Below are 69,307 nucleotides of genomic sequence, written 5' to 3' on the forward strand. Positions count from 1 at the left end.
CACAGGGGAAGTGTGCAACGGAGTCGTCTCAGATGATGAGGAGACCAATCAACATCTGAGGTAAACAGGACATTTATGCATTCTGTTTGATACTGTGAAATACTCCAGCAGTCAAGATTGCATGTATACATTGCTCATAATGTTGTCATAAAGAGTTGAGTTGTACCGCAATTGCAGTTTTCCCCCTATTTCTTGTACAGGCCTCCACCTCAAAATGAAACTCTGAACACAGGTCTTATCAATAATTTAGTCTGCATGGCCTTGAGCACGTTATGTCTTTAATCCCTTTCAGTAAGACACACTTACCCAGACCACAGACAAAGCCTATGATACTATTCCCACTAAGACCCAACTTATATCCCACATATACACAGTGCCTTCAGAAAGTATTTACACCCCTAGACTTTTTCAACATTTTGTTGTTTTACAGCCTGAGTGTAAGATTAATTACATTGAGATTTTGTGTCACTGGCCTACACACAATAACCCATAATGTCAAAGTGGAATTATGTTTTCAGAAATGTTTACTAATTTATTCAGAATGAAAAAATGAAATGTTTTGAGTCGAGTATTCAACTTTTGTTATGGCAAGAGTCGAGTATTCACCCCTTTTGTTATGGCAAGCCTAAATAAGTTCAGGAGTAAAAATGTGCTTAACAAGTCACATAATAAGTTGCATGGACTCAATAATAGTGTGCAATAATAGGGTTTCGCATGATTTTTGAATGACTACCTCATCTCTGTACCCAACACATACAATTATCTGTAATATTCCTCAGTCGAGCAGTGCATTTCAAACACAGATTCAACCACAAAGACCAGGGAGGTTTTACAATGCCTCACAAAGAAGGGCACATATTGGTAGATGGGTAATACATTTAAAAAAGCAGACATTGAATATCCCTTTGAGCATGCTGAAGTTATTAATCACACTTTGGATGGTGTATCAATACACCTAGTCACTAGAAAGATACAGGCGTCCTTCCTAACTCAGTTGCCGGAGAGGAAGGAAACCGTGTTTAATGGCTGTGAAAGGAGAAAATTGAGGATGGCTCAACAACATTGTAGTTACTCCACAATACTAACCTAAATGACAGAGTGAAAAGAAGGAAGCCAATACAGAATACAAATATTCCTAAACATGCATCCTGTGATTCCTGTTTGTAAAACTGCAAGAAATGTGGCAAAGAAATTAATTTCATGTTCTGAATACAAAGCGTTATGTTTAGGGCGAATCCATCACTGAGTACCACTCTTCATATTTTCCAGCATGGTGGTGGCTGCATTATGTTATGGGTTTGCTTGTCATCGGAAAGGACTAGGGAGTTTTTTTTAAGAGTAAAATAAATGGAATTGAACTAAGCACAGGCAAAATCCTAGAGGAAAACCTGGTTCAGTCTGCTTTCCAACAGACACTGGGAGACAAATTCACCTTTCAGCAGGAAAATAACCTAAAACACAAGGTCAAATATACACTGGAGTTGCTTACTAAGATGATATTGAATGTTCCTGATTGAATGGCCTAGTTACAGTTTTGACTAAAATCGTCTTGAAAATCTATGGCAAGACTTGAAAATGGCTGTTTGGCAATGATCAACAACCAACTCGACAGAGCTTGAAGAATTTTTTAAAATAATAATGTGCAAATATTGTAAAATCCAGGTGTGCAAAACTCTTAGACTTTCCCAGAAAGACTCAGCTGTAATCGCTGCCAAAGGAGCTTCTACAAAGTATTGGTTCAGGGGTGTGAATACTTATGTATCTAAATTAGATATTTCTGTATTTCATTTTCAATAAAGTTGCAAAAATGTATAAAAACATGTTTTCCCATTGTCATTATGGGGGTATTGTATGTAGATTGGTTAGATTCTTTTTTTTTTTTTACATTAATTTTGAATTTGTAACACAACAAAATGTGGAATAGATCAAGGGGTATGTATACTTTCTGAAGACACTGTATTACCACGTGGCTTCTCTGGTTATCTATTTTCGTGTCAGCAGAGTCGATTAAATCTCACGGTCTGGTGAGAAAGGGCTGCGGTTCAGTTGAAATGTGGTCTATAAACTGCTTGACTGACCTTTAGCTTTTAATTTATGGAGTTTAGAGTGTGTGAGGGACACTACACCCTATCAGAAATGAATGACTGACTGTAATAACATACTATAACTGTAGCATCCGTTTTGTCTTTGCAGGGAGCTGAACCCCATTGGCTCCCGAGCCCTCTCCCACGACAGTGTGTTTATCCCAGAGGAAGCAGTACAGGAGCCCAGTCCAGAACATACCATGTCCCAGGAAAACGTCTCCGATAAAGTCAGGAACCTGCAGGTAGGACTTAAATACACACATGCACACACACACACACACACAGTCAGATGTATGTTCACAGTCTTGGTTGACAACTCGTAAGTCAACCGTTGCCCCAGGTAACAATCAATTACACTCTAACAGACACTTTAACGTTACTGCTCTCGTCAATGTCTAACACCAAACCCAAAATGTGTGTGTACGTGTTGAATGAGCAGAGGCAGATAGCACAGAATATCAAGTTTGGCCAGAGGCCCCCCTCTCTGAGGAAGAGTGAGGGAGACGAGGGCAGCTCAGATGAAGAGGAGGTGCCCAGGAGCCCCCTGAAGGTCTTAGCCCAGGTGGAAGCTGAGCCAGTGGACACAGAGACAAAGGTAAAGGCAGGATTATTAATGGCAGACTGGGCACTATTGGTATACATACTAATTGCATACTCTTTGGTTCACTGTTAGCTTATAATGCTACAGTAGTAACCTAAAGAATTAGTGTTGGAAATATAGGAAGATATTGACAATGTATTGTTTCCATGACAACCAGGGGGCCAGCCAGAGCCAAGAGCCCAGCCAGAGCCATGGAGCTGCCCAGACCGGGACTCCCAGTACTCCAGTGAAATCTCCTAGGTCCAAACGAGTTCTTCCAGCCACCGGTACCATCGAGTCCATCGACCTGGACGGAGTCCCACAGTCTGTCCCTAGACTGGACAACACCGCTGCCAAGCATAAACTGTCTGTCAAACCCAAAAACCAGAGGATCTCCCGCAAGCACCGCCGATTCACACAGGTGAGAGGGGGTCAGGTTCCTTACAGTTGGTGGTCTTTCTTTGGTATGAATGTGCATGCATATAATTGTCATATAGATGGAATAGAGTGAGATGGAGCTCAACAATAGAAATCAAAATACATACTTTTTTCCCAGGATTTGCAGGAGGTGGATATCCCTGGCATACTGCAGGAGGAAACAGATGCAGCCGACGTCCAATACAGAACCTCTGAGGAAGAGACACCCCCAGAGAAAACTAAGAAGCAGAAACTGCAGGAGAACGAGAGACAGGAGTCCAGGAGGAAGCGAGAGCTGGCAGAACAAAGGCACAGAGAGGAAGAAGAGGATAGGAAGAAGAAAGCAGAGGAGTGGAGGCTGCGTGAGTTAGAGGAGGAGAGATGTCGCCAACAAGAGGATGAACTTATACGTAAAGAGGAGGAGGAAAGGAGGCAGGGAGAGGAGATGGAGAGGAGGATGAAAGAAGAAGAGGAAAAGAGGATTAGGGAGGAAGAAGAAAGGAGACAGAGAGAACTGGAGGTGATGAGAATTAGAGAGGAAGAAGAGAGGATACAGAGAGAAGAAGAGAGAAGGATGAGGGAGGAATTGGAGCTTATGCAGCGAGAGGAGGAGCAGAGGACACTAGAGGAAGAGAAAAGGAGGGAAGAGGAAGAGGAAAGAATGAGGAAAGAGGAAGAGGAGAGGAAGCAGCACGAACTGGAGGCAGAGCGTCTCTGTGTAGAGGAGGAAAAGAGACTGAAAGAGGCAGAAGAAGAGGAGGAAAGGAAGAAAAAGCAGGTGGAAGAAAAGAGAAAACTGCTTGCAGAGGAGGAGGAGGAGAAGAGACTGTGTGCAGAAGTGGCTGCGAGCAACTCTGACCCTGAAAGGAAGAGGAGGGCGGAGGAGGTGCGCTGGAGAGAGATGGAGGAGAGACAGAGGCCGTTCACCTTCAAAGTGTCCTCTGGGGAGAAGCAGATCCTGTTCCAGAAGGTCAACCTGACGCCTGTTACGCCGGCCTCCAGCCAGCAGGTGGGCGCTGTGGCTGAACACAAAGAGGGAGCCAAGGCCTCGTCCCCTGGAGGAGCTGACTCCCCAACCCTCCCGTCCTCTCAGTATGTCCCCCACACAGCCATCCTAGTGACGGGTGCCCAGCTCTGTGGGACTGCTGTCAACCTGGACCATATCAAAGAAACCGCTTGTAAGTCTCTCCTGGGTCTGGCAGATGAAAAGAAAGCTGCCATGGGCACCCCACCACCAACCAAGAGCAAGACTTCACCAGACCGCAAGTCTGGGAAAACCAAATCCCTCAGCGAGTCCACAGACCAGTCCAGTGCAGCCGTCCTTGCAGAGTGGGCCAGTATCCGCTCCAAGATATTCAAGGGGACGGGGGAGGGAAAGTATGAGGAATACCCAGACCACCAGAGCCAGAGCCGACCCAGCAGTGAGGACCAGAGTCCGTTCCTCCATAGCAACCTCAGGAAGACCATGTCCGCCAGCGCCAAGTTCTCCATCACCCCGGCAAGGAAGAAGTTTGCCGACTCAAACAGGAACTCTGAGGTGTTGAGTCAGGAAGAGAAGGAAGGAGGAAGGCCAGCGTCTGCTGTCTCCGACACCTCCTCCAGTGCCTCTGTTCCCCCTGCAGCTTCACCAGCCCCAGACAGCAAGACCCAGAGCCGGGGCGGTAAGACTGTCCGGATTGCAGACGGAACAGGGGAGTGTATGTTTGCCAAAGACCTCCCGTCTTTCATAGTCCCCAGCTCTTCCCAGGCCTCACCCAGACCCAAGGGCTCTGAGACAGATACTGGGAGCCTGGGAGGAGAATCAGAGGACTCTGATGGCCGGGAGGAGGGGGAGGAGAAGGGCCAGCCATCTCCGTTTGGGATCAAGCTGAGGAGGACCAACTACTCCCTCCGCTTCCACAGTGATCAGTCGACAGACAAGAGGAAGAAGAGGTACAGTGCCGGCGACAGCTTCGACGGGGTTCCCTCGCCTCTGACCCCCATTGACCGCGACTCTGACGCCTCAGTGTTCTCTAATAGCTCCAGCCCTGCGTCTCCACTCAGGGAGAGCTTTCCTGGGGTCAAGCCTGGACATGTGATTGTATCTCTTCCAGAGCCCCGGGCCAAAGCAGGCAAGTCTCCCACCCCTTCCATGCACAGCGAGGAGGAGAAGCTGCCTTCCAAACCCTCACTTTATCAGAGACCCAGCACATCCCCTAAATCTGCAACCCCTCCCCCCTCTCCACTCCCCAAAGTGGGCAGAGAGAGTTCCAGTGACGCAGTGGTCCAGAGGAGCTGGGTGGAGGCTGATTCAGCTGGCCATGAGGAGCGAGGTGAGAGGAGGAGGGAGGAGACCTCAGCTGTGGCCCAGCTCCACAGGAACGGCCAGGGACAGAGCCAGGGCCAGGGGGAGGAGGAGCCCAAGGAGAAGAAGTCCTTCTTCCCCTCCATCAGTATCCCCTGGAGGGAGAAGGCTGACAGGAAGACGGAGCTCATCAGGAGAGGTCAGTGTCACCTTGGGAAACGCCTGTGCTGCTAGTCCAAGAAAGAGATTTGATGGATTTATTTTTTAAGCGAGTAGGAATGTCACTCCTGCATTTTAATTACTTGAGTAATGTTGTGTGAATGTCCCAGTATATGATAGTTGTCTCGTCTCGCCCCTTACAGAGGGAAAGCCATCACTGCAGAGCAGGCACTCATTGGACAGTACGCGGGTCCAGGACAAGGAGTCAGGGCCTCTGTGGATCACGCTAGCGCTGCAGAAACAGAAAGGCTTCAGGGAGCAGCAGCAGAGCCGAGACGAACGCCGCAGCCACAGAGAGGCCAAACTGTCTGAGAAACAAACCAAGGACAAAGACAGCGTATGTTAATGCACTTTAACATACACGAATGCCGTACATACACACATATATGCTTATGTAGAGAAAGACATGCATGTTCTCAGTAGTCACCTGTACTAATAACAGTAGGAGAGCACAGCTGAAAGGTAACTGTGTTTCATAGGATGTGTTGCTTAGTCCTATGGAGGGTAAGGGGAGTAGAAACACCAACCCTCCCAAACCACAGACACCGGAGGAAGCTAAGAGACCAGACACCCTCCTGGGCCGCTTGGAGCGCCGGGACCTCCTGAAGAAAGCCAACACCCTGCCCAGCTCTGTCACAGGTAAGAGCTTGCTTGCATATTCACAAGTGTTTGACATCACACTTTCCCAAGATCAGATCAGACAGTTAGGATATCTCACATATGAAACATGATTCTATTACATCTGGATCATCATAATCAAACCAATCTGTTATATAAATTGCATGGATTACTAAACTTTTATGGTGTCCTCGGCGTGCATTATAACCCTTTCTCTCTGGGTCTTGTGTTCCAGTTGAGATTGCAGACTCCACTCCATCGCCCCCTGCAGTGAAGGAGTTGACCAAGCGCTTCCCATCCACTGACTCTCCCCAGGTGTCCACTGAGCCGGCCTGGCTGGCTCTGGCCAAGCGCAAGGCTAAAGCCTGGAGTGACTGCCCTCAGATCATCAAATAACCTACTCTCTAACCTCTACACTGCATCAGTACAGTACACACACACACACTGCCCATGAACTATGACCCCTGTCCCAAACCATCCCATGACCTCTCCTCTCTGGTCTGCACCTGACCCTGCATTCTAACCTCATCCCCCAGACCAAGTCATTCCCCTCCCATGCCACAATAACCATGCACTTGTATGATTATGTCAAAAGTGTGTTTCACATTCATAATATAAATACAATCACACGTTTACAAACATGAACACTCAGTTCAAGCATGCTCTTACACGAATACTTGAACACAAACTAAATTACTTTTTTCAAGATTACCTGGCTGTATACTATCAACTATATAATATCTTCCAACAAGTCAAAAGATCCTACAGCAGCCAATCATGGCCACTGCTGGCCATTGCAATAGCCAATCCCAACCCTTCCTTCCCTTCAGTAGCCAATCAAAGCTCCACAGCTGTAAATAGATCATGCACTAAACATAATACAAGATAAAAATGCTGATGTATTGGAAAGATGTGTCTTGACAGGTATGAAAAAGGGATATAGATTCTTCATTCAAGGGTACTTTGGGAACAGTGTTTTAAGGGCTACCAGTAGCCAATAACCCAACATGACAGATGATCACCCTGGTTTATCTCCCTTAAAATAAAAACATTTCCTTATCTCGTGGGGTTTATTTCAAGCACTGGTTTTAACAATGTTGAAACAATATATTTGTCATCTCTGAGCCTTGTCTGCAATGTACAGAATAAGCTTATTTTTGTTTCTTTTTTAAATTTAATTTTTTACATATATTCAAAAGCAGTACTTAGTATAGAACTATTCTCACTGTGTCCGTGATGACTGTGACAGCTGTCAAAGATGCTATATTGTAAAAAAGAAAAATACATTGCCATGACAGAGTTGTTTGAATCTCACCGCAGTTTGTAAAATAACACTAGATCTGTCATGATCAAATGTCGACTGTACTGAAACACATCATGAAAGACCAGGTGTCAGGTGGTTGTGAATTGCACAATGTTCTTACCACTCTAACTGTGTCCTGTATTTTGCTTTGCTATAGAAAGAGACAACCTACCTGCTGTAACATACATTCTCCTGTCATATCCCCTGTGTGCTCGAGTCACCGCTAATGTGTTGACCTATAATAAGGCCTTTTCTCCTCCAGCATTTGGAAAGTCACATTCTGGGATAAGCTTAAAGCTGTATCACATCCTCTTCATTTTCCTCAATGTCATGTGAACCAGCCAGCCTTGCTATGAGAACATCTGCCGGGCTGTCTGTTGATGACAGACATCCTATGGCTATTTCTCCCATCACTACCTTGCTCTCACTACTCAGTGTAAAGACCTGTATGTGTGTTGTTAGAGGCGGTTTTACCAGAACGTTGGTCAAAAAGAGGACCCCAAGGCTCAGTCACTTTGGCATTTTTGTTTAACTTTGATTGTGTGCAATAGTGTAGTGTACACAGTGTTGTATGTAACAACATATTGTTTGATAATATTTGCACTTTTTTTGTCTGACTTAAAAGGTATTCATGAGAACATCTTAAAGTGATGCAAATGTTATGAATTATGTAAATTAAATACTGATGTCTGAACTCAAAGCTTCGACTCATATTCCTCCTTCAAATGAGGGTCAACACATTTGTTTCCTATGTTATTCTTTTTATTATAAGAGGGTACAAAAACACGATATCATCTCAGGAATCTATTTGAGCTCCCCTGTCGGCGCCACACAATACACAAAGTCATTGCGACATCCCACCACCAGGGAGCGCTCCCACACCACAGGAGAGGAGAACAGCTCCCCGAGCAGAGAGAGAGATGCTCTCAAGGTCCCATCCTCTCCATCCAGAAAGCACAGGGTCCCGTCTGTGGAGGCCAGGCCTACCAATGTACCCTCCTTACCCCAGGATGACCCCTCAAACACACAGGGGCTGGAGTACACCCTGCTGGGGGTCTGATAGCGCCACACCAATGAGCCGTCAGTACAGTTCAGACAGTACACACACCCGTCATGTGACCCACACACAACCTTCTGCTTGTCTGGTGTGATGCAGGGGGATGAGAAGACCGGTCCATTGGTAACATACTGCCAGACCTGCGAAAACACAAAGCATTAACACAAATGAAACACTTCAGTGAGAAATATGGTCAATTGTTACTTGGTGAAAATGAAAATGATAAAGACACTAAACGGCCATTATCTTAGTGCCAGTTTTTCCTCTCACCATTTCCCCTGTGTGGCTGAAGCAGCAGATGTTTCCATCCACAGAGCCGATGATGATGTGACCTGAGGAGCAACTTGGTGAGGAGAAGAATGGAGTCTTCCTGGAATATGTCCACAGGACAGCACCAGTGTCCTAAGAGAAGAACATTGAGTCAGTCGGTTGTCTTCACTCAAACAGTGCTAGTGCTTCTGAGCCATGTCAGTTAACAAGTGTGGGTATTACTACTAAGTGTGATTTGTGCAGGCAAGGAAGCATGGACACTCACAGGATTGAGACAGAGGAGGTGTCCTCCGAGGGTGGCTACATACAGCTGCCTGAGAGAGGGGTGGAGACAGGGTGAAGAGAACACCGCCCCACACCCACAGTGGTGCTTCCAAACACACTGCTGAACCTAGAATAGACACAAAAACACATAACTATTGAGCATGTGATGCAAGATTTGCACCTGAAAGGTATGCACATACACACACCTGTGGGTCGAGGGCATAGACGTGGCCATCATGCGACCCCACCATCACTAGGCCTGTGAGAGGGTCCACAGTAGGAGAGCTCTTCACTGCGTCTCCAGTCTCAAACACCCACTGCGTCTCCCCAGACTCCACACAAAGGAAATACACACCACCATCATAGCACCCTGAGAACAAACACACAACATAGACCCTCAATATTTATTTATTTTTAACCTTTATTTAACTAGGCAAGTCAGTTAAGAACAAATTCTTATTTACAATGACGGTCTACCTGGGAACATGACAGAATGACAGATTTTTCCCTTGTCAGCTCGGGGATTCGATCCAGCAACCTTTTGGTTACTAGTCCAACGCTCTAACCACTAGGCTACCTGCCGCCCCCAAATATACACTGTAGAATAGACTAAACAATTTATCACAACCAAAAAACATATGCTTTATATGGATACTGACCAACCACGACGAGTCTTCCACATCGGGACACAGCAGAAGAGGACTCGATCCTGTCTCCTAAAACCCTTTCCCACAGCAGACCCCCGGTGGTCAGGTCCAGGGCCTGCATCCTGTGGGAATGGGAGCCAATGAACACTGTGGCCCTGGTGCCTCCTGAGGACCCGTCCGCTCCTTTCTGGACCAGCAGGACTGGCGAGGCGTCTACACACCTCCCTGTGTCTGACTCCCAGCTCACCCTCAGCCCCAAACCACCAGCCTCTCTGAGGGGAGGGGTAACACTGCTAGCACTGGGATCATTGGTTTCCACAGCCTGGGAATGGTTGCGTTCTGTCCACTTATTGGATCCAAATGTCTGGGAGTGGTTGGATTCTGTACTCTCATTGGCTCCTTTTTCCTGTGTATTTCTCGTTCTTTTGATTGGTCCCTCTGAGTCTGAGTAGGAGTTTTCATTGGTCCTCAAAGAGTCTGACTGACCCATCTCTACAACCTCCCCTGCTCTCCTTACCACTGTACATCTTACAGCCTTCTTCAAAGAAGAAACTACAACTCCCAGAGGCCATTCTGCAGCTGTTGTAGAGTAGGGGTCTGTATGCTGTCTCTTGGGCAGTGCTGAGGAGACAGGGTCTGCTGGGCGTTTCATGGCTACAGGATGGGATGTCCGGCTGTGCTCAGATGGGAAAGTCAGTGTTGCTATGGCAACATGGCGCAGTATTTCTGAGAAGGATCCGTCCAGGATAACCTCCAGAAGCCCTGATGAGGTCACTCCTACGGCAGTGGTGATGTCATCACAGAGACGCAGGGCCTGCAGGGAGTCACCTCCACTAAACAGGAAGTTGGAGTCCTCCTGGATGGCTTCATCCTCTGTTAGACCTAAAGTCTCCTGACACCCAAATATACAGGTACAAATATGTAAACTCTTGATGTAAAGGGGATACTGACTTGTATGTGACAATAATAAAACAACATAATGGCTTGTCTGTACCCTCCACAGAGACTGGAGTCTCTCTCTCAGTGTCTCCATGTCCCCCAGTGCACTATGGGACTCTGAACCTGCTCTCTGTCTCTGGTAGATCTTCATAAGTTCACCCATAGACACCTTCCCTGAAGAAACACCATTTCAAAAATGAATGGTAAAACCCTGATAGAAAATGTTTTAGAATGCAGCATTTACAGTAGAGTCTAGCGATGCTCAGCTAGAGGACAGTGTCACTCACCATGTGAGGATAGTGGTAGGGCCGGGACCAGGACTAGTGTGTCTGGAACACTGTGACTGGGTAGGAGCTGAGACAACCTGTGGAGGATGGCCTTCTGTAGGCCTCTAGTTGAGGGGGCAGTCTCTTCACGATGCTCTACCTGTTGATCTACAGGGGAGGAGGTATGGGTTGCCTTCTGTTCTCCAGATGTAGAGCAGGCTACGACAAAGGCCACCAGCCGAGACCCCTCATACAGACCCACAGCACATGCCTCCACCTGGGGTAGACTCATTACAACCTGAAGGGGGATATGGAGGATTGAAAGATCAATGACTGGAGGTGGGAAGCACAGGAAAATTGGTGATATGTGCCTGACATGACATGCTGTCTGAAATGGTACTGACTTGCTGTAAGGTGTCCAGATGCAGCCGCTGTCCATGGCGTTTGACCAGTCGGTCCCGCCTCCCGAGGAAGTAGAGATGTGTGTCTCTAATCTGCACCCAGTCTCCTGTAGACCGCATTGTACCAGGAGCAACAGTCACCTCGTCATCTAGAAGGCACACCCTGTCCATCCCACCTATAAACACCTGTCCTTCCCCCTGAGTGATGACGCAGCCATCCTCATCTCTTAGCTCCACGGTGGTCTCCATCAGAGGAGGACCCAGTGGCACAGAGGATTCAGTCCTGTGAAATATCCATCCCGGTAAACAACATTAGAGTCAAATCAGTTATATGTCCAGGGTGCAGAGAATTGGATAAAAGGTTCATAAAATGAGGTGCTGGTTTAGGCAGCAGTTGGATGCCATAATCAGGGTTTTAGGGTTCAGTGGTCACTCACACGTCAGTAGACTGCAGGAGGCTCTCTGGTAAGTGGTAGCAGCAGGCCCAGCAGGAAACCTCAGTGATGCCGTAGATGTTGTAGATGTGAGTGCAGTTCCCCTGCTGCCTCCAGCTACGGAGCAGGGCTAGGGAGGGACAGGCCTCGCCCCCTAGGGCTAACACACGCAGACAAGAGCCAGCAGAGAGGACCTCTTCCTGTAGGACACGCCTTCCAAAACGCCCAAGCAGAGTGGGAGTCACCTGAGGGAGATACAAAATTAGCACATGCAGCAACAAAAGGCTTGATAAGTTACTCTCATCCCACTGTCATAGTTACCTGTAAGACAGTCGTCTTGTGTTTCTTAAACAGCACATCAGCCAGTCTGTTGGGCATTCTCTTAATCACAGTGGGGACGATGAGGAGACGTGCCCCTGATGACAACGCCAAAAATATCTCCACCACTGAAGGGTCAAAAGTCAGGGGAGAGGCCAGGAACACCACATCATCTGGTGTCATCTGAAACAGAGATCTGAAGAGATAAAGACAGAATACTGTTTAACAAACAACATTTAATGAAATTCTTAACCTTCAATACAACCAGTAATCTGGACATTGATATACAGGAATACATGCATTACACCAATCCAACCAAAGGGACATACCGGAGGTGCAGTATATTGGGCACTATACACTTGTGTGGTACCATAACGGTCTTGGGAAGCCCTGTGGTTCCAGATGTGTGTAATATATATGCCAGTGCCCCCTGGCTGGTACTCTCTGGAACTACAGCAGGAGTAAAAAGATCAGCATTCGGCTCCTCTTTACGGGCTGCAGTTGGTCTGTGCTGTATTAGTACGAGGGTTAGGTTGTGAGCAGACCACACTGCACACACCTCTATAGACATGAGGTTGGAAAATGCCATCTGGAATTGCTAGGGAAAGAGAGAGAAAGATAGAGTCAAATAGTCAGAAGGTGAAACCTGTCAGCAAGTAATCATTTTAAGCCACAGTTATAATATAAACCACTCTCATAATGCTCTGTGAAGTCCACTCTTACCTGCAACAGGTCACTCTGTAGAACACAGTACTTCAGCCCACACTGCTTCATGACACGGGCAGACAAGAGTGCTGGGGCATCAGGGTCCAGTGGTACATACGCAGCAGGTAACTGGAGGATGCTGACAGACAGAGGATCCCCTTGAGAGCTGTGTTTACAGTAGTCCAAGCCTAGAACTCTTACAGTAGACTTGGGTAATACTAATCTATGGTATGCAACAGCTGATCAAATGGATCATTAGCTATCTGCACACCATTAAAAAGAGAGCAGTGAATAATATCTTGCCATAGAGATGGATCTAATTTGGGCTAATTGGATGGTGCTGTTCCAGATCATCTATTGTAAAATAGACAATTGCTTTGATTTCTAATAATAAACTTACCCCAGAATCCACACAGGAAGGTTGATATCTGGCTGACAATATAATGCAATTGCTCTTGTATTTTGCACACACTGTATCTGTAGAAAAAGTGTTAATTCATTTCCAAGAGCAACAAGTTCGTGGTAATAAAGCAACATAGGACCTCCTTCTGTTATTCCCTTGTCAAATGTGACAGCTATTTTACCACTATGCAAAGAGGCAGCTGCGAGCACCATGTCTTGTAGTGTTTTCGTTGCCATCTCCGGGTGAATACGGAAAATCTAAAGTATGGCTATTCACTATAAAATTCATGTTACATAGCTACTTTACAGAACTACTGATTTTGTTGTTGGCTGGTCGATGTTTTGTCGCATGAAGATGACATCACACCATGTAGAAAAAACGTGTCACAAATATCCAATCATAGTCTAGTATTTTGTTGCGGGAAAATTTTAAATATTTTCGTGACTAGATGGAGTACAGCTACGACCGGAAGGGAATTTTTGCATCAGGTTAGGAGAGCAATTTTGCTAACCCTAAAACCTAAACATTTTCATAACCTTAACCTGTCTCCTAACCTACCACATGAATTATCCTAACGTGCTGTTTAAATTATTCTAACCTGCTACAAAAAAACTACTTCCGGTCGAAGCTGTATTCCGCTAGTCAGAGCCCTTGACCCGGAGAGAAGCAAACAAATGAGGGGAATAAAAAGTTTTTCGTTTTATTGTTTTGATCGATAAAGACTGACAACATGGACGACTTCGTCAAAAATAAATTTCAGAACAATGTCAAGATTTACACTGATAATCTGGAGAGAATCGTTCAGAAGGTAGGTGGAAATGGACTGGTAGCTAGTTAACGTTAGGGAACGTTAGTTTAGCTAACGTTGGCTAACTTGTAACTGCCGTGAGCCCGTAACTGTAACTAGAAGTTTGCTTATTTTGTAGATCGTATTCTTCTGACGATTTTGTAATCATAGTTAGAAAAGACACCCTCTTTTGGTGTTAGCCAACTAACTAGTAGTAGCAGAGCAGATGCAGTTTTCATACCGTATATAGCGACTCACTTTGGTAGTAGCTAGTCTTTCTCGCCAACATCCCCCTTATGGCCACGGGACGAAATGCCCCAACAATGCACACCCCTCATCAATGGCACTCAGGACTACTAGGCATGTACCACATCAAATTGTATTTGTCACATGCTCCGAATACAACAGGTTTAGACCTTAGTGAAATGTTTACTTACGAGCCCTTAATAACCAACAATGCAGTTTTAAGAAAAATAAGTGTTAAGTAAAAAAAAATGGATGAGTAAAAAATAACATAACAAATAAAGAGCAGCAGTAAAATAACATAACGAGGCACAGGTTAGTCGAGGTAATATGTACATGTAGGTAGAGTTACAGTGACTATGCATAGATAATGAACAGAGAGTAGCAGCAGTGTAAAAGAGGCGAGGGACAATGCAAATAGTCTGGGTAGCCATTTGATTAGCTGTTCAGGAGTCTTATGGCTTGGGGGTAGAAGCTGTTAAGAAGACTTTTGGACCTAGACTTGGCGGTACCAGAGAGAACAGTCTATGGGTGGGGTGGCTGGAGTCTTTGACAATTTTTAGGGCCTTCCTCGGGCACGACTGGTATAGAGATCCTGGATGGCAGGAAGCTTGGCCCCAGTGATGTACTGGACCGTACGCACTACCCTCTGTAGTGCCTTGCGGTCGGAGGCCAAGCCGTTGCCATACCAGGCAGTGATGCCCTCTGGTGCAGCTGTAGAGCCTTTTAAGGATCTGAGGACCCATTCCAAATCTTTTCAGTCTCCTGAGGGGGAATAGGCTTTGTCGTGCCCTCTTCACGACTGTCTTGGTGTGCTTAGACCAGGATAGTTTGTTGGTGATGTGGACACCAAGGATCTTGAAGCTCTCAACCTGCTCCACTACAGCCCCGTCGATGAGAATGGGGGCGTGCTTGGTCCTCCTTTTCCTGTAGTCCTTCGTCTTGATCACATTGAGGGAGAGGTTGTTATCCTGGCACCACACGGCCAGGTCTCTGACCTCCTCCCGAAAGGCTGTCTCATCGTTATCTGTGAAAAGAGATGAGATGAAACATCCAAATGTGCCTGTATTTACTCTTTCTGACTCAACAGTATTCAAAGCTGCATGACGATGGGACTGAGGTGAACCTGGAGGACATAACTCCCAAAGGTAAACAAAAGTCAGTTTATGGTTGCACTGTGGACCTGTGCTTGAAGAATAATTGTTTAGTCTTGTCACCAACAAGTAGCCAGCTTTATGTTGATGGGTAAACCATCTGGACCATCTGGCATTGGTTCCATGCCTTGATGTTTTCTTGTTTTTTCATGTATCCTGTCATTGGATGGAGAAGATGTGAGCCGTTGCATGTTCAAGTCAGAGTTGGAGCTGTTAAAGCTGGAATTGTCAAAGGTTTGTAAATTCTGTGGCTAATTTTTTTAGATCCACTTTGTACATTTTCTGTTTATGTTGACTTTACATTTTTCTGAGGAATCTTTTTCTGGATCACACCTCTTATCCACCTTCTCTTTAGAGTGATGCTGGCCTGGCAGAGCTGTCACTAGGAGGTAGGGAACTACAACATGTTGTTTCTCTGTGAGATGTGCACTTGGTTCAATTGATCTAAATCTATATTCAAGTTATATTTTGTTATTTCAGATATTTCTGAAATACACAGGCCACATGACACCACTGGAGACTTCAAGGTAAATTACTTTTACTTAATTGGAGTTCTTCTAATCTACGGAGTAATGACCTACACACACAGAAAACTGATTGTGGGCAGAACAGATCTGTCTGGAGACTAGAGTCCAACCAGATGTTAACAGTTCACATTACTATAGCATAAAGTTGTTGGTCGCGTACACCATTTAGCAGATGTTATAGCGAGTGCCACAAAATGCTTATGTTACTAGCTCCTAACAATGTAGTAAAAGGTCAACAAGTATGCGAATAATCAATACATATAAAATCTTAATGTCCGAATGAATCCAATTAACCCAAATGGCACCGTAACAGTAATCCAGATATGTCAAGAATCCAGTATATAAATATATAAGCAGTGTAACTAAAATGCAATGTTATAGTAGTAGAAATAATAGTAGCTTTGTCAAGAATAGGATTTAAATACACATAACAAAACCCCATGGAAAAATAAATCTTACTGTACTTCTCATGTTTTCCAACAGATGGACATCTCATACCACCAGGATGATGCCAACAATGATTGTGTCGATGAGGGTGCTGTAGACACGAGTGCTGTCACTGCCCCCAGTAATGATTCTGTTATGCAGCAGGCTGCCGAGAACAGCCACTGTAAGTTAATTATTTCAACATAAACCCTAGTGACTTATGAATTTAACATTTTAAAGTAAACATGAAATACAACTGCAGCACTATTTTGTTTTAGAAATTTCTGATGAATAAATTGGATTTATATTGCCTCCAACAGGGGTGGATAATTCCAAGGTGAATGAGACTAGAAGTAACCTGTGGGGTGCGCCAGAGGAGCAGGATGGGGAGCTGGAGCGCTCTCTGAGCAGTCAACGTAGCACTCTACAGGAGCTGTATCCCAGCATGCTCGGTCAGATAGGAGAGGCCTGGAGGCGCCAACATATGTCCGACGCGGCTGTAGGGGTGCTAAGGAGGTACCACAGACTCAGGTGGTCGTCTAACAGAAACCTCAATAACCGCACCTTCAACAGCACCCTGAGACCAGCTCACAGAAAGCCTGACCTCAACAATAGCCAATCCATCCTCCTAACATCTCAGAACACCACACTGAATGTGAGTAACCCCAAGAGTCCAAAGTTTAACCTCAAAAGGACAAACGGCACCCATCCTCCTCCACAGACCAAGGTCAACCTCCAGAAGTGGCCAGCAGAGAGGCAGTCACCCAGGAAGCGGACAGATTCAGGAAACAGACAACCATCTCGGCCTTTTCCACTGATGGACTTCTCCTCTTGTCCTTCCTCTGCAGGCTCCAGTCCTGCCGCCTCTGCTCCCTCCTCCCCTCCCTCTGCTCCCTCCTCCCCTCCCTCTGCAGCCTCCTCCCCTCCCTCTGCTCTCTCCTCCCCAGCCTCCTCCACTCCCTCTGCAGACTCCTCCCTACAGGATAGCCCTGAGCTAGATGAGGCACCCCTAAACCAAACCTTCACGGTGTCTATGTCCTCTGCCCCACTCACCAGGGTTAGGTATACTACCCTTGTCTTTAGTCCTGACAGATCTGAAGGCCCTTCCACAGCAGGAGGGTTGAGCAGCCCATCTCTGAGGTGTGCCCCCCCCACAGTCCCCAGTCAGAGGATTTGCACAGCAGTACGCCCTGTGGTCAGTATGGGCATGTCTTCAGACACAGAGAGTTCTGTCTACCGCTCCTCATCAGCACAGAGTCCCTACAGAGCCAGACTGCTGAGCTGGGAAGGCCAGCGTGCATCTCCTAACACTGACCATAGAAGCCTCAAATCAGGCGTTGCTGGATATCATCAGAAAAACATGGTGACGGTGGAACCCAGATCTTCCCCTGCGTTTTCCCACTCTTTTCAGAGGCCTCTGATGTCACCCAGGAAGCTCCACCACCTGGACGCCTGCAGTACCTCCCAACTGAAAGTACACTCATCTCGATTCCCCCATCAGGAGTCTACTGCTAGGGCAGCTCAGCCAAAGCTCCAGCGACACTATTCCCTGGATTCATTCTCCCCATCCATCAGTCTAAGGAACTCCACTAAGCAGATCGATAAGGACTTCCAGAAGCTCTACCACAAGCTTGTCTGTCAGGGCAAACCGGTCCCCTCCTGTTGCATGTGTGAGAGGAGAGCAGAGACCACCAGAGGCCCCTCCTCCTCTGCTCTGGCTGCCCTGGCCCTGTCTCCTCACCACTCTGTCATGAGGAAGCGTCGCAGGGAGCTGGTCCAGGAACATTCCCCAGAGTCCAAACGCTTCAGAGACAACTCCTGCCTGTACTCACCAGGATCTCTCCGCCAGATAGAAATGATCAGGTGCCAGAATCGCTCAGACAGCCATTTGTCCTCCACCCATCTATCCTCCATCCAGAGGTACATCTCCTGTGACTCCCACACCTGGAGCCCCCATAGGGCCAGCCTGTTTCAGATCCACCACAGCCCCCATCACCAACACCACTCATCAGACGCAGCAGTCAGGAAAGCTGCAGGCTCCTGCTCTGGCCTGCATGTTGATCAGCCCTCTCCTGCTTGTGTAAGGGTCTTTCCACAGAGACAATATACATACAGAACACCAGTATTTTGTTTCCTTATATTTTGTAACATTGCTGTCCTGTCTCCTGTTTTAGAGAGCGAAATACAACAGATTTGTTGGGATTCATCAAGGTTTGTTTGCTTTGTTTCTCAGGGAAAATAAAATAGTCTGAACTTTGACCACTGCAATGAATGTATTCAGTTCTGATGAGACTTTCTCCCCCCAGGAAAGTCACCTGTCAAGGCAGAGTGCCAATGTGGCTGTTCTCCAAGGTAACCATGACCTTATTCAGTCTGTTTTGTGTTGTCGTTAATCTTTCATAGAAGATGCATTTTGTTTCTCATGTTAACCAGCCTTCTTTCCCCAGTTTCTCTCGGAGACGGCTTCTGTATAAATGATGTCAACCCACAGAAAGACCTGCACCTCCACCTTTGGTTGATATGCCTGACTTAAATATCTGTTGCTGTTTTATATCAGCTTTTAAACAGTTCTGATGTTCCAATTACTAACTCATGTTACAATGAAGTGTTCCCACAAGGGCTTTTTTTAATTTTTAAATAGTCAAGTTATTTTTTTTATGCACCCGTGTGATAACAATAGCTGGTTTTTTGAATGGATATATGCATAAAATACATACTAAATGACTTTAATAAAATAAGTGCTTGAAAACCTTTTGGCTGTATGCATTTATTTTCACATCACAAGAGGGAAAATCTTATGATCAACATAGAAAATAATCTGAAATGTACTTTACAGGAGGAATAGTGATTAGTCTAAATAAGGGAGACAAAGGATTCAACTACTTTAAACAGGTCTGCATATGTATTTTCAGCTATATGAAATGAAGGCAAGTTGTTTCCACTAAACATTTTGTTTCAAGTCTTGTGCGTCTTACAGCTGATAAGGCAACTTGTAACATCTCTCCAATGAGAGGATAGAAATGAGGGGTTGGAACACAGCTGCTTTTCAGTAACAATGGAATGTAATCTTACGTGGAATGAAAAGGCTGGGTTCAAATGTAATACATTGACATGCATAAGGTTGTGTTGCCAGAATGGCAGCATTAATGCCCCCAAATGATTCAGGACTAAGTACAATAAACAGCAGTAGTGTGATCAAGAGAACGGTTTGGTTGTGGTCATCTGTAGCACCGCCAGCTTCAGCTGTGTCTGATGACCTGTTGGGAGGGTTGTGGTCAACAGTCACCACTCCAGTTCCACAGGGTATTTTCCTGTGAGGCAGGCGGTGCAGTGGCCCACTCTCCTGCTGGCATTGGTGTTGATCCTATCATCCTTCCCCTGGAGGGAGGGGATTCCTCCCTGCACCGCTGATAACAGGCCCTCAACCGACAGATACCTCACACTGGTTGCACCTACAGAACACATCAGTTTGCCACACACAACTGGTGTTAGCCAACCATGTCTCAAGTCACAGATCAAAATGTGAATCTAGAGGGGACTACTCTCAAAAACATGAACTTTGTAGCGTTCCAAATCTCACCAATGTAGCCAGCAATGTCCTCAAATTCAGGCCTGTTAGCAATCAGCTCCTCTTTTGTGGGGATGTTGATGCCCATGTAGCATGGGAACCTGATGGGTGGTGAGGCAACACGGATATGAACCTATAGGAGGGAGGTAAGCAACCAAAATGAATGGTCATTACAAACAACGCGTTATAATGGTTGAGTATAGTACTCAACCATTATTACGAGGAGAGATTACCTGCAGTATAATTGATATAAAGAGGGCTGATAATGATCCAACTCTGGGACACTCACCTCTGTGGCTCCTGCTTCCTTTAAGAGCTTTATTATGGGGGAGATGGTGTTGCCCCTGACAATGGAGTCATCAACGAGCACCACTCGCTTGCCTGTAAAGTTGTCTGTCAGTGCCCCAAACTTCTTGGCCACCCCCAACTGCCTGAGGCGTGTGTTTGGTTGAATAAACGTTCTCCCAACATAGCGATTCTTACACAGAACCTCCACGTACGGCAGTCCCGACTGCAGAAATGGAACAGAATAGTACAGACTGAAGCCCAAGAGGAGCACATGCATACATGCCCAGCATGAAATAATATGAAAGAATAGTCAAGACATGCAACTTATCAAAACGTCCTATAGGCGACTACATAAAAAAAATTGTCATGGAAAACAGAAGATCTGATCAGTGTGTTTTACCATGCTGCCTCACCTGTTGTGCATATCCCAGTGCAGCCGGTGTAGCAGACTCCGGCACAGTGCTGACCACGTCTGCCTCTGTAGGGGCCTCAACGGCCAGCTGACGTCCACAGCGCTGCCTCACCGTGTACACCATCTGACCTGAAACGCCAGGAGGAAACAATAGGTGCTCTGGCATCAGGTCAAAGGCAGGTAGCCTAGTGGTTAGTGCGTTGGGCCAGTAACCAAAAGGTTGCTGGATCAAATCCGCGAGCTGACAAGGTGAAAATCTGTCCTTCTGCCCCTGAACAAGGCAGTTAACCCACTGTTCCCCTGTAGGCCGTCATTGTAAACAATACTTTTTTAAAACTGATTTGCCTAGTTAAATAAGTGTTTTTTAAAGTTGTGCCGTAATCTCCCAGTCGAACTATTCACTACTCTCACCGACTAAGTACTAATCAGTTTTAGTGTTATTAGCTAGGCCAACTTCTAAATATGCCTACCTTCAAATATGGAATCTGGTCTGGCAAAGTAAACATATTCAAAGATGCAGAATGCAGGGAGGTCTCCCTCGGGGCGAGGGACGATGCTTAGGGACTTCACACCGTGTTTGGAGATCTGGACTATCTCTCCAGGCATCACCTCTCTGTAGTACCTGAGGACCAGACCGAGCAGAAAGAGGCTTGTGAGCCACAGGACCACACACACATTGCCATGGCAATAAGAGAACGGTAACCGTGGTGATGAGAGCTCACTTGGCACCGATGGACTGGAAGCTGCAGGACTCTGATGACACCACCCAGCCCTCTGTCTCCCCCTCGCCAGCACCTGACAGAGGACAGAATATGGCCTGTCAATCATCCATCTTCTTCCACCTCTTTATACAGTTGAGGTCAAATATATTGGCAGTGGCACCCTTGCACAATTCACTATTTCTTCTAAGTAGACATTTTAAAATAAAAATGGTGTTCAGACATGTATTTGTTTGATTTACTACTGCACAGGACCAAGAAAGAAAAATTCTATACTGAAATTTAGATTGTTCACTTTCAGTCAAAATGGCCTGGACTAAATTATTCAAAATTCAAATTAATTTGGTTGGAGCAAGTGATTCTCATTCATGTGTAATTTACCGTACCTGCCATTCAACCAGTTTTGAAAAGAGAAAACAGAACACTCTGCTCCATTGCAAAGTGCAAGGGTGCCAATGTATCCGCTTATAGATTAGTAACCCTGCTCATAGATTAGTTCATCAAAAATGCACAAATCAAAAGATCCAAAAATACCATGCAGCAGTAAGGGAGGACCAAAAATACCTGCAGTGTGGAGTTTAGAAATGGGGACGAGGCGACCAATACTGAGGGGTCTGTTTCCATACGGGTCACGGATAGCATAGATCACATCTGTGTACATCACCAGCAGCGAGTAGGATGTCGGGGTCTCATGCATCAGGTTCTTTATCCTGCAATGGCGAGAATAAACAATCAATCAAGATGAAGAAGAGTGTTACAGGAGGTTAAAGAGGAGATGGGGTATTATTGGAATAGAAGGTTCTAGAACCAACCTGGCCACCCAGTCAGGGGCATCCAGCTCCTCCATGGGTGGAGTCAGAGCCAGCAGCTGGGTGATGAGCTCACTGTCTGAGCTGGTGGACAGGCCCACGCCGTGACGCATCACCTGCCATACACAGTAATGTACATTTAAAACAAAAACACACAGCAGTCACACACAAGGTCGGTGGATATGACAGCACAACCTACCTTCTTACGCAGTGCGGCTGCATTGACCAGCTCCCCGTTGTGTGCCACAGCGATCTTGCCGTGCAGTGTGTCCACCACAAAGGGCTGGCAGTTCTGCAGCTCAGAGATGCCCGTGGTGGAGTAGCGCGTGTGCCCGATGCCCAGGTTACCATAGCGCAGCTTCAGAAGGTTCTCAGGTGGGAAGGCGTTGTTCACTAAGCCCATTCCCTGAGTTGGGAAGAGACGTAGCTATTCACAACACATAGGCAGACAGGGACATCTTGGGCACACACACACTGAACTTTGCTCTCATAAAACCCTGTGCATTAAAAAAAAAGAAATGTAGCCAAACTGTGATTAGTAAAGCTTTAGGTGATGATATCACATGCCAGTTTTTATGCTACAAGTGTCTCATTTCTATACAGTGTGTTCTCTCCTTGTACTTCTGAGATTTTAGTTAACTAATAGGACTGAAACTCCCACGTATGGAAGGGTTTAAAAAGGTGTTTTGTTGTTTGGGGGGGGCGGGGGGGGGGTGATAGCATTATGCCTAGTTTGAGGCCACTGGTGGGATGTTGTGTAAATTAGAGGACACGTTGAGTGTCTTTGTAATCTAGAATGAGTGGGATTGTAGCTGTTTCTCTTTCATGTTTCCATACTGAATGGTTCTGTTTGTCACACATTTGTACCTTGAGGGTGTTGTACGTTGGTGGGTTGACTCCATTGCTTGTGACAATTCCAGCACTTTCCTGACCCCTAAGTAAACAAAAACAAATAGATTGCTTGAATGACAGTTTTAGTGAGGTGGAAACACTTGCAACAATGACACAGCGGTCCTTAAATCTCTTACAGTCAAACCTACTCGACTTTGCTTGATGCAACATGTTTGAGGCCAGCTTTTATGCATGCATAATGCCTTGGGGCAGACTAAACCGTTTTGGTGAAGGAGAAGTGTTGTAGACCGGAGGGGGGGGTGGGGGTTGTGTGTATCTGCAGTGGAGTTGCCTTATATGGAGTGGCCTTGCGCTGCAGACGATTTGCCAAGCTGCTTCTCGGATTACAGTCCATCCCTCCCCCACATCACAAAGCTTAAGCCAGTAGTGAGGCTGCGTGGGCGTTCCTCTCAGGCTTAAACGCCTGGTTGCCTAGGGAACCGAGCAGCAGAGGAAGGGGGGCTGGGAGAGAAAGAAGCGTTTCCAGGTCAGCTCAAACATGGAGAGAGGAGCAGGGAGACAAAGAAGAGGTGAAGAAGAGACGGTAGAGGTAGAGGTAGAGGAGACAGGAGCAGCAGGACAGTGGGGGGAAGCGGAGGTGCTGGCTCTTCTGTCAGTGTGGGGGGAGCTGGGAGCAGCTCAGCATTCAGGCGTGAGCAGCAGAGCCACATTTGAATGCATCTCAGAGCAGCTGAGAGGGCTCAGCGTGCTGCGGGACTGGAGGGAGTGTCAAGCCCAGTGCAGGAGGCTGGGACTGCAAGCCAGGAAGGCTGAATCACCAGGCACATTCACCAACTACAATCAGGGGGCAACAGCCATGATGGACACCCAAATGACCCCAAGTGACTTGGTGGAAGAGGAGGAGGATCTGACCAGTGAGAAAGAGGCCCACTCTTCCTTAGTCACAATGCAGGAAGGTAACTCGGAGTTACAGGAACAGTGTGATATTGGGAGAGAAATATACAAGTGCTTACAAAATATTTGTATATGGAAACTTTGAAAGAATTACAGTATATAGCAATTGGCGTAGGTTATAGGAAGCAATGAAATAAAACGATCTGCGACATCCCAACACACTAACTGTGAGTGAAGGATTGTTAAGATAATGTCAGAAAAACAGTGGACCATAGACTATGCCTAATAAATGTAGTATCAAATCTTAAGTTGTTTAGTATATGCAGCAGTAGTCTAACTAGCAGTCTTTAAATGATCCCTCATTTAAATAAGAAGCCTCAGAGGCTGCTTTGTGACCAAGATGTTGACTCAGACACAACTGGAGTCACATACCAGTAGCCTAGAAAAAAGATTACACTGAATCTAAATAAACCTGAGTATTTGTAACAGACAATATCAAAAAAGTATCCCTTGATTCACATTCCTTTAAAAGTGTAAGCGTATGTGTGTGTTCGTTTAGGAGGCCCGTGTCAGATTCTTCATGGGGCTCTCCCCTACGCCCAATGCGTGGGCCCGGAGGGGGGCCGCCACTGGACAGATGAGGAGGTGCGGGCTCTGCTGTGCGTCTGGTCTGACCGCCACGTCCGGCAGCGTCTGAAAGGGACGCTACGCAACAAGGCCATCTTCCAGGAGATGGCCCGCCGCATGCAAAGAGGTTTCGGAGTGGTGCGCAACTGGAAACAATGTCGCACAAAATACAAGAACCTCAAGTATGAGTACAAGATGGCCAAGAGCGCCCAGGCCGCTGCAGGCAGCAACGGCACCGGCCCAGGAAGGTACATGAAATTCTTTGATGAGTTGGAGGCCATATTGCTGGACAGGGGATTTGATGGGAAGGATGGGGACCATGATATGCAGAGGAGAGGACCAGATGTTGACCAGGGAGCTGGGAGGCTAGAAACTCTTGGAGGCCAGACACAGTCTACAGCACCTGAAGGAGACCTGGTCATTGAGATTGATGGTGAGGTTTTAATGAATGATGATACTGAATGAGTACATTGCCTAGTCTTAGTTCTACTTTTTACAGTCCTGGAACAAATGTCTCTTTCAGATGACAATAGTGACGATTATGAGCTGGACACAGAACAAAATCAAAGGGAATTAGGTATGTGTAATCAAATAACCTACAGCAGAAATGCCTTCTGAAATTTAACAGCTATGCCCATTGCCCACTCACTATTCTGTCTCCCACCCTAATAGAGGCCCACATATCACCACTGGACCAGTCTAGCTCTGAGCAGTTCCACGTGGTAACGGTGTCCGACACAGGACGGAACTGGAGTGACCAGGAGGTGCGTGCACTGATCCAGGTGTGGTCTGAAGAGGGCGTGTGCAGGCAGCTGCAGAGCTCCACCAGAAAGAGGGACATCTTTGTGCAGATCTCCTGCCGGCTACTGCAGCAGGGGGTGGAGCGCGACTGGAAGCAGTGTCACACCAAATACAAGAACCTCAAGTACCTGTACCGCTCCTTACAGAGGGGAAGGGCTGACGGAACGGACCCACGCCACCTTATGAGGTTCTATGATGAGGTGGATGCCATTTTGACCAGGTCGGATAGTGGACCTGCCATGAGATATGAGGAACAAGCAGAGGCTGGTGCCATTTTGTCTGGGGCGGCCATGATGGGGTACGAGGATGGCAAAGATGCCATTTTCATGTCGTCAGATAGAGCAACTGCAAGAATGGGACATGGAGAGAGGACTCGTCCAGTTAACTCTTACACAGCTCAAAGCTATGAGGTTATCCCCAGGAATGAGGACAAACGAGCATACACAGGTAAAAAAGTGACTCAGATAGCAATTGTAGATAAACCTAGGGTCACTCCATATAATTTAGTGGTGACCATATATAAGATAACAAACAAGCCATTACATGTTCAGACATTTCCCACATCTCTATTTTATAGCCAGATTAAAAATTAACCGCCATCAGCCCCAAAGCTGGTAGTCGGAGACAGTAGAACCTGGTGGAGGAAAAGAGGTTCTGATATTGTGCATTAACACTGATTTGTCATATGCCTATTGGTTCCTTACAGGCAATGCTGAGATGGATAAAAGAGAGGACCTGACTGCAAAAAGAGGGCTGAAGAGGAACGCATTGGATCAAGGTTAAATTGTACCTACTCCCTCAACAATTATGTTTCTCACATCACGAGAATGTCCTATCTAATTTTAAAATCCACACGTGACCAAAGGCTCAGTAACAGACTAACGATGGACAGTGTGACTGGGTGAGTCAGTCCAGTGACTTGCCAATGAGTCTCCTAATCAAATCATGAGAGGGTGGGTTGGTAAGGAGTCAGGAAACTGCTGAGAAAAGGCTAAAACATTGGCCTTTACAAAACTGCAATATGGCTTATGTGTATCCATTTGTTCAAAAAGTAGAACAGTGTTTCCAGTCAAATGAAGATTACAATCTGTCATCAAAATCTGAAGAGATCACATTCTTTTGTACACATTTTGAAATATTCACCGAACACATTAGCACAATCAATTTGAGAGGACCAAGGTCAAGAATCTGCGCCAGATAGCTCTTTTGTACATCACGGCAGCCCCAACTCTGATATTTTTCTCTCTCCACTAAATAGGTCAAAAGACCAATTAGTGGAAAAAAGATCAGAATTGGGCTGCCTGTGTGAACACAACCCATGTGTCACAGACTTCTACACTCAGTAAAAAGTGAGTAAAGGCATTTAACCCCCTCAACTCAATCACTGATGTACTGACCCTATTGATTCCTTTTTCTTTTTTTTTTAGATACACATAGACCTGTGAAAAGGCATGACACTGGGGGCAGCTGTGCTGAGAGTATTGACTTCCAGTACAAAGAGGAGGATCAATACATTCCTATTATAGAGATCAACTCAGTCTGTTCCATGGCAGCCTCTGACTCATTCCGAGAAAAACAGGTAGGCGTCAGAATGTGAAAAATTATGTTTTAACATCATTGTAACCAGTTGACTGTTGTATACAATAAGAGTCTGAAAGTTGTGGTACACAATGCCTTTACGAAATATATTGAGTTGAGTCTCCATTGGATAAATGTATCAGCGCTAGTCTGGAATCCAAGAACGAGATGTCCATACTTTCACCGGAAACAAAGTAATACTTAAATGTCTAATTTAGCAAGAAGTGACGTCACATCATGTGTTGTTCTGAAAAATTGACCGCTCCCTCCAATGTATTTTCTCAGTGAAAGTTGCACAATGGGGTTGAAGGTTTGATAAAGCAAGTGTATAATCAATTATGGGAAAGATAGTCGTTATTTGTGATTAGCGGATGGCTATACAAAATAGTTGACGGCGCTATGTAAACGTGCTAGCTAGAAAACGTCAACTCACCTGTGCTGTAGCGCTACAAGTCCCAAAGTTAACACTTTGGCAACTTCTAGTTGTGTTGGCCATTCCCCTGCTGCAACACAGCCAAACACGCCGCACTCTTCTCCGATGCCAGATTCTTCGAACTCGCTCATTCTTCAGACCCTGCGCGTCTCGAGCTTGTATACTTCACACTCACAGCGTGCAATTCCACGCTTAAACACTGACCACGTGTTAAAAATAGAGCTAGCGGGAAAGTATGCTTCCTCTTGCTGGTTAGCGTCTACACACAGACGGGCTCAACCTAGTACAGGGCTACAAAATGGGGATGCTTGCTTTGAAGCCTATTGAATTGACTCGCTAAATAGTAACGTTACTTCGAGTTGACAGCCCCTGACAAGACGGAATCATTCGTGGCAGATTGCGAAAATACTAGGCCTACAATTTACAAACGAAAAAATATATAGATTTTCAGACTGACTGATAATGATTTCCAATCATTCGCCCTGTCTTTTTGTGTAATAAAAGTGCAATGAGATGTATTTGAAAGTATTCAAGCGATACTAATAAAAAAAACGACACTTGGCTTTTCAGACAAATAAACCAGTGTATCGCTGATATATGTAGTGATGAGTGGCATAACTTTTTTCGCCCCACGTGGTGAGACCTTCATTACTTTGATCTGGTCTAATACAACAAATCCCGCCCACCCAGTGAACCAGGCCATGCAAAACGAACTCGCTCAGTGCAGAGTCCTCTTTCTGTGCTGACTTTTCTACGGGTTGCAGGTGAAGTTGCGAAAATTCTAAATACGATATTTGGGGTGTACATTTCCCACACTTGATTTAAATCTATTTTTGCTTGCTTTACTTTTCAGGGTTGCAGATCGTCTTCCAACATGGCGTCTCCATCAGGTATGTTTTCGACTAAAGTACAACTTGTAGGCCTATTACTTATGTTTGTTCATTTGCAAAACGGCCCATCAAGTAATTTGAAGATGGATAAATTGAAGTGATGATGCAATCAGATGTCTACTGTAAACACGCGTTTATCGTAAATATCGATTAACCAATGTTGGGGGTTACTCACTGTTTGTCTTTGTTTTCTGGGTTTGAAGAGCTGAAACTGGGACAGAAACTAAATGAGGGAAAGACCAAGCAGATTTTCGAGCTCGCAGATGAGCCAGGCTATGTTTTGGTCCAGTCAAAGGACCAAATCACAGCAGGGAATGCGGCGAGGAAGGACCAGATGGAGGGCAAGGCCGCGATAGCAAACAGAACCACGAGCTGTGTTTTCAAGTTGCTGCAGGAGGCGGGTGAGTCGTCAGGCTACACTGTTATCAATTATGCAAGTTAGTAAATGGTAAGGACATGTAAATGTAATGATTAGTTTGGCAATGTATGCATGTGTGGGTGCGTGTGATACTTTGTTTAGATGTGCCTTCCACCACACCTCCTCTCATCCTTTCAAGTGTCGAGAACATCAGATTGTTTTGTAATCAATTCGAAAGCTTCTTGGATCTGTGAGAAATATACATTGTCCTGGGACATTAAAGTGTGCCAACATTCATGAATGGATTCGTCTGCAGGCTAGAATGCAAACAGCTATTATCAGGGATTGTTCTGTCTGTAACTGAGCACCGTGGCCAGCTGTCCTGAGTATCCAGGTCATGTTACATTCCTGTGTTTGACATTGAAATCACAGTAGTCTGTTAATAAACACTACTTGATCAGAAATAACTCCATGTTGCATTCATTTTTAAATAAATGTTGTAAGCCTAACTGTGGAATTGAATTCCTTGCAACTCAGAATGTGTCCCACCCTAGCCCTCTTTCCTCCCCTTCATCTAAGACAATGGCATATCTGACTGGCTGTTAATTGGCTTCCTTCGTGGCCTTAGTAGTAGTACATCTGATTTAATCATCAATGGCTGAGTAAGACCTTGTGATGTCCCTATCCCTCAGGCATCAAGACAGCTTTTGTGAGGCAGCAGTCGGAGAAGGCGTTCGTGGCGGCCCACTGTGAGATGATTCCAATCGAGTGGGTCTGTCGGAGGGTGGCCACCGGATCCTTTCTCAAGAGGAACCCAGGGGTCAAGGAGGGCTACAGGTTCTCCCCCCTGAAAATGGAAATGTTCTTCAAGGTGTGTGTATATTTCTCTGTCCAATCATGCCTGGTAGAAACATATCCTCTCCCATAATCCAATCTTCTGGTTTGAATTTCACACATTCATTGTCCGCTCAGGGGACAACATTGAGAGTTAGGTGCATCAACTCATCCTCCTTCATACAAATATTGCTGTGTTTTACCATTTACATCAATGTCTTATCTTGGTCACCATTTGTGTTTGTCCCAGGATGATGCCAACAATGACCCTCAATGGTCAGAGGAGCAGCTGCTGGAAACTAAGTTATCTCTGGCTGGGCTCACCATTGGCCGCTGTGAGGTGGACATCATGAACCGCAGCACTGTGGCCATCTTTGAGGTCCTGGAGAGGGCTTGGGCCACCCAGAACTGCACCCTTGTAGACATGAAGGTATGCAGCTCAGCGCCACCCTCTGCTGGTCATGGGAGGTAGCACAGTGCTACTAGCTAGATGTGGAAGTCATGTTGGGGAATTTTGAATTTAATGTCTTCCCTTAAAATGTCATTGTTTTTTGTATTTTTTTTGTTGACAGATTGAGTTTGGTGTGAATGTGAGCACTAAAGAGATTGTGCTTGCTGATGTGATTGACAATGACTCCTGGAGGCTGTGGCCAGCGGGAGATCGGAGTCAGCAGAAAGACAAACAGGTGAGGTGATCTCCTGCATAGCTCTGTCCAATTTTCCCATCCTGCCATCCCTTTATGGAAAATCCTAATGTTGCCATTATTTAACTACCTCATATTTTGAGTTACACCACATTAGCTGTAGTGTAAACCTGTGTGCTCTCCTCTTCTCTGCAGGTGTACCGGGACCTGAAGGAGGTGACTCCTGAAGCTATGCAGATGGTGAAGAGGAACTTTGAGTGGGTCTCTGAAAGCGTGAAGGTAGGCAAGCCTTGTGTATCCCACTAATCCTGTGCCCTTTTGCCCTCAAGCCTAAAAGAGCCTGTGCTGACCAGCTGTTATCAGGAGGACAAGCACTAGTGTTTGTGCTGAATCAACATACCATACTGATAGAGAATCAGGTAGTTTAACATTAACTGGTGGCCTCCCGGGTGGCGCAGTGGTCTGCTGTGCCACCAGAGATTCTGGGTTCGAGCCCAGGCTCTGACGAGGAGGTCCATGGGGCGACGCACCATTGGCCCAGCGTCGTCCGGGTTAGGGAGGGTTTGGCCGGCAGGGATATCCTTGTCTCATCGCGCACTAGCGACTCCTGTGGCGGGCCGGGCGCAGTGCACGCTTACCAGGTCACCAGGTGTACGGTGTTTCCTCCGACACATTGGTGCGGCTGGCTTCCGGGTTGGATGTGCGTTGTCAAGAAGCAGAAGCAGTAGGTTGGGTTGTTTTTCGGGGGACGCATGGCTCTCGGCCTTCACCTCTCCAGAGTCCGTACGGGACTTGCAGCGATGAGACAAGACTGTAACTACTACCAATTGGATACCACAAAATTGGGGAGAAAAAAGGGCTAAAAAAATAAAAGTTTAACATTAACTGGTTGATTGTGTTCCAATCCAGTGTGATCACTTAGACATTATCAGGTTTTCAGGTGAACCTTTTGTGACCTTCACAACTTCTGTCAAATTAACCAAGTTTGTTTCAATCTGCAGACCCGGTACAAGTACAGCCCATAGTGGAATAGGTTAGTCCAGGCATTCAGTAGAGGCTAACAGGCAGTGTGTTTTTGTCTAGCGGCTGCTGGAGCCCCAGGCCAGTGGCAGAGTGGTGGTTCTAATGGGCTCCATCTCTGACACGGCCCACTGTGAGAAGATCAGGAAGGCCTGTGGCTCCTACGGAATCCCCTGTGACCTCAGAGTCACCTCAGCACACAAAGGACCAGATGAAACTGTCCGCATCAAAGCTGAATATGAAGGTGGGCTGAGCTAAGCCTTTTAGCCCTAAGCTTACTGGCAACCCCTCTACGTAGATTGTTCATGCATTGTAAAATCCATTGCTTGCTTATTATGTTTATTGAGAGTGGAAGATTCTGATATATACATTTTTTCTGAAAGTGTTTTAAATAATGGCTTGGTATGTGGAGTAACTGTGCAGTATACTGGCTAACATTATAACAAAGTCTATCTAATATAAAACATTATATTAGGATGGATGAGCTAATGTGCAGTATTTTCCCAGGTGACGGAGTACCAACTGTGTTTGTGGCTGTGGCGGGCAGAAGCAACGGCCTTGGTCCAGTGATGTCAGGAAACACCGTCTACCCAGTCATCAACTGCCCTCCTATCACCCCCAACTGGGGGGCACAGGACATCTGGTCATCCCTTCGCATGCCAAGCGGTGAGTACATCCCTGCATGCAGTCTTTCTTGCTGTGTTTATTCAGTAATGTGTGGTATCTGTGTGTTTACCTTAACCCTGTGAGCTCCTCTCCCGCAGGTCTTGGCTGCTCCACCGTCCTCTCCCCAGAAGCTGCGGCCCAGTTTGCTGCTCAGATCTTCGGGCTCAGTGACCACCTGGTGTGGTCCAAACTGCGAGCCTCCATGCTCAACACCTGGGTGTCTCTGAAGCAGGCTGACAAGAAGCTGCAGGCTTGCAGCCTGTGAGGAGCCCCTGTACCATTCCAGACCCTGCCAGGCCTCCAAGATGGGAACTATCATGGGTCCCTGCCTGGCCGTGTGTCATGTCTAATGAAATGTTTACCATGATAGTTTACTAACTGTAATATCAGCACTACAACACATTCCTCTAATCATTCCCTTAAGAAGGCAGTTAACCCACTGTTCCTAGGCCGTCATTGAAAATAAGAATTTGTTCTTAACTGACTTGCCTAGTTAAATAAAGGTAATAAAGAGATTAATATAAACTGTGGTGTCTGTTAAGACTTTTTCTACATGTACAATAATATATTATTTTGAAAATGTGGTAATATGTAGCAACATTACATCCTGTTGGACATAATACAATGTTGATAAAGTATTAAAACCATAGATGGATGGGGTTTTCTTTTTTACACTGAATATCAATTGGATGAGCAACATTCACACAATCTAAGCCTTTATTAATGAAACCGTAATGTTTCCTCAAATATATAATTAGCCAGAATTAAGTGGTGACTATTGTGGGCGTTCATAAAAAATGCAAGCTAATCTTAGCCCAAATTACACAGGCACAAATGTTACATTGATTGGGGGAAAATTATGCCTTGGGCAAATCTTTGGTTAGGGTTCCAGAATAGATTTTACTTTGAACCTGGAGGCAGGTGCCAGAGTGCGAGTGATGTCAGTGAGGGATCTCTTATCGCTCTTCATTCCAGGAGGTTTGTAGTCATTAAACAAAGCCTTCAGATCACTCATCATTCGGAATGGTTCTCATAGCCGTCACCACAAACCCGACAGTACACGTACCTCCCCAGTTTGAGGGAATGCTATAGTAAGCCATTTTTCCACACAACCAATAAGTTCCATTCGGAGCTCCTTTGAAAGGGATAATATCATTATAGACTGAAGTACCATAGATGTCGGCATTGTTAACAGTTAACTTACAGGTATTGGATCCATTGTAATACATTATACAATTACATTCTAGTTCACCCAAATGATTACCTCCTCTAATACACCAAGGGGTTGTCATCACTCCTGCTACTGAATTAGGTGGGAGTTAAGTATTATCTGGCCTAGCCAACAACGGTGGGACTGTGTGGTTGTGTAATGCAGAGAACGTCATAGGGTCAGGGTTACGTGGCATCTCCACTAAGAATGGGAACTCCCACAAGCGGTAAACCTGCTCCTGCCTCAACTGGCCTCTTTTTGTCCAGATGTAAGATTAGCAACCATTTCTGCTCTAGATAAGAACAAATTGTCCTCATTGTTGTGGATCTAGCAGGGCTCTCTTTCGATGATGACCATCTGCTTCTGGGTCACTGCTCCTGACCAGCGTTGGTCCCTTTCGCTAAGGACTCCTTCTATGATGACTATCTCCTTCTGGGCCACAACTACGGGCTGGTGTTGGCCCCCTTGGCTCAGGACTTTTCAACCTCTGTCAGGTCTCCAACAAGCGGACAACCTACTGTTCTTATTAGCACTCCTGTGCTAATGCAGAGGAGGGCTACGATGCACCACTGGAACTGGCGAGGGCCCATCATCTTCTTTATCAGGAACTCGTCTGCAGTGTGACACGTGAATCCAGGAATCTCTCTCAGCAACCATCACCACAGTGAGGGTGGTCAGAAGAGCTTGGTACATGCCTCTCCAACTCTTTCTCCTGAAGTCTGTCACCACCACGAAATCACCTGGGTTCAAACAGTGTTCAGCTTCACCGGCTAGATCTGGCTAAGAAGCCTTCTGGGGAAAAAGGTGTATTTGTCATCCGTATGGGACAGCCAAACATTGGTTTGCCCTTTCTACCGCACCCCCTGATCGGGGATGATAGGCAAAATGGTTTCTCAAATCAATCTGCAAAGCCTCTGACAGGGATTGAACAATCACATTCACAAAATGTCAACCATTGTCAGAAGATATTTTTGATGGCAGACCCCACCTGGGTATGATCTCTCTCACGTGTGCTTTTGCCACAGCAGCCGCTGTGGCTCTCCTGCAATGGAAAGCTTCAATCCATTAAGAAAACATGTCAATAATCATAACCGATACTTATTCCCCTCACAAGGGGTCAATTCAGTGAAGTCCATCATTAAGTGCTCAAAATGTCCTTGTCGACTTAAGTTTTCAGTTTTTTTGTCTTATTTCTTGTTTGTTTCACAAAAAATATTTTGCATCATCAAAGTGGTAGGCATGTTGTGTAAATCAAATGATACAAACCCCCAAAAATCTATTTTAATTCCAGGTTGTAAGGCAACAAAATAGGAAAAATGCCAAGGGGGGTGAATACTTTCGCAAGCCACTGTATATGTTAACAGAGCTTATCTTTAGCCAAAATACAAGATCTAGTCAAACCAAATAATTCTGCTGCCTGAGCTGACAAATGCGATGATAGCCTTGCACTCTCCACCGTCTCCGAACTAGTCACAACAGAATAGCCAACTAAAGGATCTCCTTTATCATTACGCTGAGCAGACCCATCTACAAAAAAACTCAAAATCCTGATTTTTCTAATGGGGTGTCTCTCAAGTCCAACCTAGTCCTACAGTCAATTTCAATAGCTAAGAATCATGGTCTTCAGCGGCCTCTGTTGTGGGGAGAAGATTTGCAGGGTTAAGAATTGTACATTGTTTCAGAGTAACATGGGACATGGTCAACAGAATGTATTGATAGTCTAGCAGTCTCGCAGGCGTCAAAGGAGCCATTCTTGCCAGTGTAATAATTACTTGCACAGCATGAGGCACATGGTTGGTTAGGGGAGACATAGCCACAATATCAGAACATGCCAAAACAGCCTCAGTAGCAGCCGCTACCGATCTCAAACAGGAAACCATTCCCCTGATCACACTATCCAAACGTTTAGATTAATAACCAACATGTCTATATCCCACACCATGATACTGTGTCAAAACTGCTGACATAAACCCACTCATCTCAGAAACAAATAAATGAAAATATTTCATATGGTCTGGCAGGTCAAGGCAAGGGGCAGACATCAGAGTTTGTTTACATTTTACCAATGCCATCTCAGCCTCATCCGTCCAGACCACAACTTCACTCACCTCCATCTTTCTCCAATAAATACAGTCCTGCAATGGTGGCAGCAGGTAGCCTAGTGGTTAGAGCATTGGGCCAATAACCAAAAGGCAGTTAACCCACTGTTCCTAGGCTGTCTTTGTAAATAAAAATGTGTTCTTAACTGACTTGCCTAGTTAAATAAAAAACTATCTTTGCATAGTCTTTCAACCACAGACGACAGTAACCAGCCACACCCAACAAAGACATCATGTGCTGCTTAGTAACAGGTTTAGGCAAAACTTGAATTGTCTGTAATCTATCTTTGGAGAGGGCCCAACCCTCAGAAGTAATGTCGGAGCTCCGGCATAACTGCATTTTATTTGGAGAAACTTTATGACCATTTTCTGCCAAGAAAATCAACAATGCTCGAGTGTCCTCGTGAGAACTCTCCTCTGATTGTGAGCAAACCAACAAATCATTGATATAATGAACCAAAATGCTTCCACTAGGGGCAACAAAGATGGCCGGTGATTCAACATAACCCTGGGGCATCAACGTCTAAGTCAATTTTTTACCAAGAAATGTAAACGAGAACCACTCCATTGACTCTTCAGCCACAGGGATACTGAAAAAAGCATTTGCCAAAACAATCACCAAAAACAATAACTACCTGGAGGCACCTGGGATAAAATAGTTACAGTGTTAGGCACCAGGGGTGCTCTAGGATGTACAGCATCGTTTATTAATCTAAGGTCTTGCACAACACAATAATCACCAGATGGTTTCCTAATAGGTAAAATTGGTGTGTTACAGGGTGAATTTCGGACAGGGAATCAAAGCACCTCTTTCAACCAATGCACTATGAATGGGAATAACACCCTTTTCAGCTTATTTGCTCAGAGGGTACTGAGTTTGTAAGGCCTGTGGGTGCTTTTTGGAATGACCACAACTGGCGCAGCTCCTTTAATGCGTCCAATGTCAGTCTTTAATTTAGCCCACAGTTCTTCAGGTATGTCTTTTAGCCAATCAATGTGTGAATTATCTTGTAATACCAAAGGCATGGTTTCAATGGGAGTTGGTTCTTTTCTTGGTCATGTCATTGCAATAGCCCAGAATGGGGAATAGAAAGTTGCTGTTGAAGCTGACCACTTTCCTTCTCCTTCCCAAGCCACCCAATCAGTTGATTCCATCACTGTCTTCATCCAAACACCCACATCTTTCCATTGCTTTCCAGGAGCTTTTGATAAGCTACAATGGGGAACTGAGCCAGGGACTTCATACAGACTCCGTCAATACCACTCCAGCTGCTGCGAAGTCTACTCCTCTGTATATCCCATTCATGGATTTCGCAATTTTCTTTTTTGTTGTTTAACCATCTCTGTTGGTATTCAGGGTCTCTTTCGAATGAGGGAACGGCATCAGTACAATGTAGGTGTTCAGACACTTCCCAGTTAGCATGCAATTGGGAAGAGGGGGATTGCTCTCTCAGCTGTCCCTCAACATGTTGATCATTCAAGTGCCAAGCATAGTAACAGTTCATTAGGTACGGGAATATTCAATTTTCTCTCAATACACAATGACAATCCTTCTTCAGTACATGCAACAGATTTAAATTAATTTTACACATCAAATTTACCGGGCAGGCAGATGAATATAGGATTTGGCATCTCCATTTCCCCTCACCCCACTCCACATCTAGGGGAAAGGTCAAACATTCTTCAGAGGGAATTCCAGAAGCTCCAACTGTGCGCATTGTTTTCTTTGATGGAGGAACCAGACAGGGTAGACATTTTCAACACTGAGACCGTGGCCCCAGTGTCCACCAAAAATATAATTTTATGGTTGTTCACTTAAATGGGTTGACAAGGTGGTCAATTTTAACATTTAACAGGTTTCTTCTGGTTCTTCGTCATTGTTTTCTTCATTAGTTTCTTCATCTGTTTCCACCTCATCCTAAGTTTGGTAGCCCCCTCGACCTCCTCCTCTTCCAAATGGGTTGTCAACCTGTACGCCAACAGGTGGGGTAGGCCAATCGTTTTGTTTTTCTCCTTCAGGACAGTTTGTTGAGAAATGCCCTAACTTCCCACAGTTGTAGCAGCTCCAGTCTCTCCCTATGTCAGCTCCAACAGGGGCCTCTCGGCCTCTACCTCTTCCTCTGCCTCTTCGGTTTCCACAGTTACCGCCATTTCATTGATGTTCTCTTCCTCTTCCAGAGTAGTACATCAGCTGTGCCTTCTTCAGTGTCTTTCGGTCCTTAGTTTAATTTTCATTCGTCTTTCTTTTCTCTCAAGTTGACTTCTCACTGACTCCAGTTTATCAGTGCTCAGTGTCCCGTCAGTTGGGAAATCTCCATCTGTCCATTTTGTCCAATCTTCTATTTGGTTCAGTACCCACCTACCAAATGTATTAGCCATCTTTTCACAAAACCCCCTTGGTTCCCAGCTCGGATTGTCCATCCTGCTCTTCCTATTTCCATTACCCATATTTAAAGTGTTAAAAAAAACTTCTAAAAATGTTTCTCAAATTAACACTTACATTCACAACCACAGCTTTCACGCTGGAGCTAATCTCCCGTTCAGTAAATTAGTCAAGCACACAATACTCTCATACCTTGCTTTGTCAAATTCCTCTTATACACTATTTGTTCTTTCATTCATCAATTCCTCCGTTAGACTAGTGTTCTGTTCATACAGGGGTTTAGATATTTACACTAGTTGTTCTATTTAACAGCACATTTGGGAATAGTACTTTCTCCTTTCATATCTCCAATTACATAATAACGTTATACCATCAAACTCCACTGATGAGTCATGTTTTCCTCATGTCATCTAAAGTCATGTTACCCTCAGATACATGTTATCCTCGTTACTAATGAGATGTTATCTCGTTACTAATCAAGACATGTTATCCTCTGAGACATGTTATCCTCTACCTGGAGATCCAAAGGGCGTTGGTGGACAAAACCCTAGATAATGTTGCAGATCGAAAAACATATTTATAGCTCAATTTCTTATTATCTTGTTATCAAATTTCAACCAGTTTAATATTCAAATTCCAATCAATCTTATCCAAATGTCACTCTTATTATCCAAATTCCAATCTTAATAGTAATCATTTCAATCCTTTTATTATCCAAATTTCAATCAGCTTAATATGTAATATCTCACAATCACAGAACGTTCACATCCACATTCACTTAGTATTATTCTCAAACACACTAGGTAATCTCCCTAATTTCCCCATGTGCATCTTCAACAATTCTCTTTACTTGCTATGCACCATATGTACACTGCTATACATATAAATAACAACCCATATTCAAAAATACCTTGTGTTGTTTGTAGTGGCTGCAGTCCACTGTGGCGTACAGCAGGTCAGCCACCAGGGGGAGACTCGTCGAGGCCTGGTGACAGACTGAGTCTACATCTCAAGGCGATGGCTCCCTCTGCTGGACATGCCAGGTCTCTACGGGCTCTCCTGCCTGGAATAATTGGGACTGATTGTGCTAGATGAGTAATCAAGTGGCTGATTGCTCACCAATTGGACGAGTCCCATAAAGCTGCCAGAAGGGCAGCACATGGGGGAGGGGACTGGGGGAAGAGAGGTTACTCCTGTATAGTCGTGCTTAGTCACAGGGATAACGGAGGGAGCTCAGTTTGGTTCCCCCAGGATACAGCAAGACCCCGGAGCCCGGAAGATGGTATGACGGAGAATTCTTTTTCTTTTGTTTGTTATTCAAATAAACACAGTTGAAACCGAGCTAATCCAACTCTGTCCGTGTCTGATCTCTGTAAACGTCTTGACCAAACCCCCTGGTCTGCCACACCACGTAGACATTTCTTATAAATGCCTACAGACAGCTGTCAGCGGGGCTTTTCATGGTACTGTTACGTCCTCGCTCTAGTCTTCTCATAAAACGAGTGAATAGCCTTCTCTCTATAAGACTATGGGTGCCTTTTTGTCCGTTACTTGCTTACATTATTTTTACAGATTCATTTAAATGGACTTACTGAAATTCAGAAGACATGTCCCTCAGAGGTTCGCGGATCAGGTATCTTCAGGTAAAGTCTGGTCTGGGCGGGTCCACGTCGTGTTTGGTCAGACAGGAAATTTCCTTTATGCCTTCCCACTAGGGCAATGGTTCCCAAACTTTTTATAGTCCCGTACACCTTCATACATTCAACCTCCAGCTGCGTACCCCCTCTAGCACCAGGGTCAGTGCACTCTCAAATGTTGTTTTTTGCCATCATTGTAAGCCTGTCACACACACACTATACGATACATTTATTAAACATAAGAATGAGTGTGAGTTTGTCACAACCCGGCTCATGGGAAGTGACAAAGAGCTCTTATAGGACCAGGGCACAAATAATAATCAATCATTTTGCACTTTATTTAGCCATCTTACATGTAAAACTTTATTTGTTCATCGACAATTGTGAATAACTCACCACAGGTTAATGAGAACGGTGTGCTTGAAAGGATGCTCATAAAAGGATGCACATATCCTGTCTGTTTGGCCCTGTCCGGGGGTATCGTCAGACCCCTCCTGTCTCAGCCTCCAGTATTTATGCTGCAATGGTTTATGTGTCGGGGGGCTAGGATCCGTCTGTTATGTCTGGAATATTTCTCCTGTCTTATCCGGTGTCCTGAACATCTTGGCCATGTTCTGTTATAAATCTCCACCCGGCACAGCCAGAAAAGGACTGGCCACCCCTCATAGCCTGGTTCCTCTCTAGGTTTCTTCTTAGGTTCTGGCCTTTCTAGGGAGTTTTTCCTAGCCACCGTGCTTCGACACCTGCATTGCTTGTTGTTTGGGGTTTTAGGCTGGGTTTCTGTACAGCACTTTGTGACATCAGCGGATGTACGAAGGGCTTTATAAATAAATTTGATTTATTGAAATAAATTTGAACTGTTGGGTTGTATTGGAGAGTCTCAGTCTTAAATCATTTTCCACACACAGTCTGTGCCTGTATTTAGTTTTCATGCAAGTGAGGGCCGAGAAACCACTCTCACATAGGTACATGGTTGCAAAGGGCATCTTAACACGATTTGCCAAGGCAGGATACTCTGAGCGCAGCCCAATCCAGAAATCTGGCAGTGGCTTCTGATTAAATTCAATTTCCACAGAACTGCTTGTTTCAATTTCAATGAGGCTCTCTTGTTCAGATATCGGTAAGTGGACTGGAGGCAGGGCATGAATGGGATAACAAATCCAGTTGTTTGTGTCATCCGTTTCGGGAAAGTACCTGCGTAATTGCGCACCCAACTCACTCAGGTGCTTCGCTATGTCACATTTGACATTGTCCATAAGCTTGAGTTCATTTGCACTCAAAAAATCATACAATGATGGAAAGACCTGTGTGTTGTCCTTGTTAATACAGACAGAGAAGAGCTCCAACTTCTTAATCATAGTCTCAATTTTGCCCCACACATTGAATATAGTTGCAGAATCCCTGTAATCCTAGATTCAGATCATTCAGGTGAGAGAAAACATCACCCAGATAGGCCAGTCGTGTGAGAAACTCGTCATCATGCAAGCGGTCAGACAAGTGAAAACTATGGTCAGTAAAGGAAACTTTAAGCTCGTCTCTCAATTTAAAATAAACACGTCAATACTTTGCCCCTTGATAACCAGCGCACTTCTGTATGTTGTAAAAGCATTACATGGTCATTGCCCATGTCATTGCATAGTGCAGAAAATACACAAGAGTTCAGGGGCCTTGCTTTAACAAAGTTAACCTTTTTCACTGTAGTCTCCAAAATGTATTTCAAGCTATCAGGCATTCCTTTGGCAGCAAGAGCCTCTCGGTGGATGCTGCAGTGTACCCAAGTGGTGTCGGGAGCAACTGCTTGCCCACGCGTTACCACTCCACTATGTCTCCCTGTCATGGCTTTTGCTCCATCAGTACAGATACCAACACATCTTGACCACCAAAGTCCATTTGATGTCACAAAGCTGTCCAGTACTTAAAAAATATCCTCTCCTGTTGCCCTGGTTTCCAGTGGTTTGCAGAAGAGGATGTCTTCCTTAATTGACAAACCATAAACGTAACAGACATATACCAGGAGCTGTGCCAGGCCCGCCACGTCTGTTGACTCATCCAGCTGTGATGCATAGAATTCACTGGCTTGTATGCAAAGCAGTAATTGTTGAAACAAAACATGCCAATTTGAAAAATAAGCCACAGGAGTTTATTGAGCGAGAATTAAGACGACTTTCGAGTAGTAAGTCATGTATCAAAGCAACATATACCAGTAATAAGAAGGGGATAGAAGCGTCTTATATGGTGAGCTAACAAGTGGCTAGGACAGGCAGCACCCTACTATTGTGGAGGACTTAGGTCCAACGTCCCTGTCTGTTATTCGATGCTTTCCCGGGTAAGGAGGCAGTAGCTGTTCGGCTGCATCAGATTCACAAATGTCAGTTTCCATGCTAGCTGGGCTAACAACAAATGTAGAATTACTGATCTTAGCATTGGATGGGCTCGTGGAAGCAGAACAACTTGTGTCATCGACAGGTGAAGGTGTAGTACTGCTGAAAGTAGCAGTACTACCAGTAGAGCTGGTATGTGTCTCTATGGACGTGGGCCTTACTTTTTTAACCATTTTTGAGCAAACGGAATGAGCAGCAGCTACATTTGGCTACATACAAACCATTAGTGGAATTCCTGCGAGAGAGTAACGGTTAATGTGATTGAATGTTAATTATTTGACTAGGCTACCTGTATTTTTGACATTGTGTTGTTATTTCGCTGAACACTAGATGGTTTCATTTTATTTTTGGCAGTGAAATGAGGCTACTCAGGTGAGAAAAAAACCTGAAAATATAAATGGACTGTTTGAAAATGTGAAGACATTTAAAAAAAATAAAAATAAAATATTTGGCGTACCCCCGACGGCATTGCGCGTACCCTAGTTTGGGAATACCTGCACTAGGGAATGTAGCACCGGTGTCTCCCTCGCAGACCTTCACCGGGATGCTCCAAATGTGGAATCACTGATCAAGTTCATGATGCCAAATTGTTGTGGAAATTCTTACACAGGGACACTCAAAGTCAATATTAAATTAATCACTCTTTATTGTCAGCAAGCTGGAGAGTTCACAGTCGAACTTAGATGCATAAAGTAGTGGTCTGAAGTGAGCTCTAAAACAGCGTTACTTACATAGAGCCTTATATACGGCTACCTAAACCTACATAAACATGATTCATTGGATTGGTTCCTACATGGGACTGGCTCCGTCTCAGATCTTAACTTAACTTCTTTGGGATAGGGGGTGGTATTTTGACGTCCGGATGAAAAGCATGCCCAAAGTAAACTGCCTGCTACTCAGGCCCAGAAGCTAGGATATGCATATAATTGATAGATTTGGATAGAAAACACTCTACAGTTTCTAAAACTGTTAAAATAATGTCTGTGAGTAAAACAGAACTGAAATGGCAGGTGAAACCCCGAGGACAAACCATCCCCCCCAAAAAATTCATCCTACCACTGTTTCCAATGACAGTCATGTTTATTATGAGGCGAAGTCCTCCCAGATTGCAGTTCCTAGGGCTTCCACTAGATGTCAACAGTCTTTAGAAAGAGTTCCAGGCTGGTTTTTGGAAAAATGAGCCAGAAATTATAGTTTTTCTAGGTGGCTCCCATTTTGGCTATAGTGTTTCCAAGCGCGTGAATGAGAGCGCGTTCTTTGGTATTTTTCTTCGGTAAAGACAATAACGATTCTCCGTCTTAAATATTATCGTCTATTTGCGTATTAGGGTACATAAGGTTTGATTATAAACGTTGATTGACTTGTTTGGATAAGTTTATTGGTAACGTTTGGGATTCATTTTGTATGCATTTTGAAGGAGGAAACCGAGTGGATTAGTGACTGAAGCGCGCCAGCTAAACTGAGTTTTTATGTATATAAAGAAGGACTTTATCGAACAAAAGGACCATTTGTAATGTAACTGGGACCTTTTGGAGTGCCAACAGAAGAAGATCTTCAAAGGTAAGGCATATATTATATCGCTATTTCTGACTTTCGTGTCGCAACTCCCTGGTTGATTTGTTATGCATTTGTGTGCGGGGCGCTGTCCTCAGATAATCGCATGGTTTGCTTTCGCCGTAAAGCCTCTTTGAAATCTGACACGGCGGCAGGATTAACAACAAGTTAAGCTTTATTTTGATGTATTGCACTTGTGATTTCATGAAAGTTTAATATTTATAGTAATTTAATTTGAATTTGGCGCTCTGCCATTTCACCGGATGTTGGCCAGGTGGGACGCTACCGTCCCACGTATCTGTAAGAAGTGTTAAAGAACATATTTTGGGCGTTCTGCCAGATCGTCCTCCGGAAGGGGCCATGATGCACTCCGCCCCTCCTATCTTGACCAGACACAGGCAGGAACCAAGGATTGTTTTATGACACCAAAGATAAGATGCACAAAATACAATTTCCTTCATAAGTACACTAAAGAAATGTGAGTTATTTGATTCTTGTGATCTGTGAACTGACACTTAAACAACTGTAGGTAAGTATAAAAATATATCCACATAATTGCCCTGCCTCATGATGCATGAGTGAAGGAGGCTTTGTTGCGAAATAGGAAGCTGATTCTAGATTTAACTTTGGATTGGAGATGCTTAATGTGAGTCTGGAAGCAGAGTTTACAGTCTTGCCAGACACCTAGATATTTATAGTTACAGCCAGCAGCACAGTTACAGTCACCAAAGCTCTGGATAACATGAAAACAGCCTAACCAGCTCTGCTAGGGTAAGTAAAATGGTCAGAGTTTGGGTGGCGGCTAAAGCTTAAGAGAGTGTGAATGATGCTGAATGGGTGTAGACAAAGAAGAGGACTCTAGTAGGTACCAAAACATTCAAAGGCCATTTTCTCAAAAGTGAGGTTACAAGTTTATCAACTTTCAAAGCAGAAATACTTCCCCATTGCAGTATATGATATACCATTTTGTAAATCTGTGTCTCTGCTTTTATCCAATGTAAAAAACACAATTTCAAATTTTGATACAGACCAAATCCATTCCAAACACCGGCTTCGAGGGCATTATCACTTAAATATTTAACTGACTTCAGGTGTTACCGTGGAGTGGTCCGTTTATGATAAAAACACATTTGTAAGTGGAAATCACTTTATATTATTAGATGTGATTGAAATTTGGCATTTATCTGAGTTGACTGCAATGTTTATGACAACTAGACAGTTATTTTCAGATTAGTTGGCAGTTGGGCAGTGACTTTGTCAAGTGACTGAATTTCTTGCTTGGTGACTCAGCGGTGGCTTGCAGCATGTACAATGATTAGATGACAAACTGTCTTTTTCGATATTGTTTCTCATATTAAATTAAGAAAATACTTGTACAAGCCACCTTCCTATGATAGACTTTGGCAATGTAATGTATTGCATATGCATGCTGCTGCTTCCACATTACATATTCAATCTTCACAGTTTATCATATGTGCTCTTTTATTACTAATGGGTCTCACCCACCATTGTGTCTTACACCAGAGTGTAGGCTGGACCTCACTAACCACAAGAAGGTTACAGCACTGGTATCTGGCCATTCTTCAGAAGCCTCTCCCTTTCTATGAAATGTAGCAGCTTTCAGACACATAGGCTATTTCTCAAAATCTCACATCGATGCACAGACATAGGAAAACCAGTGTTTTGCTTTTAAGGCCTATGGTCCTGCAATAACCTACAGGGTGAATTGAGACTGGACAGTATGAATTCAGGGCCTTGATTAAGAGCTTGTTTGTGGAGTAATGTAATTGTTTCGATCTCCATTTTGGACTGTTCCACACTTTGATTAGAAACCTTGTTATGTATCGGCCAGCTTCATCACACAACATATCTGCAGTGGTTGTTTTTAATTTACATTAGTCTTGAGTGAAAATGGTACCATTTTAAGACAAAACAGTATGCTGGTTCAGTGTGTTATCTGCCTATGTTCCAGGTATCCAGTATCCAGTGATGTAAAGTACTAAAGTAAAAATACAACTTAAGTAATTTTTTGGGGTATCTGTACTTTACCTTACTATTCATATTTTTTTTTACAACTTTTACTTTTACTTCACTACATTCCTAAAGAAAAGTATGTAGTTTTTACTCTATACATTTTTCCTGACACCCAAAAGTAATCATTACATTTTGAATGCTTAGCGGGACAGGAAAATTATCCCATTCATGCACTTAACAAGAAAACATCTTTGGTCATTCCTACTGCCTCTGATCTGGCAGATTCACTAAACACAAATGCTTCATTTGTAGATTATGTCTGAGTGTCGGAGTTTGCCCCTGGCTATCCTTAATAAACAACATTTAAAAAAAAGAATTGTACTTTTACATTTGATACTTAAGTATATTTAAAACCAAATACTTTTAGACTTTTTTCTCAAGTAGTATTTTACTGGGTGACTAACTTTTACTGGAGTCATTTTCTATTAAGGTATCTTTACTTTTACTAAAGTATGACAATTGGGTACTTTTTCCACTATTGCCAGTATCCATTTTCCACCCCCACTGCTCCCAGGCAGGGGTTTGGATCCAGAGGAATGAGTCACAGTGAAAATATTATTTCATGCCACCATTTAAAGGGGGGGATTTTTTCCAATTCTGTTTCTCCCAGATTACAGCAGTGTTCTCCACTTCTCTTTGATGAGGTCCATGAAAATGATATGATGACCCATGATGATATACTCTGTTTCAATGCTTGCTCTTCAATAGTGTGGGTGTGAGTGGGAATGAAAGGAGAGTGGAGTAAAGGGTGGTAGAGTGATGTTGTGGGATACTGTTATCTGACAAAGTCCTCTTCTCAACAATAAACGTAAACACATTCGGAAATCTCATTCACTCCCCTTCAAGTGTACCCCAATTTTGTATGGGAAAATGTTGAACACAAATGCATATGGCACAAAGATTATAGGTCTCCTTGACAACAGTAACCTGGCAACGATAACTCTACATACAATAAATCCTGGCTGCATTCTCCATCCCCTCCCTCCTTCTCTCTTATGCCCTCTCCAAGTTTAGTCTCTCTCTGTCTCTCGCTCTGGCCCTTTCTCTACCCCTTCTCTGTATCCCCATGGATATAAGATTGTCTGTATACTCAAAAAAGCAAGTGAAGAGCTCACGAAAATAATCAAAACTATGTAATATCAGGGCTGCTACTTCGACTGCCCTATTGCACCTGTCCTGGAAACCTACAGGTAACTGCCAAAAGAAAGGAAACCCCAACATAAAGTGTGATAAGACGTTAATAGGGCACCAGAACAGCTTCAATGCAGCTGCAATGTGTCTTGGCATAGATTCTACAAGTGTCTGGAACTCTACTGGAGGGATTCTTACACGGGAAATTCCATAATTTGGTGTTTTATTAATGGTGGTGGAAAATGCTGTCTCTGGCGTCGCTCCAGAATATCCTATAAGTGTTCAATAGGTTGAGATCTGGTGACTGAGACACACACAAACACCCTTTAAAGCCCCACACTCATTTGAGGCCCCTCTTTCAAAGTCACTAAAATCTCCTTCTAGCCATGGTAGCCAAAATAATGGGCATCTGGACATTTTTATACATGACCCTAAGCATGATGGGATGTTAATCGCTTAATTAACTCAGGAACCATACGTGTGGAAGCAACTGCTTTCAATATACTTTGTATCACTCATTTACTCAAGTGTTTCCTTTACTTTGGCAGTTACGTGTATTTCTACAATGCGAAGAGCCTTCAGGGAAGTTTCTGCACTATAAAGTCTCTCAACTGTAACAGAACACACAGAGACAAATACATAGATAAAAAGAGTCACCTTCCTTTCTCATGACTTCTATAACTATTTTATTTGATCCTCAATGAAATCACATGGGAATAGAGGTGGATAATCAATTACACCACTACAGTATGATGCTTTGTGTTGTATTTACAGGTGTTCAACAGCTAATGAATGGTTTTCTATCTATCACCTATGGTTCTCTAGTACAACATTTTTACATGAATAAACCCAGAAACATCCATCTCTTCTTTAATGCCATTCTCTCTTCCTGCTCTTCTCTGCTTTATGCATGTGTCATCCCCCACAACTGTATCCTCTTCCCATCACTCACTTTTACACTCACACATTGACACTCACTTTTCTCATTACCATAATTTACCTCTTCGAATCCATCTCCATTTTGCGATTACTTACATCTTATTTCCCTCTTGCTCTTTCTAGCCACCCCTCTCTTTCTAGCCACCCCTCTCTTTCTAGCCACCACTCTCTCTTTCTGGCCACCCCTCTCTTTCTAGCCACCCCTCTCTCTTTCTAGCCACCCTCTCTCTTTCTAGCCACCCCTCTCTCTTCCTAGCCACCCCTCTCTCTTTCCAGCCACCCCTCTCTCTTTCTAGCCAACCCTCTCTCTTTCTATCCCTTCCATCATCCCTGATCACAGGGCACCCAGGTCATGGCAGGACCGGGACTTTTGTCTAAAGAACTTGCCCCCGTCTCGTTCCCTCTCGCGGGGGTAGCGTGGGACCAGGCTAGTGAGGAAACGCTTGGCACGGTGGGTGATGCTCTCCCGGCCGCCAGCCATGTCGTGCCCACAGGCCCCTGGAGGCACCGGGCTGAGGCCCCTGGCTAACCTCACAGCATACTCCAGGAGCTCTGCCGTGCGGTGATCCAGAGAGGCTGACATCTCTACATATAGACAGTCAAACAGAGAAGCGCTGGTGAGGGCCTCTGAGAGAAGAGAGAGAAAAAGGGAGACGATGATGAGGGAAAAAGAAAGACACCCATAAGCACAGTTGTCAGTGGGAAACACATTTTGGATGAGAACATTTTGGGTGGGTACACAGTGATGTGCTGGTGTCACAGGTTCATCCATATTAGTTACATGATAAAGCACCTCTTATTATGTCATTGTCCTGTGACTCAGCCCAGGTCCTCTCTGGTTGACATCAGATACACTTCAATATCCCTGCCTCTATGGATTTATTGTGTCATTACAGACTAGTATTCCCAGGACAAATACACACATATTGAAAGCATTTATTAAAAAGATGTTTTAAGCACATATAAATGTCACGACTTCCGCCGAAGTCGGTCCCTCTCCTTGTTCAGGCGGCGTTCGGCGGTCGACGTCACCGGTCTTCTAGCCATCGCCGATCCACTTTTCATCTTCCATTTGCTTTGTCTTTGTTTTCTACACACCTGGGGTCTATTCCCTAATTACATGTTCATTATTTAACCCTCTGTTTCCCACATGTTAGTGTGCGTGTTTATTGATTGTTCATGTCGGTACTTGTCGGCTGGTTATGTTTGCCGGGTTATGTATTTACGCCCGTTATTTTCGAGTGACCGGTATTTCTCCGCACCTTGAGTATTGTCTGTATACTGGTGCTGTCGTGGAATTAAATACCTTGTACACTCATTTCTGCTCTCCTGCGCCTGATTCACTGCACCAGTTACCCACCGCCTGACAATAAAAGATAGAGTGCAAGACAGAGATCCCGGGAATGAGACGCCAGACGATGAAAGATGGTGAGAAGCAAATGCCCTAATTGGTCCTAATTAAAACTGTGTTTGTTATTAGAGTTGAAGAGAGGTATGGTAAATGTTTTTTTCTCTCCTGAAGGAGATTTCAACCGATGCCTGTGAAAGCAATTCATCAGAATGCCTTACTCTCTGCCTCAGGCCTACTCAGACAAAGGCTCTTGGCTCTGAGATTACATAACACTGAATCCAAAAACGTCTAGGTCTGAAGAACTGCATTCTGGAGAAACACTTATCACACAGAGACGGGTGGGGGTGAAATGGAGAAAGTTTGAAAGAACAAAAGTTTTGTGTGTTATAGGTTGAGGGAACCAAACAGCCGAGCTCAGGCTGGTCTTCTGAACACACCACACAGCCATATCCTCAGTTGATATGTACGTTTAGATGAATAGGGTGTGTGTTCTCAGTATCTCATGCACAGTTCTCAGCATGCACATCCCCTCCCCCCATACTCCCACACTGCACTGCAGCTGAAGCGCTGTGCCACTTTCCGTCTGTATTCCTGTAAATCTCCCCCCACAGCAGTACCCTGCAGAGATACAGTATAGAACTCAACCTGACAACACACAGGGTGGAGATGGCAGGCAGGAATAAGGCAATGAGAGGAGAGAGCATCTATAGGGAGAGATAATCTATAGGGAAAGGTATACGGAGAGATAATCTATAGGGAAAGGTATAGGGAGAGATAATCTTTAGGGAAAGGTATAGAGAGAGATAATCTTTAGGGAAAGGTCAAATCAAATCAAAGTTTATTTGTCACGTGCGCCGAATACAACAGGTGTAGACCTTACAGTGAAATGCTTACTTACAGGCTCTAACCAATAGTTTGAAAAAAGGTATGTGTGTGTGTGTGTGTGTGTGTGTGTGTGTGTGTGTGTGTGTGTGTGTGTGTGTGTGTGTGTGTGTGTGTGTGTGTAGGTACCGGTAAGTAAAGAAATAAAACAACAGTAAAAAGACATGTGAAAATAACAGTAGCAAGGCTATATACAGACACTGGTTAGTCAGGCTTATTGAGGTAATATGTACATGTAGGTATGGTTAAAGTAACTATGCATATATGATAAATAGAGAGTAGCAGTAGCGTAAAAAGAGGGGTTGGCGGGTGGTGGGACACAATGCAGATAGGCCGGTTAGCCAATGTGCGGGAGCAAAGGGAAAGATATAGGGAGAGATAATCTTTAGGGAAAGGTATCCGCTAGGACAGTGCAGGTTATACAAAGCATCTTAAGGTTGCAGAGACAATGGGGGACATCATTCCATCGCAGTCCTGTAACAAAGAGAGGGCCAAGCTGCCTCACCTTGAGTGCTGACCTCACGTGAACGGACCAGGTCGCTCTTGTTGCCCACGAGGATGATGGGAGTTTGCGGTTGCGTCTCCCTGAGGAGGAGGCGGAGTTGGGCGGTGCGGTGGAAACTCCGCCTGTCCGTCACAGAGAACACCAGGACACACACCTCACACTGGAGATCAGACAGGTCCTGAGAGAGAGAGAGAGATCACCACAATCATACCACTTTACCTTCCATTTTGTCATATGAATTTCAATAAGAATACACTCCTATTTATAAGAAAGGCCATACTTGTACTTGTATAGAACAACCAAATCTACACTATATATATAAAAGTATGTGGACACCCCTTCAAATGAGTGGTTTTGTCTATTTCAGCCACACCTGTTGCTGACAGGTGTATAAAATCGAGCACACAGCCATGCCATCTCCCTAGACAAACATTGGCAGAATGACCTTACTGAAGAGCTCAGTTACTTTCAACATGGCACCGTCACAGTATGCCACCTTTCCAACAAGTCAGTTTGTCAAATTTCTGCCCTTCTAGATCTGCCCCAGTCAACTGTAAGTACTCCTATTGTGAAGTGGAAACGTATAGGAGCAACAACGGCTCAGCTGCAAAGTGGTAGGGCACATAAGCTCACAGAATGGGACCGGTGAGTGCTAAAGTGCATAAAAATCGCCTGTCCTCGGTTGCAACACTCACTACCGAGTTCCAAAACTGCCTCTGGAAGCAACGTCAGCACAAGAACTGTTCGTTGGGAGCTTCATGAAATGGGTTACCATGGCCGAGCAGCTGCTCACAAGCCTAAGATCACCATGCACAATGCCAAGCGTCGGCTGGAGTGGTGCAAAGCTCGCCGCCATTGGACTCTGGAGCAGTGGAAACGCGTTCTCTGGAGTGATGAATCACGCTTCACCATCTGGCAGTCTGACGGACAAATCTGGGTTTGGCGGATGTCAGGAAAACACTACCTGCCCGAATGCATAGTGCCAACTGTATGGTATGGTGGAGGAGGAATAATGGTCTGGGACTGTTTTTCATGGTTCGGACTAGGCCCCTTAGTTCCAGTGAAGGGAAATCTTAACGCTACAGCATAAAATGACATGCTAGACAATTCTGTGCTTCCAACTTTGTGGAAACAGTTTGGGTAAGGCCCTTTCCTGTTTCAGCAAGTCAATGGCCCCGTGCAGAAAGCAAGGTCCATACAGAAATGGTTTGTCGAGATCGGTGTGGAAGAACTTGACTGGCCTGCACAGAGCCCTAACCTCAACTCCATCGAATACCTTTGGGATGAATTGGAAGGCTGACAGCGAACAAGGCCTAATTTCCCAACATCTGTGCCCGACCTCACTAATGCTCTAGTGGCTGAAGTCCCCGCATCAATGTTCCAAAATCTAGTGGAAATCCTTTCCAGAAGAGTGGAGGCTGTTACAGCAGCAAAGGGGGGACCAACTCCATATTAATACCCATAATTTTGGAATGAGATGTTCGACAAGCAGGTGTCCACATACTTTTGGTCATGTAGTGTATATGTTATTCCTATGAATAAGAAAGCGGTTAACCCTGCTGCCAGGTTTCAAAATGATAGGAACATTTGGCTACACATATTTTTATGTGTCTTAAAACTTCTTATGGCTCAAATCCCGTTACAGGGATCGATTTGACAACAGCCAGTGAAAGTGCAGGGCGCCAAATTCAAACAACAGAAATCTCATAATTAAAATTTCTCAAACATACAAGTATTATACACCATTTTAAAGATAAACTTGTTGTTAATCCCACCACAGTGTCCGATTTCAAAAAGGCTTTACGACGAAAGCATACCATGCGATTATGTTAGGTCAGCGCCTAGTCACAGAAAAACACAGCCATTTTCCAGCCAAAGAGTGGAGTCACAAAAAGCAGAAATAGAGAGAAAATGAATCACTAACCTTTGATGATCTTCATCAGATGGCACTCATAGGACTTCATGTTACACAATACATGTATGTTTTGTTAGATAAAGTTCATATTTATATCCAAAAATCTCAGTTTACATTGGCGCGTTATTTTCAGTAATGTTTTAACTCCAAAACATCCGGTGATTTTGCAGAGAGCCACATCAATTTACAGGGATACTCATCATAAACGTTGATGAAAGATACAAGTGTTATGCATAGAATTAAAGATATACTTCTCCTTAATAACTTCTTATGGCTGCATCCCGCTACCGGGATCGATATGACAACAGCCAGTGAAAGTGCAGGGTGCCAAATTCAAACAACAGAAATCTCATAATTAAAATTCCTCAAACATATATATCTTTTTTTTTATTATTTTTTTTATTTTTTATTTTATCCCATTTTCTCCCCAATTTTCGTGGTATCCAATCGCTAGTAATTACTATCTTGTCTCATCGCTACAACTCCCGTACGGGCTCGGGAGAGACGAAGGTCGAAAGCCATGCGTCCTCCGAAGCACAACCCAACCAAGCCGCACTGCTTCTTAACACAGCGCGCCTCCAACCCGGAAGCCAGCCGCACCAATGTGTCGGAGGAAACACCGTGTACCTGGCCCCCTTGGTTAGCGCGCACTGCGCCCGGCCCGCCACAGGAGTCGCTGGAGCGCGATGAGACAAGGATATCCCTACCGGCCAAACCCTCCCTAACCCGGACGACGCTATGCCAATTGTGCGTCGCCCCACGGGCCTCCCGGTCGCGGCCGGCTGCGACAGAGCCTGGGCGCGAACCCAGAGACTCTGGTGGCGCAGTTAGCACTGCGATGCAGTGCCTTAGACCACTGCGCCACCCGGGAGGCCCTTATATATCATTTTAAAGGTAATCTTGTTGTTAATCCCACCAAAGTGTCCGATTTCAAATATGCTTTTCAGCGAAAGCACTACAAACGATTATGTTAGGTCACCACCAAACCACAATAAGCACAGCCATTTTTCCAGCGAAAGATAGCTTTCACAAAAAGCAGAAATAGAGATAAAATGAATCACTAACCTTTGATTATCTTCATCAGATGACACTCATAGGACTTCATGTTACACAATACATGCATGTTTTGTTTGATAAAGTTCATATTTATAACAAAAAATCTGAGTTTACATTGGCGCGTTACATTCACTAGTTCCAAAAACATCAAGTGATTTTGCATAGCCACATCGTTTCAACAGAAATACTCATCATAAATGTAGATCATCAGAATGCAGTCCTAGGAATCCCAGGTCCACAATAAATGCTTGATTTGTTCAATAATGTCCGTTATTTATGTCCAATTAGCTACTTTGGTTAGCGCGTTTGGAAAAACAATTCCAAAGTCACAAAGCGTGTCCACTATAACGTGACGAAATGTCCAAAAGTTCGGTAACAGTCAGTAGAAACATGTCAAACGATGTACTGAATCAATCTTTAGAATGTTGTTAACATACATCTTGAATAACGTTCCAACCGGAGAATTAGATTGACTTCAGATGAGCGGTGGAATGGAGGTCCTCCTCATGAAAATGCACATGTGAAAGCATGGTCAGCTCGTGGCAGTGATTACTCATTCCTGTCTCCTTCGGCCCCCCTTCACATTAGAGTCATCAGACAAAGTTCTATTGCCTGTTGACATCTAGTGGAAGCCGTAGGAAGTGAAAACTCATCAATATCTCGCTGTAATTTCAATGAGAGCTTGGTTGAAAATCTGCCACCTCAGAAAAAATTCAAACAGGAAGTGGAACTTCTCAGGTTTTTGCCTGCCATATGAGTTCTGTTATACTCACAGACATTATTTTAACAGTTTTGGAAACTTTAGAGTGTTTTCTATCCAAATCTACTAATTATATGCATATTCTAGCTTCTGGGCCTGAGTAACAGGCAGTATACTTTGGGCACGCTTTTCATCCAGACGTGAAAATACTGCCCCCTTGCATAAAGTGTGCACATTTTTAGAAACTTGTGAATGAGGGTCAGCAGCCACATTTCATTAGGGACAGATCGAACTTTACTGCGGTGGTCCAAAATAGGGAAGGGTTGTTTTTTTGTTGCTTTGGGGAGGGTTGTGTGTTTTTTTTATTGGGCACAGAGGAGGGAGGTTTCCCTGGTTTACATTCGCTCTTTTGAAGGACTTACTATATAAATTCTTCCATTGTAGACAAATGTCCTCATCTGCTTGCATGCGCCTCCCCTATAACAAGGTGATTTGGTATTTCCCTTATGCACTACAATTCAAACGCATGCTAACTTTTACTACACCACAGGTCAATATCTTCTACCAGTCTAACTTTCTATCCTGCCCTCTATCCAGATCTGCAATAGGCTAACTAGCAACCATACATAAAAGCTGCATACATTTTTTACCTTAATTTAACTAGGCAAGTCAGTTTAGAAAAAAATCTTATTTTCAATGACAGCCTAGGAACAGTGGGTTAACTGCCTTGTTCAGGGGTAGAGCGACATATTTTCACCTTGTCAGCTCGGGGATTCAATCTTGCAACCTTTCGGTTACTAGTCCAACGCTCTAACCACTAGGCTACCTGCCGAATCCACAAGAACAAATAGGAGTAGCTGATAGGCAGCAGAGAGCCCAGCTGCAACATTACACATGAAAGAAAAGTTAAGAGAAGAACAGTGAAGAACACAGGGGCCCCTCCTGTACTCCCTGTTCACCCACGACTATGTGACCAACACAAGTCCAACACCATTATCAAGTTCACTGACGAAACGAAGGTGTTAGGCAATGATGAGTCAGCCTACAGGGAGGTCAGTAACCTGGCAGTGTGGTGCCAGAGCAACAACCCTTCCCTCAACATCAGCAAGACCAAGGAGCTGATCGTGGACTACAGGAAAGGGGGGGTGAGCATGCCCCCATCCACATCGACGGGGCAGCAGTAGAGCAGGTAGACAGCTTCAAGTTCCTCATTGTCCAAATCACTAAAGACTTAAAATGGTCCAAACACACATGCAGTCATGAAGAAGGTGCGACAGTGTCTCTTCCCCCTCAGGAGGTTGAAAAAGTTTGGCATGGGCCCTCAAATCCTGAAAAGGTTCTACAGCTGTACCATTGAGAGCATATTGACTGGCTGCATCACTGCTTGGTATGGCAATAGCACCGCCCTCAATCGCATGGCGCTACAGAGGGTTGTGCGGACAGCTCAGTACATCACTGGGGCCGAGCTCCCTGCCATCCAGGACCTCTATATCAGGCGGTGTGAAAAGAAGGCCTGGAAAATCGTCAAAGACCCCAACCACACAAGACATAGATTATTTTCTCTGCTGCTTCACAGCAAGAGATAGCAGTGCATCAAGTCTGACACAAACAGGCTCTTGAACAGCTTCTATCCCCAAGCAATACGACTGATAAAAAGAGAACAAAATAGCTACACGGACTGAGTTTACCTTATATCTTTATTTCCATATTTGTCTCTATGCACACTCACAGGGCCCTAACACACACAAACAATCACTCCATAATTTGCTCACTCACACATAATATGCACATACATTCATACCGACTGTACACACCTGCACAACCACTCACATGCAAGCTGCTGCTATTCTGTTTATCCTGTTGCCTAGTCCCCTTACCCCTATACATATCTACCTCCATCACTCCAGTATCCCTGCACATGTAAATATGGTATTGGATCTGACTTCTTAAATATTTCCTGCCTATAGTATACTTACTTTATTATGCGATTTATATTTCCTATTCTTATTTCTTGTGTGTTTTTTTCCTAGTAATACATTGCTATTGATTATTGCATTGTTGGGTTTTGAGTTTGCAAGAAAGGCATTTCACTGTAGTTGTGTATGTGACATTAAAACTTTAAACTTGAAGACAAGACACGCAGCTCAACAAGCTCCCCTATTGATCTTGTTTAGGGACAATACAATTATCCTACCTAGACTAGCCTACAACACCACAATGCCATGAATAATTGCATTATTGTTTTTAAGTGAGTACAAAATTCTAGAGATACGCTGTCTGTTGCAGATCATCATTCTCCCAAGTCGTCCTATAATAATGTGGCCACATATGCTCCAGGCAGGCCTAGTTATTCAGGAAAGCTTAAAGCAGGCTCTGCCTCCTCTCCAATTCAAGCGGCTAGTCCTGGCGCACCTAGAACCTAATGCTTCAATATAGCTTAAATATTTGTCATTTAACTTTTAAAATGTATTACCTTTTATATTTGGCATAAACACAACCAGTCACAATGTTAAAATCTGATTAAGCTACATCAAAAAGTCTCCTGTAGGCATGTGCACGTTCGTCAATAATATAATTCCAGCATCCTCAAAATGACTTGACATTAACCAGGTTTCCATCCAACCTTTTAATGCCATTAAAGTACGTCAGACAAAAAATAGCACAACATCATGGGAAAGCATGCAGTTAGACTACAGATGAAATAAGTTATGATGAACTTCACAGGGTGGTGAAAGTGCACAGTGATAAGCTTGATGCTCCTTTCAATAAATATTGAGAGTCTTATTCGGGTAACATGATGATTGATGCTTGGCTGCCGTTTGAAAAATAATCTCACACTTTTGTCCATAATAATCTCATCATGTAGGCTATACCCACACTGTATCTGCGAGCTCTTGGCTAAAGTGGGCACATTCACTATACCTAAACAAATTTTTTGTGTGACAAAACCATCAGTAGGCACTAGAGTTGTAAACCCATTGAACGTTTATTTTTTTATTCGGTACAAGGAAATTTAACTGCAAAAGTTATTTGCAGATTTTAGAATATTCACATGGAAATCTGATTTGGATGAAAACCTAGCTATAGACACCAGTGGCAGTCGGTGCCTTTTAAGATGAGGGAGGATAATAAAAAATGTTTATGACCATGGCCTTATTTATATTACAGCATACTGGATGACTATCATTCATATTTCATTCACCCAGCTCAATGTAACATCGTCAGGTTTAGGCTACTACATGATATTCAAATGTTCCCTGTACTCATCATGAGGTTGCTACAACCTAGCCTATGAATGAAAGTTTACAACGTAGGTGCACAGGTCGAGAGAATTATGAGTAATCAAGCTGTTAGACAGTGACACATTCAATACCGCCTTGCACACTCTTGCCTGCATCTAGCTGATCTGGGGTGTAATCATTAGTCCAACAGTTGCAAACATGAGTTTCTACTGGACAAATTCAGTTGTTTATCCTTGTTTTGTTCCGTTTGCTTCCGTTTAAGAAACATTTTTCAACAGAATTGGCGCAATGAATACACCCCTGATCACACTCAAACACAGTTCATTTTCATACCAGGCACATACAAACAGCTTGTTGTATATATAATTCCTTCTCGCATCTATCTATGCCCTCTCCTCCTCTCACCTTTTTCCTTCGCATGTGGACTTCAGTGCCGAACACATCAGCTGTCTGTGACCAGGCGAAAAAACCTTTCCATGCAAAACCTTCATATCATGACTGCTAACTGCTACAAACAGCCTACATCGTTGTGACACCATAGTCAACATAGGCATAGCTACTAGAACTAAGGCGTTAGTAAACCCGCTACAATCATGTAGTACAGCGTAGTCAGTTTAGCAGTTACATCGGCGGGCCCAGGTGGCTATAAATTAATAAAGCCAAAAGCTTATGGAAGAGTTCCAGTGTTGGATTGACATAGCCCTCTAGCTAACATAGCATTCCTCTCTGTTTGAGCTGGGTGTTTGAGTATGCTAAACTAGCTAGCTGCATTTGACACTAGCTAAGTAGGTGAAAGTGAAAGTGTAACAATCTACTACGAAATATAGCTATCTTTGTTTTTCTCTCTCTCCCTCTCTCGCTTGCTTCTCCTTAACTTTAGAAGAAATTAATTTGTTCAAAACTGTTAAACTATTGTCTTTCTCTCTCTTTGAGTCAACTACCACATTTTATGCACTGCAGTGCTAGCTAGCTGTAGCTTATGCTTTCAATACTAGATTCATTCTCTGATCCTTTGATTGGGTGGACAACATGTCAGTTCATGCTGCAAGAGCTCTGATAGGTTGGAGGACATCCTCCAGAAGTTGTCATAATTCTATCTATGGAAGGGGGTGAGAACCATGAGCCTCCTAGGTTTTGTATTGAAGTAAATGTACCCAGAGGAGAACATAAGCTAGCTGTCCTCCGGCTACACCATAGTGCTACCCCGGCTACACCATAATGCTATCTCAGTGCAGCTGAGGCTACTGTAGACCTTCATTGCAAAACAGTGTGTTTTAATCAAATATTTGGTGACATGTGAATATATTTAGAATAGTTTTATCTAAAGATGATTATTTTTTTAATGTTCAACCATTTTATTTTTTATGAAATCCACTGAGGAGGAGCCTCCACTGATAGACACCCTAAAGACTCTGGCAAGTGCACTAGTCCAGTGTCACTTTGATTATGCCTGCACATCATGGTTCACCAGCAGCCCCAAACATCTAAACAATAAGCTACAGACCAGCCAAAACAAGCTTGTAAGAATTTTACTTAAACTCCCCACTCATACTCATCTGGAGGTTGAGCATTTTAAGCAGCTAGGCTTAGTCTGGTCCACATAATTATTACAGCCTCAGTCCCCAGGTACCTATCCAACAATTTTTCATTTATTAAAGATGCCCACCAGCATAATACCAGAGCCAGAGACACTAATATTCATTGTTTTAAATATAAGAGTCTATCTGGTAAGAACATATTTTAACTACCACAGCAACTCAGAGCCATACCAACCATAACCACTTTTAAAAAGCATGTCAAAAGCTGGCTAATGTGTGAACAGTATAACATTTTTTTTCTCTGTATCTCTGTAATGTGTTTATATACTGTATATGTAATTGTGTTTGTATTTATGTAATAAATATGGACCATACTGGAAATAAGTCCCCGACTTTATTATGCAATCCCGGTCACTTTTAAAAATCTTTGTACTGTGTGTATATATTAGAGGTCGACCGATTAATCGGAATGGCCGATTAATTAGGGCCGATTTCAAGTTTTCATAACAATCGGAAATCGGTAATTTTGGACGCCGATTTTGCCGATTTTTTTTTTTTACACCTTTATTTAACTAGGCAAGTCAGTTAAGAACACATTCTTATTTTCAATGACGGCCTAGGAACGGTGGGTTAACTGCCTTGTTCAGGTGCAGAACGACAGATTTTTACCTTGTCAGCTCAGGGATTCAATCTTGCAACCTTACGGTTAACTAGTCCAACGCTCTAACCACTTGCTTCACGAGGAGCCCGCCTGTTACGCGAATGCAGTAAGAAGCCAAGGTAAGTTGCTAGCTAGCATTAAACTTATCTTATAAAAAACAATCAATCAATCAATCATAATCCCTAGTTATAACTACACATGGTTGATGATATTACTAGTTTATCTAGCGTGTCCTGCGTTGCATATAATCGATGCAGTGCGCATTCGCGAAAAAGGACTGTCGTTGCTCCAACGTGTACCTAACCATAAACATCAATGCCTTTCTTAAAATCAATACACAGAAGTATATATTTTTAAACCTGCATATTTAGCTAAAAGAAATCTAGGTTAGCAGGCAATATTAACCAGGTGAAATTGTGTCACTTCTCTTGCGTTCATTGCACACAGAGTCAGGGTATATGCAACAGTTTGGGCCGCCTGGCTCATTGCGAACTAATTTGCCAGAATTTTACGTAATTATGACATAACATTGAAGGTTGTGCAATGTAACAGGAATATTTAGACTTATGGATGCCACCCGTTAGATAAAATATGGAACGGTTCTGTATTTCACTGAAAGAAAAAAGGTTTTGTTTTTGAGATGATAGTTTCCGGATTCTACCATATTAATGACCTAAGGCTCGTATTTCTGTGTGTTATTATGTTATAATTAAGTATATGATTTGATAGAGCAGTCTGACTGAGCGATGGTAGGCACCAGCAGGCTCGTAAGCATTCATTCAAACAGCACTTTCGTGCGTTTTGCCAGCAGCTCTTCGCAATGCTTCAAGCATTGCACTGTTTATGACTTCAAGCCTATCAACTCCCGAGATTAGGCTGGTGTAACCGATGTGAAATGGCTAGCTAGTTAGCGGGGTTCGCGCTAATAGCGTTTCAAACGTCACTCGCTCTGAGACTTGGAGTAGTTGTTCCCCTTGCTCTTCATGGGTAACGCCGCTTCGAGGGTGGCTGTTGTCGATGTGTTCCTGGTTCGAGCCCAGGTAGCGGCGAGGAGAGGGATGGAAGCTATACAGTTAAACTGGCAATACTAAAGTGCCTATAAGAACATCCAATAGTCAAAGGTAATGAAATACAAATCGTATAGAGAGAAATAGTCCTATAATTCCTATAATAACTACAACCTAAAACTTCTTACGTGGGAATATTGAAGACTCATGTTAAAAGGAACCACCAGCTTTCATATGTTCTCATGTTCTGAGCAAGGAACTTAAACGTTAGCTTTCTTACATGGCACATATTGCACTTTTACTTTCTTCTCCAACACTTTGTTTTTGCATTATTTAAACCACATTGAACATGTTTCATTATTTATTTGAGGCTAAATTGATTTTATTGATGTATTATATTAAGTTAAAATAAGGGTTCATTCAGTATTGTTGTAATTGTCATTATTACAAATAAATAATCGGTATCGGATTTTTTTGGTCCTCCAATAATCGGTATCGGCGTTGAAAAAAATCATAATCGGTCGACCTCTAGTATATATATGTATTTTTTTTACTGATAAATAAAATCAATCAATCCAAATTGTGCAGCAACCATTTGATGACTGGAAAGTGACATCTATTACAGAACACCAAAAAGTTGAATGACATTCGGAGATTGTCAAGCCAAACCTTCGATACTGGGTAGGCCGACAAGGTAGGGAGGGATGTATTTTCTGTTTGTCGAGATTGACATAGTCTATTTATTGTGGCATTGAAAACGCAAACCATGATATTGAAGTGCCCGAATTCGGTATGCTTTGTTTATTGGTTGTGTGGTGCATTGTCACAGAAACCTGTTGGTAGAAAATGTGTTGCTTATATTTAAAAAAGTATAAATATCAATATCAAAATGTTGAAAATCAGATTCCCCCCTAGCTGATCATTGTCTGCAGCCGGCACTGATAGTAGTATAATGAAACAGGCAGGGAACCTTCAACCTTCTGGCCCATAGCCCTGACCGTGTGATTGTGTTTTTTCAAAAATGTCAAACAAATGATTGCATATTGTTCTGGTGGTATGCAGTGAAAGTGTGCTGCCTGCAGCAGTCAAGACTGAGAGTGGAGCCCTGTGCTCTTTCATTCTATGATTCCCCGCTGCCTAGAGACAAATTACCATACCACACCAACTGGGAACCACGTCAATTACGGATGACACACGCAGAGAATACAATCACACACACACACACACACACACACACACACTGGATGCCCTTCGAGTGAATCGTTCATAAGTCACTGAAAATGATTCAGGGACACTCAGTGAGAAAAGCTAAATTGTAATTCTAAAATCTGAATTTAAGATTTCACTCTTGAGACTGGACTGCATCAAAAGGCTAACTCATATTCTACTGAACATAATAGACAGAGCAGCATCACCAACATATCTTGGTCTCTCACACAAGACAACCAGAGAACAACGTCAGTGATGCAATTAGATAAACAGAATCGCAATAAAATAAATCTATATAAGGTCAACAAAAAGGAAAGACCCAAATTCACAAAATCTTGTTATTTCAGACTGGAGAGCTACTACAATACCCAACCCCCAGCTGGGTCAGGAACAGCAGAAGGAGAATATGTCCCCAGTACTGTACATCTGCTCAGCGAGCAGCTCCCTCCCTTACACATCCATGAACACGTTTGAAGAATACCCAGGGCAACAGGGGTAAACTTGTGGAAAATAACATGATAAGAAGCTTCCAAGCCAGTCAATAATAGAGTCCCACAGGGGAAACTCCCACAGGGAAACTCCCACATTAAGAGTTAGTCCATGAGGAAAGACAAAGGGTAAGGAGTGGGAGAGAGAAGGCTGGGGTAGAGTGCGACCACAGATGTGCTGTTAGGCTCACCTGCCTCCAGTTGTCGTAGATAAGGATGGTGCAGTCCTCGTCGTCCACGGTAACAGTGTGCACATAGCCCTCCCCTGAGGGGGAGAGAGAGACATATCAGGGAAGTCTCAGGTGGGAGATGGTGGAAATAAGGTTTTCAGCTTACGTTTTTTTTTTACAAGACATACAAAATGTTGGGGTGATTTGCCCGGCACACATTTAACCTGTTAGTATCATAGGCCAATTTTTGTAAAAACAGTGGTCAGTCTGTGGAAAAACTAGACGGGTCACAAGCAGATGTTTCTTTCATATATTTTTGTCAACATCCAAACACCAATGCACCTTCAGAATCCACAGATGCAGTTCGATCCAAATCCCCAGCCAAGGCGATAGCAAGGCATGACTTGCCCACCCCATTCTGACCCAGCAGGGCAATTCGAAAGGGCCCTTCAGAGGGGGGTCTCCTCTCTACTGCTGAGGTGATGGTCTCATCCTTCGCCAGGCTGAAACTGATTGGAGGAGGAGAAGGTCCAGCCAACCCTGATGTCCAATCACAATCATCATGAACAGCTTCTTCCCGTCTGAGTTGGTGTTTGATTGGCAGAGGGGTACTTCCTCTGCGTAAAGGCGGGGCACTGGACAGAGTCATACTATCACACTGAAAGAGAGACAAATAAATAAATATACACAATATTTAAGCAATAATGCCCGAGAGGGTGTGGTATATGGCCAAGATACTGTACCACGGCTAAGGGCTGTTCTTAAGCACGATGCAAGGCGGAGTGCATTATTGCTATTATAAAATGGTTACCAACATAACTAGAACAGTAAAAAGTACTTTTTTGATTTACCCATGGCTTTCAGCCAATCAGCATTCAGGGCTCAAACCACCCAGTTTATAAATTCCCATATAACATGGACCAACCAGGCTCTGACTTTGAGTCCACATTTCCATCAGAATTCCACACTCTGTAGCAGCTTACCATACACACATACAATTGTATAGATAGCAAGGAGTGTGATGTGGCTTCCATGTGCAATGCTGCGCAATGCTGCGGTACCTAGTATACTACCACATCCTCAGCTGTCTCCGGGAAAACTTGAACCAATTTGACTGTAATAGACAGTGGGCTAGTCACTCTGTGCCTGACATGTCATCACTTTTAGTGTGATCTGAAATAGAAAGCCCGAGTCACATACATTACATTATCTCACTCTGTGTCTATCCCCCTCATTATTAACATCTACACTGCTTCTGCCTCTCTCTACCCCCCTCTATATCTCTCCATCTCCCTTTCTAGCTTCATCTCTCGATGTATGTCTGTCTCTTTCTCTCTCACACAAGCACACACGCTCACACACAGGCTCAAACACACACACACAAAGAGACGCAGAGCACCTTTAAGAACTGAATGGCCTCCTGCCCATGAACAATTTGATGTCAGTTACATTTGAAGCTCAAAGAATAAACAAAATCAATTGGAGCCCTTCTGTTATGTCATCAGCACTTCCCGCATCCGGTCACAACGCGTGCAAGCGATAGACGTTCTTGACAGATGTCTTGTGAGGTAAGCGTTAAGTAATGACATATTTGTATCCATATAAACTGTTAAAAAGGTACATGGTGGCTGCCCAGCACATTCTCTTTAAACATCCTCGCCTACCTTCACCAGTGTTTCCTCGATACTGATACTGTCTTTGAGCACATCTGTCGGCATCTGCAACTTGAAATACACCAGTCAGAAAGCGACTTTTAAGGAATCCCGAGTGTTTTCCCGCCCTCACACTCTTCTTACTCACGCGCTCTCTGCCTCAAGCCACACCAAAAACGGTTCTCTCTCTCTCTCTCTCTCTCTCTCTCTCTCATGCGCAATCACAAACACTACACGCACGCACAGACTCTGCTACATTGGCAACTGAAAACACTTTTCTCTCCCCCACAGTGTGCTCTCCTATACAGTAAATTCGGTCCTCCTGCAGTGTTTTACCCAATTATCGCTCTTCTGCATTTATGACTCAATTAAATGACGTGTAATGGTCGTTGTCAGCTTTTCATTTTCTTAGACAAAATTTATTTAGGCTATTGACCTACATCTGCGTCGACTACATCTTCCGTGTAGAGAAAAGTTAATGCGAAAGAAGAAGCTAATTTTACTCCGCTCTAAATTACCTTTTGGATGCTCCAGGATAGTTACAGTAATAGGTTTACATTTCGCCACTAGGGCGCAGCAGATTCGTTTTCTTTTCTCCAATAACTCTACCATGCATTGCTTTTTGTGTGCGCGCGTGTGCGTGTGTGTGTGTGTGTGTGTGTGTGTGTGTGTGTGTGTGTGTGTGTGTGTGTGTGTGTGCATCAGTTGCGGTCAATGCCATTTAAGATTAGGGAGGACGATTTTTTTTATGAGCATGGCCTTATTTCTATTATAGAATATTGGATGACGGTCATTCATATTCCATTCACTCAGCTCAATGTAACATTGATAGGTTTAGATTACTACATGATACTTGCATTTTCCCTATAGCCTAGCCCTCATGAGGTTGCTACAACCTAGCCTACTAATGAAAGTTTATAATGCACACTACCGTTCAAAAGTTTGGGGTAATTTAGAAATGTTCTTTTTTTTTTAAAGAAAATATTTAAAAAAATTGTCCATTAAAATAACATTCAAAAACAAGGACATTTCTAAGTGACCCCAAATTTTTTGAACAGTATTGTAGGTGCACAGGTCCCAAAGACAAATTGGAGTAAACAAGGTGACAGACAGTGACGCATTCAATACCGCCTTGCACACTCTTGCCTACATCTAGCGGATCTATGGTGTAATAATTAGTCCAAACAGTTGCAAACAAGAGTTTCTATTGGACAAATTCAGGAAGGTTTATCCCCGTTTCGTCCCGTTTGCTTCCGTTTAAGAAACATTTTTCAACAGAATTGGTGGGCCATTCTTGATACACACGGGAAACTGTTGAGCGTGAAAAACCTAGCAGCGTTGCAGGTCTTGACACAAACTGGTGTGCCTAGCACTTACTACCATACCACTTTCAAAGGCAGTTACATCTTTTGTCTTGCCCATTCACCCTCTGAAGGGCACCCATACACAATCCATGTCTCAATTTTCTCAAGGCTTAAAAATCCTTTGTTAACTTGTCTCCTCCCCTTCATCTACACTTATTAAAGTGGACTTAACAAGTAACATCAATAAGAGATCATAGCTTTCACCTGGATTCACCTGGTCAGTCTATGTCATGGAGAGAGCAGGTGTTCTTAATATTTTGTACACTCAGTGTATTTAGTATAGTTTTATCTAAAACGAATAACTTTTTTAATGTTTCACTATTTTTATTTTTATGAAATTCACTGAGTAGGATGGTCCTCCCTTTCCTCCTCTGAGGAGCCTCCACTGATGTGCATGTTTAAGTCTTTGGGCATACAACCTACTACTACTGTACATGTGTTAATATTTGTGTGTTTCTGCGGTCACCTTATCCCTTGGGCAGTGAGGCTTGGCCTGATAACGTCTAAATTCTAACATATTCTCTCTCTCTCTCTCTCTCTCTCTCTCTCTCTCTCTCTCTCTCTCTCTCTCTCTCTCTCTCTCTCTCTCTCTCTCTCTCTCTCTCTCTCTCTCTCTCTCTCTCTCTCTCTCTCTCTCTCTCTCTCTCTCAATCTATGTTTGTCTCTCTCTCTCTCTCTCTCTCTCTCAATCTATGTTTGTCTCTCTGCTTCTCTCTGTGTCCAGCTGTCTGTCTCTCTTTCTCTCTGTTTCTCTCCTCTCATATGATCTAAATCTCTCGCGTTCAGCGGCGAAATTAGTGATCTGGAAGCCCCAGGCAAATGCCAGTCTAATAAAGCCATGGCAACTGCCTGTTTAACAAACAGTGGGCCCGCCACATGGATGGGCATAAAATTCCATTGCGGACCGACATGGTAGGCTACACCCCGGTCTTTTTTTGTGTTTTACAAATGGTAGGCCTACCACATAGATGGGCATTCCTAAAATTCAATTTCAGGTAACACTGTAGGCTATAGGCCTACTTCAGCAAGCACGTAATCTTTATTACATTTTTTGCAGACTATGTTTAGTTTAGATTTTATCCAGTCTGGACCAGCCTTTATTTGCTCCAAACATAGATTTCTTTAAATTACATCTTTTCAACTTTTATTCAGAACTGTAAATTAACTTAATTTCAACTTCCGAAAAATATTTATTTTCAACGTCTGGAAAATATTTATTTTCACCTTTCATTCAGAACCTAAACCTTCAACGTCTGGAAAAATAAGTATTTTAGACATCTTTCCAAAGTCATTTTGCTTAATGGGATTATTCTAGTAGGGGTGGCAATTATTTTGTCTCACCTAGTGCGGCAGAATGGCCAGGAACCAGGGGAGGGTTCTTGAAATGTAACATCCAATCAAACCCAGCGGACCACTCAAACCGTTTTTACAATACAAAATTCTCCACATCTCCAAGGGAGGCGTGACAGCGAAGTGATTTTGGATGTATTTTAAGATAACCATACCAAGGATAATTTAGCTATTTGAGTTAAAATTGTAGGACCCCTGTAGGTATAAAAAAAATATATAAAAACGATTTGATGAAACATTGAATTTGGCCTTATTGCTATTAGCCTATAGAAACGCATTGAATAACAGATTCATTCATGGAAAAATCAATAGTTAAAAATGTAATCAAAAGGAAGTATGTTTTGACGTGTCTGTCTTGTATCTGAGAGATATAAAACAGCACATTCATTTTTCGGCCCAGTAACTTCAGGGCCTCCCGAGTGGTCCAGCGGTCTAAGGCACTGCATCGCAGTGCTTGAGGTGTCACTACAGAACTGGGTTCAGCTGGCCATGACTGGGAGATGAGTTGGAGAACAAGGCGTGAGGCGGCGCACAATTGACGGCGCACAATTGGCCAAGGGTCATCTGGGTTAGGGGAAGGTTTGGCCGGCCGGGATTTCCTTGTCCTTGTTCCTCTAGTGACTCCTTGTGGCGGGCTGGGTGCATGTAAGCTGACTTCGGTCGCCAGCTGGACATTGTTTCCTCTGACACATTGGTGCGGCTGGCTTCTGGGTCAAGCAACCAGTGTGTCGAGAAGCAGTGCGGCTTGGCAGGGTCGTGATTTGGAGGACGCATGGCTCTTGACCTTCGCCTCTCCCGAGTCAGTAGGGGTTGCAGCGATGGGACAAGACAGTAACTACCAATTGGATGTCACGAAAAAAGGGGTAAAAAAAAAACATATATATCTCTAGCTTAAACAGACAGATTTTTTATTTTTTATTATTATTTCTCAAGTGGAGCTTGGGGGGGCCTCAAGCGGAGAAATTATTTGTATATTATTTTGTATATTTTTATATATCTATTTTTTTTATTTATTCCCAGCTCATGAGGCCCCTTGATGATGTCAATTGCCTTTTCTGCCTAATGGTAAGTCCACCAGTGCTAGTGTCTGTTTCCCGTCTCTCTCTATCCCGCTCTCTGTAAAGATAATAATAAAACACATTTACATTTTTCACCTTGAATATTTTCTAGCTGAGATTGTACGAATGTGAATTCATTTACGCATCACTGGAAACTGTGTGTATTTTAACATATGTGTTGTGTGCCTGCCTGAATGTGAGTGTGAGTGGCTGTGTGTAACTGTGAGTGGGGTGAGTGTTCATGTAACTCTGTGTACGTCCTCTCCACACAATGCTACAATGGACTCCGGCAGTGAGCAGTCAGGGCGCTATTATAGCCCTAATCCTGTCCCTATTATACATGCCAGAGAGTGAGCGAGAGACACAGAGAGGGAGGCAGGGCCAAGGGTGAGGTCATCCCAAACAGAGCTCAACCAGGGTCACTGCCTCTCTATAGATGGACACAGAATGACAGAGAGATAGAGGGAGAGAGAGATGGAAGAGCGGATGAAGTAAATAGAACAGGTCTACAGGAGATTGGAAAAGTGGGAGGGACAGAGAAGGGATAGAGAGAGGGATTACTAGGTGTTTAAAGCACAAGTGAAACGGAGACAAAGAGAGAAATTCAGAGAAATAGTGGAAAAGAAACATAGCTACCAAGGATGGTAAAAATATTGTCTTTATTTCATAGGAAACCACACTACAACAGGAGCATAAGCCATGATGGCAATAATGATTGTAATCCAACTATTGAAAATAATCAAAAAGATAATTGAAGTATTGATTTATCCTGCTTGGAAATAAAAGTACACACTAAGCTTGTAGATGAAATTGTAAACCAGTCAAATTAAAATAGTACGAATTGGTACATAAATAAACAATGAATAAATACTGTGAATAAATAAGTGAATAAATAAAACAGATAAATCAATGAATTAACCTACACCTAGCCAAAAAAATAGCTCTAATGTAGCTACCCTGGTCAAATTTCACGAGATGTCTCTGTATGTCTGCATTGTCTTGCATTTCACTCCAGTCTTTGAGAATCCACAGTGTCCAGCTCTGTGGTGCTTGTTGCATTATGGTTGTCGCTCTCTTACAAAAGTGTTTTCAGCACACCCTAGATTGTAATATTAAAGTTGGAAGACAATACACAGTCACACATATCATTTTGCACTCTGTTGCCTTTTTTGTGGATTTTCTTTGTACAGACCAAATTGACCACAACAACTACATCAACCACAGTCTCTTGCTTCACGTCTTAGTGGGAAAGCTGATTGATTGTGGAGTTCCTACAGTACAAGTTGACAGAAGAGCTCTCTTGGGATGTCTGTTCATCCTCTTGAAACAAAACACCAATCACAGATAGCACACTGCAATTATTCTTCATTGTCATAGTTTTGTTATTTTCAACAAGCAAAGTATGGATTCGTTTGCATGCTTTTTCTAAATGCATAAATTCTATACATGAGTGTATCTCTTTATTCATTTAGCACAACCACAATAATACTCTCAGGGAAATGATCCTTGTACATTCTTTTTCTATGATTATTTATCTTTCAAATGTGATAGTGAGTAACATGTCTTGGTGAGCAAAAACATCTTGGTAGGCAACTGTGAAATATTAGCTGGTGAGTACAACTGCATGTCATGGACACTTGAAGATCATCCTACACCACCACACATCCTGCACCACTGCACTACTCATACCTTTGGGTTTCCAATGAGCCCAGCTGACCTACACCATCACACTGTGTTGGGTGCTGTCAGTGTGTTGTCAGGGAATGGATTCAACCCAACCAGTGTCTGGACATAAGTTCATCTTTTCATTTGTTCTGCTTGAAAGAAATATGCATAGATCAGTTGATAGGGGCGATGAATTATACAATGGAGCTTTTTTATTGAAGACAAGCCCTTGGTTTCGCATTGGTCAGTCTGAGGATGACCTGTGTCCTTCAATGCCCTGATTTCACCAGTGCAGGATGCATCCTGAAAATGTCTCATTGGGTCTTTGTGCTACTATGAACGTCACAGTGATATCAGTTTTCACCATTAGTCCTGTTTATGAAGAAA

The 69,307-nt window shown here is 43.9% G+C and overlaps 6 protein-coding genes across 9 annotated transcripts; 3 read left to right on the top strand and 3 right to left on the bottom strand.

Moving 5' to 3' along the window:
- Nucleotides 1-2,284: 2,284 nt before the first annotated feature.
- On the top strand, nucleotides 2,285-6,598 carry cracd (capping protein inhibiting regulator of actin dynamics). Its single transcript, XM_038998753.1, has 8 exons — nucleotides 2,285-2,326; nucleotides 2,524-2,661; nucleotides 2,843-3,085; nucleotides 3,221-5,564; nucleotides 5,728-5,925; nucleotides 6,040-6,046; nucleotides 6,078-6,223; nucleotides 6,438-6,598. Exons 1-8 carry the CDS (start codon nucleotides 2,285-2,287, stop codon nucleotides 6,596-6,598), a joined length of 3,279 nt encoding a protein of 1,092 aa, XP_038854681.1.
- Nucleotides 6,599-8,258: 1,660 nt separating this feature from the next.
- On the bottom strand, nucleotides 8,259-13,569 carry aasdh (aminoadipate-semialdehyde dehydrogenase). Its single transcript, XM_038999589.1, has 13 exons — nucleotides 13,207-13,569; nucleotides 12,825-12,945; nucleotides 12,431-12,699; nucleotides 12,105-12,297; nucleotides 11,787-12,028; nucleotides 11,353-11,632; nucleotides 10,970-11,246; nucleotides 10,738-10,856; nucleotides 9,756-10,635; nucleotides 9,303-9,466; nucleotides 9,098-9,223; nucleotides 8,833-8,964; nucleotides 8,259-8,702 (listed from the first exon to the last, which is right to left on the bottom strand). Exons 1-13 carry the CDS (start codon nucleotides 13,443-13,445, stop codon nucleotides 8,310-8,312), a joined length of 3,435 nt encoding a protein of 1,144 aa, XP_038855517.1. The 5' UTR covers nucleotides 13,446-13,569; the 3' UTR covers nucleotides 8,259-8,309.
- Nucleotides 13,570-13,640: 71 nt separating this feature from the next.
- si:dkeyp-117h8.4 (uncharacterized protein LOC572032 homolog) lies at nucleotides 13,641-19,098 on the top strand. Its single transcript, XM_038999594.1, has 10 exons — nucleotides 13,641-14,017; nucleotides 15,330-15,387; nucleotides 15,569-15,627; nucleotides 15,749-15,782; nucleotides 15,874-15,920; nucleotides 16,404-16,530; nucleotides 16,667-18,426; nucleotides 18,521-18,557; nucleotides 18,653-18,698; nucleotides 18,794-19,098. Exons 1-10 carry the CDS (start codon nucleotides 13,940-13,942, stop codon nucleotides 18,822-18,824), a joined length of 2,277 nt encoding a protein of 758 aa, XP_038855522.1. The 5' UTR covers nucleotides 13,641-13,939; the 3' UTR covers nucleotides 18,825-19,098.
- Nucleotides 19,094-27,939, bottom strand: ppat (phosphoribosyl pyrophosphate amidotransferase). Its single transcript, XM_038999595.1, has 11 exons — nucleotides 27,328-27,939; nucleotides 23,010-23,076; nucleotides 22,342-22,548; nucleotides 22,146-22,258; nucleotides 21,898-22,043; nucleotides 21,337-21,409; nucleotides 21,085-21,236; nucleotides 20,616-20,743; nucleotides 20,204-20,425; nucleotides 19,927-20,047; nucleotides 19,094-19,798 (listed from the first exon to the last, which is right to left on the bottom strand). The coding sequence occupies exons 1-11, from the start codon at nucleotides 27,456-27,458 to the stop codon at nucleotides 19,629-19,631; spliced, it is 1,530 nt and encodes a 509-aa protein (XP_038855523.1). The 5' UTR covers nucleotides 27,459-27,939; the 3' UTR covers nucleotides 19,094-19,628.
- Nucleotides 23,518-32,267, top strand: paics (phosphoribosylaminoimidazole carboxylase, phosphoribosylaminoimidazole succinocarboxamide synthetase). 4 transcript variants are annotated; one of them, XM_038999590.1, is made up of 15 exons: nucleotides 23,518-23,950; nucleotides 24,448-24,948; nucleotides 25,039-25,092; nucleotides 25,188-25,763; nucleotides 26,023-26,094; nucleotides 26,744-26,895; nucleotides 28,181-28,217; nucleotides 28,421-28,618; nucleotides 29,268-29,446; nucleotides 29,660-29,839; nucleotides 29,982-30,095; nucleotides 30,249-30,332; nucleotides 31,137-31,317; nucleotides 31,581-31,739; nucleotides 31,838-32,267. In XM_038999590.1, the coding sequence occupies exons 1-15, from the start codon at nucleotides 23,533-23,535 to the stop codon at nucleotides 32,002-32,004; spliced, it is 3,072 nt and encodes a 1,023-aa protein (XP_038855518.1). In that variant the 5' UTR covers nucleotides 23,518-23,532; the 3' UTR covers nucleotides 32,005-32,267. The 4 variants fall into 4 exon arrangements, with proteins under 4 accessions (XP_038855518.1, XP_038855519.1, XP_038855520.1 ...); XM_038999591.1 differs by lacking the exon at nucleotides 25,039-25,092; XM_038999592.1 differs by lacking the exons at nucleotides 23,518-23,950; nucleotides 24,448-24,948; nucleotides 25,039-25,092; nucleotides 25,188-25,763; nucleotides 26,023-26,094 and adding an exon at nucleotides 26,620-26,665.
- Nucleotides 32,268-47,441: 15,174 nt separating this feature from the next.
- On the bottom strand, nucleotides 47,442-63,549 carry LOC120051869 (GTP-binding protein REM 2-like). The gene is made up of 5 exons (XM_038998754.1): nucleotides 63,496-63,549; nucleotides 62,174-62,489; nucleotides 61,853-61,926; nucleotides 49,846-50,023; nucleotides 47,442-47,734 (listed from the first exon to the last, which is right to left on the bottom strand). The coding sequence occupies exons 1-5, from the start codon at nucleotides 63,547-63,549 to the stop codon at nucleotides 47,442-47,444; spliced, it is 915 nt and encodes a 304-aa protein (XP_038854682.1).
- Nucleotides 63,550-69,307: the final 5,758 nt, after the last annotated feature.

This window comes from Salvelinus namaycush, chromosome 8 (genome assembly GCF_016432855.1).
Source record: "Salvelinus namaycush isolate Seneca chromosome 8, SaNama_1.0, whole genome shotgun sequence".
Classification (NCBI taxonomy): Eukaryota; Metazoa; Chordata; class Actinopteri; order Salmoniformes; family Salmonidae; genus Salvelinus; species Salvelinus namaycush.

What these genes read in the sequence shown, in the direction of transcription:
- paics (XM_038999590.1), top strand. Translation starts at nt 23,533, where the DNA reads ATGGAGAGAGGAGCAGGGAGACAAAGAAGAGGTGAAGAAGAGACGGTA. An exon ending in CTTAGTCACAATGCAGGAAG is followed by an intron (nt 23,951 to 24,447) that starts GTAACTCGGAGT and finishes GTGTTCGTTTAG; the next exon opens with GAGGCCCGTGTCAGATTCTT. An exon ending in CCTGGTCATTGAGATTGATG is followed by an intron (nt 24,949 to 25,038) that starts GTGAGGTTTTAA and finishes TGTCTCTTTCAG; the next exon opens with ATGACAATAGTGACGATTAT.
- ppat (XM_038999595.1), bottom strand. Translation starts at nt 27,458, where the DNA reads ATGAGCGAGTTCGAAGAATCTGGCATCGGAGAAGAGTGCGGCGTGTTT. An exon ending in TTCTAAACTCCACACTGCAG is followed by an intron (nt 21,410 to 21,897) that starts GTATTTTTGGTC and finishes GTCCTCTGTCAG; the next exon opens with GTGCTGGCGAGGGGGAGACA. An exon ending in TTCCAGTCCATCGGTGCCAA is followed by an intron (nt 21,237 to 21,336) that starts GTGAGCTCTCAT and finishes TCTGGTCCTCAG; the next exon opens with GTACTACAGAGAGGTGATGC.
- cracd (XM_038998753.1), top strand. Translation starts at nt 2,285, where the DNA reads ATGTCCCAGGAAAACGTCTCCGATAAAGTCAGGAACCTGCAG. An exon ending in ATAAAGTCAGGAACCTGCAG is followed by an intron (nt 2,327 to 2,523) that starts GTAGGACTTAAA and finishes TTGAATGAGCAG; the next exon opens with AGGCAGATAGCACAGAATAT. An exon ending in GACGGAGCTCATCAGGAGAG is followed by an intron (nt 5,565 to 5,727) that starts GTCAGTGTCACC and finishes CGCCCCTTACAG; the next exon opens with AGGGAAAGCCATCACTGCAG.
- si:dkeyp-117h8.4 (XM_038999594.1), top strand. Translation starts at nt 13,940, where the DNA reads ATGGACGACTTCGTCAAAAATAAATTTCAGAACAATGTCAAGATTTAC. An exon ending in GGCTGCCGAGAACAGCCACT is followed by an intron (nt 16,531 to 16,666) that starts GTAAGTTAATTA and finishes TGCCTCCAACAG; the next exon opens with GGGTGGATAATTCCAAGGTG. An exon ending in ATTTGTTGGGATTCATCAAG is followed by an intron (nt 18,558 to 18,652) that starts GTTTGTTTGCTT and finishes TTCTCCCCCCAG; the next exon opens with GAAAGTCACCTGTCAAGGCA.
- aasdh (XM_038999589.1), bottom strand. Translation starts at nt 13,445, where the DNA reads ATGGCAACGAAAACACTACAAGACATGGTGCTCGCAGCTGCCTCTTTG. An exon ending in ACAAGACGACTGTCTTACAG is followed by an intron (nt 12,029 to 12,104) that starts GTAACTATGACA and finishes TATCTCCCTCAG; the next exon opens with GTGACTCCCACTCTGCTTGG. An exon ending in GACTCCAGTCTCTGTGGAGG is followed by an intron (nt 10,636 to 10,737) that starts GTACAGACAAGC and finishes TTTGGGTGTCAG; the next exon opens with GAGACTTTAGGTCTAACAGA.
- LOC120051869 (XM_038998754.1), bottom strand. Translation starts at nt 63,549, where the DNA reads ATGCCGACAGATGTGCTCAAAGACAGTATCAGTATCGAGGAAACACTG. An exon ending in TCGAGGAAACACTGGTGAAG is followed by an intron (nt 62,490 to 63,495) that starts GTAGGCGAGGAT and finishes TCTCTCTTTCAG; the next exon opens with TGTGATAGTATGACTCTGTC. An exon ending in TCTACGACAACTGGAGGCAG is followed by an intron (nt 50,024 to 61,852) that starts GTGAGCCTAACA and finishes TCTCTCTCTCAG; the next exon opens with GACCTGTCTGATCTCCAGTG.